We start from the raw sequence: 61,737 nt of genomic DNA, 5'->3' as shown, positions 1-61,737 counted from the left end.
AGCTCGATCAGGCACAGGCTGGTTAAAGCTTGTTCTCTCTGGCTGGAGCCTAGTAGGCCATTTACATATATTATCGTTGCACCACACTAGTGGGCTGACCTCTATGTGGCAATCAACTTAAAAAAAAAACATATTGAAAGTTGTTGTGCTGGCTCATACTCCTCTTGTCCCAGTGCCCGAATGGTCAGCTTTGGCATGCAGGTCTATGATAGGAAAAGGAGAAATGAAAAGTGGTGCATAATTTCAGGGTATTATTGCGCAATGATTCCAGTGTGACAGAAAAAGTCAACTTGTTGTCAACTCTGTGGGCTGTTTAAACAATGCGTTTTACTTGCTTGTACCAGCTGCTGGTCGGTACAGGAAACTAATCTGTGCTACAGAGAATAAAAACACTCATTGTTTTTTGATTAGCCTCTGACTCTAGCCCATGTTAAAGTCAGGACCTTATAAACAATTAATAGCGCCATCTCCTGCTGTAGAAGTGTTTCACACTCCTGCGTCTTAGATGTGATTTTGGAGTGCCATCTGCTGGAGAAATGGCTTTTTTTTTTTTTTTTTTTTTTTTTTTTTTTTTTTTTTTGCTATCGCTGAGATCAAATCTCAATTTCCATTGTATTTGCAATATTGAGGTATTATAATTTTCTGAGCTTTGTCCACAGTCTTACAAATTTGGATCTTGGGTGTCATTTTAATGAGCTATAGAAAGTCTGATGGTCTCTTAAAGTGTGTGTTGGTTATCTGGGTTACCAAAAAATTCTGGGTTCCAAACCAAAGTTAACTTATCAAATTGAAGCTTAAATCAGTGCTCATGTGGAGACCTTTGCTGTAGGCAATACACATAGATATTTTGTTTCTAAGTCTATGCTTAAGTTTTTAGTTTTAAATGCAAAAAACAAAGATTTAACATCTCTAAAGCACATAACAGAGGATTAAGAACCTCTCATTTCTTTACAGGGAGTGCAGAATTATTAGGCAAGTTGTATTTTTGAGGAATATTATTGAACAACAACCATGTTCTCAATGAACCCAAAAAACTCATTAATATCAAAGCTGAATGTTTTTGGAAGTAGTTTTTAGTTTGTTTTTAGTTTTAGCTATTTTAGGGGGATATCTGTGTGTGCAGGTGACTATTACTGTGCATAATTATTAGGCAACTTAACAAAAAACAAATATATACCCATTTCAATTATTTATTTTTACCAGTGAAACTAATATAACATCTCCACATTCACAAATATACATTTCTGACATTCAAAAACAAAACAAAAACAAATCAGCGACCAATATAGCCACCTTTCTTTGCAAGGACACTCAAAAGCCTGCCATCCATGGATTCTGTCAGTGTTTTGATCTGTTCACCATCAACATTGCGTGCAGCAGCAACCACAGCCTCCCAGACACTGTTCAGAGAGGTGTACTGTTTTCCCTCCTTGTAAATCTCACATTTGATGATGGACCACAGGTTCTCAATGGGGTTCAGATCAGGTGAACAAGGTGACCATGTCATTAGTTTTTCTTCTTTTATACCCTTTCTTGCCAGCCACGCTGTGGAGTACTTGGACGCGTGTGATGGAGCATTGTCCTGCATGAAAATCCTGTTTTTCTTGAAGGATGCAGACTTCTTCCTGTACCACTGCTTGAAGAAGGTGTCTTCCAGAAACTGGCAGTAGGACTGGGAGTTGAGCTCGACTCCATCCTCAACCCGAAAAGGCCCCACAAGCTCATCTTTGATGATACCAGCCCAAACCAGTACTCCACCTCCACCTTGCTGGCGTCTGAGTCGGACTGGAGCTCTCTGCCCTTTACCAATCCAGCCACGGGCCCATCCATCTGGCCCATCAAGACTCACTCTCATTTCATCAGTCCATAAAACCTTAGAAAAACCAGTCTTGAGATATTTCTTGGCCCAGTCTTGACGTTTCAGCTTGTGTGTCTTGTTCAGTGGTGGTCGTCTTTCAGCCTTTCTTACCTTGGCCATGTCTCAGAGTATTGCACACCTTGTGCTTTTGGGCACTCCAGTGATGTTGCAGCTCTGAAATATGGCCAAACTGGTGGCAAGTGGCATCTTGGCAGCTGCACGTTTGACTTTTCTCAGTTCATGGGCAGTTATTTTGTGCCTTGGTTTTTCCACACGCTTCTTGCGACCCTGTTGACTATTTTGAATGAAACGCTTGATTGTTCGGTGATCACGCTTCAGAAGCTTTGCAATTTTGAGACTGCTGCATCCCTCTGCAAGATATCTCACTATTTTTGACTTTTCTGAGCCTGTCAAGTCCTTCTTTTGACCCATTTTGCCAAAGGAAAGGAAGTTGCCTAATAATTATGCACACCTGATATAGGGTGTTGATGTCATTAGACCACACCCCTTCTCATTACAGCGATGCACATCACCTAATATGCTTAATTGGTAGTAGGCTTTCGAGCCTATACAGCTTGGAGTAAGACAACATGCATGAAGAGGATGATGTGGACAAAATACTCATTTGCCTAATAATTCTGCACTCCCTGTAGATGTTAGAGCACGTTTCATATGTTTTAAACTTCACTGTTAAAAGACAATATTTCATCACCACTTATAAGTCGTGTTTAAACTCAGTCTGAGGACAGGTAATAGGGTATTCCAGACAGCTTGACCTTTATCTTATTTGGCTTTCCAGATGTGAATGAAAAGTTGAAGCATTTCGTGAAAACTTGAACACACCTGCTGACCTGAATGACACTTGCTGTATTATTGAAAATAAAGTGTTAAAAAAACTTAACATTTAATGACTAAAACACTGGGAAAATAACTGCCTTCATTGTTTGTGGTAAGAAAGGTAAGAAAGGCTGAAAGACGACCACCACTGAACAAGACACACAAGCTGAAACGTCAAGACTGGGCCAAGAAATATCTCAAGACTGGTTTTTCTAAGGTTTTATGGACTGATGAAATGAGAGTGAGTCTTGATGGGCCAGATGGATGGGCCCGTGGCTGGATTGGTAAAGGGCAGAGAGCTCCAGTCCGACTCAGACGCCAGCAAGGTGGAGGTGGAGTACTGGTTTGGGCTGGTATCATCAAAGATGAGCTTGTGGGGCCTTTTCGGGTTGAGGATGGAGTCAAGCTCAACTCCCAGTCCTACTGCCAGTTTCTGGAAGACACCTTCTTCAAGCAGTGGTACAGGAAGAAGTCTGCATCCTTCAAGAAAAACATGATTTTCATGCAGGACAATGCTCCATCACACGCGTCCAAGTACTCCACAGCGTGGCTGGCAAGAAAGGGTATAAAAGAAGAAAAACTAATGACATGGCCACCTTGTTCACCTGATCTGAACCCCATTGAGAACCTGTGGTCCATCATCAAATGTGAGATTTACAAGGAGGGAAAACAGTACACCTCTCTGAACAGTGTCTGGGAGGCTGTGGTTGCTGCTGCACGCAATGTTGATGGTGAACAGATCAAAACACTGACAGAATCCATGGATGGCAGGCTTTTGAGTGTCCTTGCACAGAAAGGTGGCTATATTGGTCGCTGATTTGTTTTTGTTTTGTTTTTGAATGTCAGAAATGTATATTTGTGAATGTGGAGATGTTATATTGGTTTCACTGGTAAAAATAAATAATTGAAATGGGTATATATTTGTTTTTTGTTAAGTTGCCTAATAATTATGCACAGTAATAGTCACCTGCACACACAGATATCCCCCTAAAATAGCTAAAACTAAAAACAAACTAAAAACTACTTCCAAAAACATTCAGCTTTGATATTAATGAGTTTAGAATAGAATTCTAAACTGGGTTCATTGAGAACATGGTTGTTGTTCAATAACAAAATTATTCCTCAAAAATACAACTTTCCTAATAATTCTGCACTCCCTGCATAGGCACATAACACATCAGTTACAGGCAAATGTTGTGCAAAAGCTCAGTGCTAAAATCCAAGTGTCATATAGTGTTACTAGCGACAGATGTTACCTGTTGAAAGCTTACACTGAAGATTGTTTGTTTGGGATTTTTAGCCCAAATTCAGTACCCTGAGGAGATGGAATTTATGAATGTTAGATGATCAGCAGCTCAGCCATGAAGTGTTAGGCCGCTTAAAATCACAGAGCGGGGTCAGTGGATGCCGAGGCACGTGCTGCACAGAGGTCACCAACTTTCTGCAGATTCAATTACTACAGACCTTCAAACATCATGTGACCTTCAGATTAGCTCAAGAACAGTGCACAGAGAGCTTCATGAAATGGGTTTTCATGGCATCTAAGCCTTACATCTCCAAGTGCAATGCTGGATGTAGTGGTGTAAAGCACACCGCCACTGGACTGTAGAGTGCACACGTGTTCTCTGGAGTGACAAATCACGCTTCTCAGTCTGACAATCCAATGAACATCTGGCTTTGGCAGTTGCAAAGAGGTTGAAAGCAATGGGCCTTATAATGATCTGAGTCGGACTTATACCTGCCATAGAGGTATAAGATGTAACAAATCAGATTCTAGCCACAACTGTCTGTTTAGTCAAGTTTAGCCAGTCAAAAAGAAAAAAAAATTAACTGTCTGCCCAGGCAGCCAGCCTACGTCATACGGCACACACACTGAATATTCAACTCCATTTGGATGGTAGCTGATAGAAAGTGTAGTTCTTACACTTTGATCTGCACACAGTAAATGCATTTGGATGTTGTACAGCAGGAGCAGAGCCAAAGTAGCCACTGTGATTTTCAAAGTAAAGCTGCCGAAACACAGCTGTGTGTTTAAGAATTGTTAAATAAGTTCAGTTTTTTAGTATTTTCCTTTAAGTGCTGGTACGTTTTACTAGCACAATACTAAGATTACATGTTTTTTTCTTAATGTCAGTCTTTTTACTTTCGAGTTCGGTTTGATTGGCACTTATTTTCTGCCTCAGCTCTGTCACTGCTTCCTTGTGCAAACAGGGCCTGGAGGGATTTAAAAACATGGACACAGACAATTCAACTATTGAAGAGAGTATGTTGAGATGATAGAAGCAGCACTTTGATGACCTGATGAATCCAGAGTTAGTGTTTTGGAGATAAAGATAGAGAGGCAAGACTGAGATTTGGACATGTTGAGAAGATGGATAGTGGATATATTTGACAAAGGATATTGAAGATGGAGCTTCCAGGCAGGAGGAAAAGAAGATCACAGAGAAGATTTGTGGATGTAGGGGAGGATGATCTGACCCCTGACCCCTAGGGAAAAGTTAAACTCATCTGGTAGTTCATGAATTCAACAGCAGGTGGCACTGTTGAATAAAATAATGACTTGAGTTTCAAACCTTCAGCAGTTCATGTGCTCAAGAACAGCTTCTAAATGCAAAACAACACATGAGACCATCTGTGGAAGTGATAAGAAGGTCACTATGCATCAACAATTTTACACAGGACCATATGTTAGTAGATTTTTTTTTTATTGTGAAATCTAATTAATGGGTGAAAAAGATCTAAGATCAGCGACAAAGGACAGCTGGACCAACTGAATATACATTGAAAAGAGGTGAGTAAAGGAAGTAAATGTAGTCGGGTGCAGTGGAACAGCAGAAGCAAAGAGGTGTTCCAAGACGAGGCTCATTAATCTCGTTTAAAAAATGGACACAGTAACATGGTATAAAGGCTGATCTTTTTATACACGAGTGTGACTCTCCTGAGTGTGTCTCTATCAGCCCTTCACAGAAGCTCCAACAATGCTTGCAAAGCCAACAATTTTTTTCAGTTTCACAATTGCAGGATGTCGCAGACGGCAGCCTTGATGCATAGCTGCAAATGAAAAAGTTTAAAAAAGAAGTAGAATTCACCTTTGTGAGGAGACACTCCCGGCAAATCACGCTGTTTTGATAGGTACAGTGGAACAAGAGGGTTTTAGGGGGGAGGAGAAACACATTATACTGTAAGTACTTTTAAAAAAACATTCCTACACTGTACAGCTGTAAGTTATTTTAAGTATTTAGTAATTTGGGGTGTTTAGAGAAAAGGGTTTATGTGACGTAAGCCAGCAAACTAAAGTGATGAAGGAGTTTTGAAGGAAGTTAGGCAGCTACAATGAAGCCATTGTAATGCTCTCTAAGAAAGGGTTCAGATGGGATCCTGAAGGCAACAATGAATCAATGCTCAGTGTTTTCTTTTAATCTGTGAAAATACAGAAATAATCACAATCTTTTAAAGAACTCCTGTTTCTACTGCAGAATGAATGTGGCACTAATCTGCTGATATTGACTTTGTCTGTCATCATTTCCCTCTGGTCATCACCACGAGGACATTTTAATTTGTGGAAACACAGTATTCAGCCACCTTTCTGCAAACAACAACAACAACAACAACAACAACAACAACAACAAACAAAAGGCATTCCCAGCTGTACTTTGTATGTCTACAGTCAAATATGTGAAAACCACTTTTCTTTTCATGTCATGACTTTAAGTAACAGTAAGGCATTTTTACATTCACGCGTCACTTGAGTCCAGAATTGCTGTTAAATAGTTGAACAAAACTCATCACTCGCCCTGGACGTGTGAGTCCATGTTTTCTATTTCACAACATGAAATATTATTTAAAATATGAATGGGGTCTGAATGCCAAAATTAAGTTAGTTCTGCTGTAAGGTGCAGATTTGCATCATGTTGCTAGGAAACAAACTGGTTTGAATCAAATTTATTTTCAAAGCTGTAACGGTGTCTTACTTTTAGGATTTCTGTCACAGGCCTACACTTGGTTACAACTCTGCTTATTTTACAAATTTGTTTTTGTTTTTCTTCAGTTGACATGTGACCAAATCTGCACTCAAAAGCTGTATTCTGACATTACAGTTAAGTTTTTGATGCATAATTGCAATGGACGCCATCAGACATGAAAACTGCTATGCACCCAGTGAGGTTTCCAAACAGACGGTTCCTTCAGACTGGAGAAATGTTGAGTGGACCAACGTACGTTTCCCTTCTGCTTTCTGAGCATCATAACAGGACATCAGCTCTGTGCTTTGCTGTCTGACTCTGTGCTTTACTCTGACAGAAAATGAAAGTCTATCCGAATTCTGACCAAGCTGTTACTGCCAAGGATCTGCTCAGCATGTTCTCACCTTTTGGATGTGTCATCTCTGTTCAGGTAACTGTCTTACAAACGTGCTTTAGAAATGCAAAATTCACTTTCATTTGCTTCACGATTTTCCTCTCGTACTTCAGACGATTGTGAAAAACAATCACAGATACGGGATGGTGCATTACCGCAGTGCCGATGAAGCTGCCGTGGCTTTGAGGGAAATGAAGAGCAGCACCAAAGTCTTCTTCGTAGCTCAAGTAGGCATCAGGGAGGTCAGAGAGGGCCCCAAGGATAAAAGATCCGAACGTCCCCATCGACCACCACCAGGCAGCTGTAGTTACCGCCCACTGCACAGACGTCCCATTCTGTGGGAACCACTGTTTCCAGCTTACAGACAGGTAATGAAACATTTGGACTCCCACAAAAAATAAAAAAAATCTAAAGGTTTGTTTTTTTTATGGCTGATGATGGATGTTTTGATAATTTTATGAAATCTTTTGTTTTTCTCTCGTCAGACTGTGTCTATTGAAATTGATAACCTCCCACGATCTTGGTATGAAAGAGACCTGCTGCTCAGCCTCCTCCCTCCGACCACCATTGATGTAAAGGTGCTTACTCTCCAGCATTTAAAGGCACTGATTCAGAGAAATACATATGTACACAGCACTGAAAGTTTTAAATACTGTTTCTATTGTTTTAACATGTATGCTCTGTATTATGACCGTGCAGATATTTAAGAGAAAAGCCTGTGTGGTCTTGCCGGACTTCTCTAGTGCCTTGGGGCTCAGGGATTTGTTAAACAGTGCCCTTCACCACCTCCGCTTTATCTTTTCACCTCGTGGAAGACGGAGGTGCCCCACAGTGAAGATATCAGCAGCCGGCACCGTGCTCTGCTCTCGGTGACCTGTGACCTCTGCATGCTGTTACATATACAGATCAACACAAAAGGAACAAAAACACAACTTTAGTATAATAATAAACATAAATGCTGCTGTAGAGCTGGACCCATTATTTCTGCATTACATGTGTTACATGATTAAAACCAGAGAAAACAGGAGCTTAAAAGATGGGAAACAATAACACAACCAACATGCACAGTGATCAGCCATAATATTATGACCACTGACAGGTGATGTGAAGAATACTGTCATCTTCATCATGGGACCTGAGTGGGATATATTAGAGAGCAAGTGACTATTTTGTCCTCAAAGATGCTGTGCTAGAAACAGTAAAAAGCATGAGGATATGAGTGAGTCTGACAAGGTCCAAACTGTGATGGCTGGATGACTGGGTCAGCTTTGGGCATCTCCAAATCTCCAGTTCTTGTGGGGTGTTCCTGGTCTGCAGTGGTCAGTATCTATCAAAAGTGATCCAAGGAGGTAACAGTGGTGAACCAATGATCATGGGCCAAGACACTGATACACATGGTGAGTGAAGGCTGGTGGTCCAATCCAGCAGACAAGCTACTGTGGCTCAAACTGCACAAAAAGTTAATGCTGGTTCTGATAGGAAGATGTCACAATACAGTGTATCGGTTTGCTGTGAATGGGGCTGCATAGCCACAGACAAGTAAGGCAAAACTGGTAGTAAGCAAAAATGCTTCAGGAACGGTTTGAGGAGCACAACAACGAGTTTGAGGTGTTGACTTGGCCTCCAAATCCTCCAGGTCTCAATCCAATCGAGCATCTGTGTACCGGGCAAACAAGTCAGATGCATGGAGGCCCCGCCTCACAAGTTACAAGACTTAAAGAATCTGTTGCTAACATCTTGGTGCCAGCACAAGGTCTTTGTTAGCAACACAACACAGTTTTAGGCAGGTGATCATAATGTTATGACTGATCAATGTATAATCAGGATGCATTGTGTAATACAGGAATTAGAAACACACCTTGCCACTGAACAGTTGACAGAATAATTATAATAATTTTGTTTTCTTTTGGCCCCTGTTACATTTTATTTAAAGCCAAGGGACAAGTTGCTGTTTTTAATCAACTGAGCAGCTTTTTGGAATTAAACAACTGCTTTGATGTCTTACAATTAGCAGTTTAACCACGTTTAACCTAAACATAGTGAATGGCAGATTTTAGTATCACAGGATCTTAGTTCTGCAACTGAGACCATCGACCACAAAGCAATAACAGATCAGATGGCAAACTGTGTGGGACTTCCTGGGACAATGCTAAAGGAGTTTGAGTCCTACTTAAAGGACTGAGATGGCTTTGTGTCTGGATAATTATTAGAGTCTTGAGTTTAATGTGAATGGGTTTTCTGTGAACTCAATTCTACTTTCAGGAGCTGCACTGAGCCCGTGCTGCACTTCTGCACAACAACCACTAGATGGACCATTGGATTCTCCGAAGCAGCCGCACAGGCTGAACATGGAATACGTATACTTTACATTATTGTTTCTTTTAATGTTAACTGGATATTTTTCTCAGTTATAAATATTTCTGACATACAAAAACAAATAAATCACTTTTACCTCATTCTATTTCCATTTTAATTTTATATTATAGCACTTATATCACACATCAACTGAGCAGGAAATTGATTTTGCTAGACTCACTCAGCTTAAAAGGTACAATAAGTAATTTTTTCAGGTTATGTAAAGAAAAAAAGGAATGTTGTACTCATAAATATACACTGATTAGTGTTTAATTACATCATCCATCAAATTCATGCATTGTCATAAACTTAGAATGAAACCATTAAAAATACATGGGGGCAGGCACTGGTTTGCATGTTATGCTGACTTCATGTATACAGTGACTGAGGTGGATATTGCTGTTATGCCCAGTTGTGTTTTTTTGTCTGTGGCTTGAGACCAGTAACACATGTAGTATGTCTTAAAAGTTACTTTTAATTTAAAGACCACAAATACTTCTTTCAAACTATATGTGACCATTTAATATTTTTATGTGTATATTTTCATCGTCCTTCTCATTATTCCTCCTCAACTCAAGCGTCATCTCCTTAACTGAAGTTGAAATCGTGAATGAATATGTTTGGTTATTCTCAATACTGTCGCAATTACTTTGTCAGATGATAAACAGTTTGATTAAAGTATCAGATCGTGTAAGAGTTTATTCACTAAGTGGCCGAGTCCATTGATGTTAGATCAACAAGACAGTTTCAAGTTTCTTACATTGGCTAACAGCAGCTAACAGCAGCTAACAGCAGCGCTTACTGACAGAATATTCTAGAATATTCTCCATAACTCACCTTGGTATCGCTGAAACGGACACGTGAGCTTCACTGATTCATTGATGTCACAACAAACGAGTGAACTCAGGCGCAGGACTCTGTTGATGTTGAGAATAAACAGTTTATTTACACGATCACCGAGTGCTATATACAAAGTGCGTGGGGAATAGGGCTCCAGGGAATCCAGGGAAGGAGGGGGAAAGCCACACACTTCTTTGGCCACACACACCACTCACCAAAACAATCAAGATTGCAATTCCAGGGGTGGAAACGGGGATGGGTCCAAGAAGATCTATGTACAGGAGAAGACAATTAGAAGCCAGGGAAACACGAGAAACGACGATACACAGGAAAGAGTCGGGGCTACATTGGTGAGTGTCGTACAACGATCCAGTGATGAGAAACGCTGAGCTGTCGCCTAAATAGTGGCTGAAGTTCAGGACAATGAGCTGCAGGTGCGTGATTACTTGCAAGGGCATGGGCCAGAGGTGGGAACCCCAGCAGAGGCGAGCGAGAGAGAAAGGCCAGAGAGAGAAAGCAACAACAACAGCAACACCGAGATCGCTGGGGAGACACAGGGAACCATGACAATCGAGGCATATCGGAGTCTTTTCGGAAAGTTTTACAGCCTCCTTCGGAGAAATAGATGTGGCATAAACAGCTAACTGACAGCAAACACTCGCTACAATTGTACTGTTGGCCGAGTTGTTTGTCCTACAGTGGCCACCATAGACAGGATTATGCACTTAAATTGGGAGGAGTAAGAAAAAAGCATTCAGTTAACTGTAATCTGCCATGTACTGACATCTAGTGGTTAGATTTTACACGCTGTACCGTTAAGAAATCACAGAAGTCCCATAACCAGTTTTTTTATAGCTACTTAAATAACTTTTTTCTTTTTAATGTGATTCTTCGTGAGATGAAACATTTATTATTCACTCCTGAACAAAAGTATTTACTGGCCAAAAGCTGAAGTCATAAGGCGGATTGTAATTTTTCTTCTATAAAAGCAGGTCTGAGGGTAGAAACTCATTGAATCCGTTAATCCTCACTTTGCAGAGCTCTACATTTCTTCCTTTTTTTTCCTGGCCCATAACCTCAGGCTGCATTTACAGTGGTTTATCTGGACTGTTTACCTTTGGCCAGGTTCATTTGTACAGGTGAAAGCACTGGAAAGGTGAAAGCAACAACCAGCAAACACAGTGACACACCCATCCATCTGTCTGTCAATAACAGCTGTACTGAACCTTCTGTCTTTCTGTGTCATATTCCTTCCATGTTTACCTATCATGATTAGCTATCTGCTAACATCTCTCTTCCTGTCTTATCGCCTGCAATTGACACTTATCTTTACGATTATTGAGCTTATTGAAGCTATTTTTATACATGGGCAAGGGCCCAGAGGCAGTTACATTTTTAGTTCAGTTGGAAGTTGGCTTATGGAAGTTTTGAGGGATTCAAAATTCCCCTTTGGTTCGGGTTACGAGTTTTGCATAAACAAGGCGAGTTGCTGTTTATCAGTGGAAAACACTGCATCTAATTAATCAAACTATCTTTCAACTGTCATATCGCTGACTTTCCCCTCATCTGCCTGTCTGCCATCTGCTCTGCAGCTACTTCAATAATAGCTTGCAGCTGCATAGGAAGGTGGGGATGGGGTGGGGGAGAGAGTGGGTGGAAGGAAAACCCAGAGGGGTAAAAGGAGGGCACGCAGGCGAGCTGGGAAGGAGGGAGGAAGGAGGGGGCGGTGAAAGCAGAGCTATGATGCAGACAGCAAATCACATGAGCAGGGATCTGTTTACAAACTGAGACCTTTAGACAGAGAACGTGGGGAAGAGAGACGAGGAAGGCGAGTGAATGTGAGAAGAAAAGAGAAAAAAAAGAAACCACAGGCGGAGAGAGGAGACCCTAGGTTTGAGTTAACATTGGCTGCATTGTCTTCCTGCGTTGACATACCTCCCCGTGTTCTGTGTTCACAGCAGGAAGCCGGGGGAAGAGATGAGTTGCTGCTTTCCACGGGAACACTGAGAGGCTGCCTGCCTGCTTGGCTGGCTGTGCTGCCGGGAGAACCCGTCCACGTCCCTCCCTTTGTCTCTCCATAATTGGCAACGGCAGGTTTTCACAGCCAGAGAGGACGAAAGCGGTGTGGAGATCTAAAAGGAGCGGACAGAGGAGTGAGAAGAAAGGGAAAAGAGAACACAAGAAGAGGAAGGGAAGGACAGCCTTGTCACAGTGTTTTGTAGGGGGAAACAAAGCCAGAGGCTCATAACAAAAGTGCTGTATGGGATTTGGAATACATTTCCTTGTCTTGTCAGTGACATTGGTGTCTTCTCATCAGCACAACTCCACGTCGGATTCTTTGTCATTTGTGGGGAATGCACAAAGGAGCACTTTAGTTTCTACCTCTGATACATTCGCAGCCGTCTGGGAGTCAAAATCTCACATAAGTGGATGTTTTTTATGACATTCATGGGGTAAAATCATCACAGCAGACTGAAACATTGTGTTCAAGGTCCTAGGTGTCTCTGATCAGGTGTACTGACTCTAGACCACAAGGATTTAACACAGGTATAAGAGGAACCTGGAGGCGGACATCATTTTCAGTGCTGGAAACAATCCCAGAAAAGTTGTGCAAATCATAGTTTGTGATACTGGAACGGCTTACTGGGTTTGCTATATGAACATTTGATGCATCCTGTCCACTGGTGTAACGGTAAGTGACCTGGAGCCAGTTTGCCCTCCTAAAAGAGTTATATTAAGCTGTTCCACCACGATTTCCTTATACATAGTCAACTGATTTTGATTGGATAATGCTACTGGTGTTTTCTAGCAACTGACAGCATTATTAAGCTGTTTGTAGGTAAGACATGTTTATATATAATTGTTACTATGAGGTGAGGAAGGACTTTCCAGTCACTAGATTAGTGAAGAGCTGACCCAACCCTATCCTGATGTCATGAAGTTATGACAACAGTAACAACTAGGCCACAACATGTTTTACTATTTTTATAATTTTAAAAAAAATGACTGCAAAAAAGTTTTTCCTACTTAATCATCTTAAAGATTTTTATGCTACACATTTCTACAAATTTTCCATCCAAAACACATCAAAATAAAACTAGTCATGTTTAACAATGATATAATCCTATCCCCAACTAATGCATGTGCACAGTAGCCTAGCCTTTAGTGCTCCACTATCAATGATTTACTAGCATCGTGCTAAGATTACCTCCTTCGTCCAGACGTCCTCCTTAACCCTCCTCCTAAAACCCCCTGAGACTGTCACCTGCTGCAGTGACCCTTGTCCATTAGAGAGTGACTTCTGAACCAGACTTCCTCCACTGTAGCTTAACTTCTTGCACTTTAGTCTTGTGAAAACATTAATTACTGTGGTTTAAACCTGACGTTTGTTGCATGGAATGAAAAGTGCCTTGCTCAAACCCCTCAGGCTAAGAACTTGTTTCTCCCCAAGCTAAACTAAGGGGTGTTGGGCCAAAAAGCAAGTAGAACACATTCCTTTGTGATGCAAGGACAGATATAAAAGTTTATATTAAAGTCGGTCTATTTTAGGGTGTGGAAAGCTGCTTGTTTTCTCCGTCTTCATCATGAGGATAGCAAACATCACCAGAAACAAAAATCTGACCCCAAAATCCCACAATACTTTCCCACAACTTTCACCTGAATTCAAACACTCTGGGAAGCCCAAGAATGCTAACAGGGTAAGCAGTTTGCAATTTGAAACAAGAGGCTACACAGATGTCGTGTGCAGCTCGTGTGCCAGGCTTTACAGACTGCACAGACACAAGAGTGCACCCCCTAAAACCCAACCCTACATCCACTGTGGAGTAGTGATGGGTCGGTCGCGAACGAAATGGCTCTTAGAGCCGGGTCTTTGACATGAACGACGCGAGCCGGCTCCTTATCGCGAGCCGTGGGTTTTTTGTTGTTGTTGTTTTTTTCTCTCTCACCCTCTCTCTTGCACTTTTTTCCCGCTTCACTCAACATGCGAGCCTTGTGCTTTATGCTGGGCAGAGGGGGGAGGGGCGGTAGTTATGCTCAGTAGCACAGGAACAGAGCGGGAGGGAAAGACAGAGAAAGAGCCAGGGACAAAGGATTCAGAAAGTTTATTCATGCAGGTCCATATGACAGAGAATATACATGTTCTTTTTGTTTTCATATTATAATTTATAGTTAATTGTGTTGTGGTTTGCAGTGTTTTGTGTTGTTTCACTTTAAATTTGTAAAAGGAAAAAGCTGAAAATTTTAATAGTTAAAAGTTGAAATGTGAATAGTTGATTTTTGTATTATATGATTTATTTATTACATTTTATGTGGAGTGAATAAATAAACGTATATTTACAGTGGCCCCTACAGACAAAGCACATACAAACTTCAAATCACGTACGAACTCTGAAGCACGTACAAACTCCAAAAACACGTAAAAACATGTACAAACTCCAAAGCATGTACAAACCCCAAAACACGAAAAAACTCAGAAGCACATAAAAACTCAAAACACGTACAAAACACAACAGAAGTGCTCCAGGATGTTAGGGGCAGTGTTGAGCTTTTGTTACCTAGTGGCTACACAAGCCAGCAAGTACCAACGACCGGATTTGGTGTGTGGTAATAACAGATAAATTAACATTTTTTTAGAATTATTTGACTATATATGAATGCTTGTGTATAAATACATAAACAACACGCATATGCTTTCAATTGTGTAATTTAAGTGATCTAGGTAGCTCTGTTTTGGAAGTTCAGTTCATGCTAGAAATGTGTTTTGGAGTTTGTACGTGCTTTGTCTCTAGGGGCCACCGCATATATTTATATATAAACATATATAAATAAAACCACTTTTTTTTGTACATTAGTAATTCCTTTTGTGCATAATTTTATATTATTGTTAATAATAAATTAATTAAAGCAACAAAACAACCTGAAGAGCCGGTTCGGAGCCGAAAGAGCCGGCTCTTTTTAGTGAGCCGAACCGAAACCTCTGGTGGAGCTGGGTGGTCTAATACTCGCATAAAAATGTGTTTATACACACAGGTGTTAAACTTATGTTGTTGACCTTCATTCCCTTGATCTAAAATAGCAACGTGACACACATGGGAAGTCCAGACTAGTATATTTTTTGAAACAAGTTTAACAGCCTGGTTTTAAAGGCTAAAATGTTTGCTAATGCAGGCAACATTAACAACTGATAACAACTCTAGGCTACTTGTTGTCCAACAACTGCCGAGGAAAGTTCTGGTTGTAGCTGCTAAATGTTACACGTTGATCAGTCCTTAGCTCTTAGCTACTACTCTGGTCAAGCTAATGGTTACATAGCCTTTAGCTAGGTAGCTAATGGCAACGTTTAGATATGAAGATAATAGCTAGTGTTGTGTCTTCACTGCTTATGAAGAAATCGCCTCGGAGTCGTCATACTGATTCTTTTATTCCGTATATATAGAACAAGCATCCACGCAACAGTAAACTGCTAAGCTAGCACATGAACACACAGCCGGCGTACCTATCTACATCTGGTGATTTCAAAATAAAAGTTCGAACATTACAGCTAGGTAAATGGGCATTAGCTTCCTAGCAAAGGGATAAATTTATCTGCCACTTGATGCCGGGCAAGTAAAGTACATCTGGTTCATCAGAGTTTTCTAGTGACAAGTCTGAAGAGAACAAAAAGAACCTGTTAAACAGTATAGTTATGAAGCATTGCAAAAAATTGTTTAAAAAAATTAAAAAACAATTGTGTATATTAGCTTTTCCTTTCCTTTTGTGCACATATATATATGTCTCTATAACATATTGGGCTATTAGGGTCATTTCAGAACTACAGACAAAGGACATAAATTGTTCAGAATAAAATTAAATAGAAGCTTGCCCACATCTTTATGAATTTTGCAAACTATTTAGGTCATAAATATTCTGTGCAGAAAAAGCAAGCATGCTTTCTTTCTTTCCTAATGATTTCTGTTGGCATTTTAATTCCACAGCTGAATTAGCTGACTAATAGCTTTGTTTATTGTGTTGCCATACAATCAGGCATGAGAAACCATGAATCCGTATTTGCGTTATCACCAACAGTATATTCATGAGTGGCTTGTTCTTTGTGTCAAGATATATGAACAGTGAGCCTTACATACAGGCCACTACCAACGTATTATGGAAATATTATACACTGATATTATAAAATGATCCAATTTAATAATTAACTGTATTTTAATTTGAAACTATTCATAAATGATTGCTGCTATAGGTATTTATTATATAGCTCAAAATACCTTTTCATAAATCTGAATAACTAAAATGTTTATTATGTCATTAAAGAAAATTTCCTTAGTATAAAAAATCAGCTGTGATAAGCTATTGTGGTGGGACTGGTTTACACTAACGTGCAAGTAGTTACGGAAGTAATTTTCTTGTGAGCCAAACTGTGTTGCTCTAGCTGTTTTAATACAGGTTGAGGTAGTTTATACACTGGGTGCAGTCTTTTTCCTCTGTGTGTATCCTATTCTCTTAGGGTGTCTATGTAACCTCGGACTGCAGAACTCTGATCCTTACTGCAAGATGACATCAGAAACATTGCACGAACTGCCGCTCAACGTCTACATAATCATCCTGGGCATCGGCCTCTTCATCCTCATGCTCAGCCTCATCTTCTGCTGCTACCTGTTCAGGTACAGGACAAAAGGCAGTGCAGCTTTAGAGCTCCTGCATCAGATAGCTCTACAAAACTCTTATATTTGTGTGTTTCTATGAACTAGTCACCATTTAGTCATGTGCATTAATTCATTCTAAGTCTGTCAGACTCTCAGCGGAATTGGTCTCTAATTCCAAATAGTAAATGGGTCTTTCTCTTTTAATAAACATCATAAAATCTGTTGTTAAGTAGACAGAATTGTACACCTAACTTACAAATACAAATAACAAAAGAATCAAAAATAGTTCCAAGACATATTTAATCCTCCATTCACTTGTACAGGATTTTTTTTTTTTTACCTATATTGGAGTGTGTTACAAAACAAAACATCTTATTTCTCAGTTTCTTGCAACTGTGTTTCATCCACAGCTCAGACTCATTTCTTCGTATCAGCTTTTATCATTTGGCATTCATATGGGAGTTGAAATGAGTCACATGAAACTATCAGTCCAGCTGAAACAAGCTAAATTATATTATGGGGTGGGTTCACATGAGCAGATCTTAATGGCTGACTCTGAACATTAGGAGATAGTATTTTCCGCTGTCATTGCATTATGTGGAAATACATGGAACATTGTTGTTTGACAAAATGAAGTGCTGACAGAACAGGGTTAGGACAGGGTGCTGCTTTCAAGCGCTAGCATTCCTGGAAAAAGTCAGTGTAAATGGATTGATGAAGTCATGTTTCATCAGTCATATTGTGGTTTCGCTAGCAAAAGTGTAGCGAAGATACCCTGGAGACAAAGGTGCTTTTACTTATCCTTCAAATTTAGTAAGGGATTGGTGAACTAGCTATTTGCTTGTTCCCCAAACCCAAAATAATGCTAATCTATTTATGCTTTACACAGCTTGTGATCAGTGCAGTAAAACTGAATTTCAGCCAGATTTTTTTCCTACAAGCGCACATTCCTGACAGAGTTACAGTTCTGCTCAGTACAAGAGTGGATGGACAGGCTGATACATGAATTTCACGTTGTGTGAATTCCAGGCCTGCTCAAAGTACTATCCCAGCTGATTCCTACAGCATGACAAGACTTGTAATGGTGAAGACAGATATGGAAGCATCAGACATAGTTTAGAGCTTTCATGCATCTAAATAATAATATGTTTCTTATTTGTGCTTCACAGACTGAGGCGACGAGGTGCTAGAGGGCAGTACGGCTACAACGAGGTAATATATTGATATTGTGACCAATATGACAAGTGCCAAATTGTAATCCAGTTACACTGATGTGCGCTTTTTCTAGAGAACTGCCATTTATATGTATATATTTTACACAAATCCCTTCTTCTCAACAGGTTGTTTTAAAAGGAGCGGAGAAGAAACTGAGCCTACTTGGTGTAAGTTAAAGGGGCAAACTGGGCTGAGATGAACAGGAACCAGAGCCAGTGTTAACTATTTAAAAGATATTTGTTATACATCCTTTTTGTTAAGTGATTTAAAATGTGAAAAGCAAAACTAAATAAAGGGATTAAATGGAAGCCTAATTTACTGCTGAGCTGTAGTAAATCTATAATTCAACCAAAGAAATAGGGAACCATTGTTTGGTGTGACTGCAGCGTAAATATAGGATAGGATCAGATAAGTGTAAACTTCATCCTACTCCTTTGACTCTTATGACAAAATGCCATTGTATTTTTAAAGGTCAAATAAGAAGAGACCATGTAAAAACATTATACATTATGTAAAACCTGCCAGTTACTTTTAGAACTACTTTTTTAACCATTAGCTGCTGGTTTTGAGGTTTAGCTAGCTACAGCAATTACAGTCATGTGAAAGTTTTCACTCAGAGTAATCTAGGCAGTCCTGTGAAAAACTAAGTACACCTGTACTGCTTAATTGAAATTATGACAGTAAATAACAGCCACATTTTAAATAGACGCTAAAGTCTAGCATTTACCCAGTATATATGAAGGGAAGGTTTTTTATGATAGTGAGATAGTCACCTGTCCGATGCCATACTCATCAGCGAATGTTACAAGTCATCAGATGTAACTAGCAGATTTTGTTGAATATGATGCAAACTTCTACAACAAAAATGAAGTGGCAGTATGTTCTTAGAAAGAATTTTTGTCTTCTTTGCTAGAGTTATTTTTCGTTTTCCCACAGGAGGGAACTATGGTGTGAACTAACACAATGATTTTTGGGGTCATAATTGGATAAAAATGGCAAAAATTGTCAGATATGGCTGAAAAAAGTATGCCAATCTATGGATTTGGCATCTAGATTTAGATTAATCAAAAGTGAAACATACAAACTGCTGAAATAGCAGTGAAATAAAACAGGTGCATAGTTGGCCCATACATAGTAATTTACAATCTGGTAACATGCACAATTGATTGGAGTTTTATTTTCAAGTTCGATGTGACAAATTTCAGTCTACTTTTCAGCGTTGTCATCCCGCTTTCTCCTACACAAAAACAGTTTTTGCCTCACATTTGGCTTTTAGTGGTCAGTCTACAGGGCCTGGGCACCTTGCAGTCACTGAGTCAGCCATTAACTCCTTTGTATACCAAAGTATTCTGAGTCAAATATGCCATCTGTCTGACAGATAAAGCTTGACCCAAACTGGGTCATAAAACAGGTCAGTGATCCCAGGTACAGATGCAAATCTACAACCCGCATGGGTAAAAAAAGAAAAGAATCAAAGTTACCCAGTCAAAGTCCAGACCTCAACCCGGCTGACACGCTGTGACAGGACCTTTGTGCATAAACAAATGCCCACAAAACTCAGTGAACTGAAGCCACATTGTGTAGGAGCCACTGATAAAGTCCTGCAGACTTTACTTTAAGTTATGGCTGTTACAGGTGCTCCACGGGCATGGCTTCATGACTGTAGCTACCACTTTGTGCTAGATGTTATGTATTTATAATTTGTTATTTTAGTTTGATACATCATAATAAGCGTAACTAGATTTTGGAAAAGTAAAGCAATCGAATAACTGATTAAATGCCACAATTGGTATTGTGGTTATTCACCCAAGAGAAACAGGCGAGGTACTCACTGCTAGCAATAAATGTGTGCTTCAGGAGCTTCAGGAAGATCTCTGAAAAATTATAGTAACTGCTATATCTTAATGTAACTTTTAAGCTACCAATGAGTGAATGAAAAGATGGTCTCTATTGTGAAATCACACCCAGATGTTACACAATAAGCGTAAAAAAAAAGGTAGTCGTTTTGAATTTTGAATTAAACCGTCATTTGGCCTTTTCAGCAAACATGTGCGGTGTGCTTGGAAGAGTTTCGCAGCAGGGACGAGCTTGGAGTGTGCCCGTGTTCCCATGCTTTTCACAAAAAGTAAGTTGTTTAGTACATCATTCCATGGTAATTATCAAACCTTCATGAGAGCAAACAACTGACTCCATGTTACGAAAACTCCAAACTCAAAACATGTTTCATTTGTTTTAGTGGTTTCACAAACTTGTAATCATGCACCTAAGCTGACTGCCTGACCGTGGCTCCATTCGTCTTTTTTAAAGCTTAAAAGTTTTAGTGAAATGTGCAAGGATCTCGACCAGCTGGAGAAACGACATGTGCAAATTTCTTGCTGGTCTCTGCCTTCAATTAGCAGCTGACGCAATCACCGAGGCCGTAAAATTTGGAAAAAGATGCCCAGCAACGCTCGCAGGAAATGACTACCAGATTTCTAAGAACTCTTGACCGTGCATGTTTGAACAGGAGGACCTTTGTAACTGAGCCTTGAATTTACCCTGCAGCTTAGGTGTGACAATAACAGCAGCAGTTTTAGACCAGCTTCTGGAATGTACATGGTGTTTACAAAGTGTGTGAGCTGTCACTGTTCCTGTATTTCTCTTTTGTTGTGTTTTTAACCACTAAACCATCACTGGGTCGCCAGGGATCTTTTTTGGGGCAGGGTAGGTTCAGTTCATATTGACCCTTTTATATAGACTTTTCACCTACTTGGTGTATTCAGATTTAAATCTTAAAATAGGAAAGCTGAAAGGCCAAAATCCATGTAAAGGAGCTGAGTTAAAAGGTAACATGATGTTGCTTCTGAGACTGTGCTTGTTTAACATGTTGCTAAAATGGAACCTTAAGTATTTCTCTGGTGATCTGATGGATGCTACGTGGTTAAAACTGAACCTTTTCACGTAACTTTGCAACTTTGTGTCTTTGCCTCATGTCTATCCACATTTATGCAGGTGTCTGCTAAAATGGTTAGAGATTCGCAGCGTGTGCCCCATGTGCAACAAGCCCATTTGTCGCCTCCAGCCTGACCACCAGCAACCAGTGCCTCAGAGTCTCCTGGAGGTCTGAGAGTGGAGCGTACGTCCAGCAGCACTCCACGGCTCTTCAGTCAATTGACCTGTCACTGTACAGAATCCTGTTCCACAATCTGACACACAGTACTTTTAGTAATGTGAGTATTTATGAGGCAGAGCTCTTCTGAAAGTGGAAATAAATATAGATATGAGAGTAAATAAGGAAAGCCAAAGAACATTCCCGGCAAACTGAATAAGGTGAGAGATTGGAATGGTAATCACATTTAATCTGTATGTACACGGCATTCATGATAGAGTTGCAGTAGGTTGAAATCAACCAAAGGCAGAAAAAAGGAGAAAGTTCAAAAATAACCAGCCATCTCATATGGCTTTCCCATCATTGAATTCACAGAATTCAAACCTCTCTCTCCCACCTGAAGGTCCTGCATGTTCCTGCTTGGAATTCATTTCTTTAGATAAAAGGTGTACACTTGCAATTTAGAGTCTATTAATTTGGTTTGGTGTTATTCTCCCTTTGTGCAGCCATGCACAGCTCCAAGTGCTCTGGGTATGTTTGGATCACCCACTCATGACTAGCTTTGCAGACACAAAACAGACTTTTTTTTAAGTCAAACTAACGCAACCATGATAGCGATGATCATCACTATCGACCATAGCTGGGAATGGCCCAGAGACCAGAAAGCAGTTTCTAGTGGAGGACTTGTTTAAGGCCAAAAAGGCATATCAGGTCAGAAGGTAGCACTAAGTTTTTCAGTTTTGGCTCTCTTCAAGTTTGTCCTCTTTTCCCAGCTGGCATCAAGTGAGGTTTGACTGTTTTGAACAGAGGTGGAAGAGATTCAGTGAGCATGGGCACACCAAGAGTTAGCAATCCAAGTGGAGCAGACGTGGAGGGAGAGGTGCAGCACTTCACAGTGGGATAATCTGGAGTCAGATTTAAATAAAGCTACTTTTTAATGGTGTGGTCACAGAATTATTATTTCACCTCTTGGCGATCAGCTATTCCAGTCTGTGCGGATTGCCTCGCCGATCATGAGCTAGCTTTTTAAAGCCTAAAAACAAAACCCAGAGAAAGTGCAGCAGTCCACTTTCCTCTGCAACTGCTGGATTACAGCGTGCTGGGAGGTTATCGATTTTCTTTTTTTTCATTGTTGCCAAAACGATTTTGTCCACTGTAGCTTTAACACAGTCAAGCCAGATGTGTAAACTAATGGACAAGTGCCTTCAAGATGCATACAATGCAAAGCCCACTAAAAACAGATGAAGTATTTAAGAGACTTTGTAATATAAAAGAGAAAAAGAAACTGGATTTGAAGTGAAAAATGTAGCATCCATGTAGTTTTGTCAAAAAAACAAACAAACAACAAAAACAACAATAACTCAGACCACAAATCATGCTTCCCTTCATCAACCTGTGATGACAAAGTTGTTACGATTCGTGTTTGAAATTCAGTTTGCTGGTTATGGTGGAAGAGTCGGTGCTACGTGTGAACAGTGAAAGTGAAACTTGTCAGACATAAGTCTAAACTTCAGACTTCAAAAGGCTCCAGTTTAATATAGACACAAGTTTTGCTTCAGGTTAATGTTCTCTGGCTCCAGCCACCAAACTTTTGTGCAATTTAAAGACAGCGTCATCATCAGTGTATGAGCAGGATCATTAGCAGATTGTAGAGATACCAGCTAGTTGTCACTAGTTAACACAAACTTGTTGATCAAGTGGGGTCAGATAATATAGCTTTACTATAACTGAACTAATGAGATTATTTCTGCCTTCAGAGCAGCTCTGCCTCTGAGAAATGTTTGTATGACAAACTCCAGTCTGCTTGTTTTTTTTGTTCTTTTACTTTACCCAAAAATGACATGCAGCTCCTTGTGAACATGATTTGCTTTGATTGTTTGCTACATTTTCATAGAGTCTGAGAAAAAAAAAGTACAGTCTCTTGACAATGTTATGAAGAGATCTGAACCTCCTTTGTCTCTGTGTGATGAGACGACAACGATGATGATGATGATGATGATGATGAATGCAGAGACTGTAAAGAAAGTGCAAAATGACCCACGGGGCTGATTTAACTTAAGGAAATGGGATTATTTTGAACTAACAAGAGGAAGAGGTGTATTTATTCAGGTGTCTCTACTATTTCTCAGTCAGCTCTGTACTATATTGGGTTGCCAAGCTGAGTGAAGGTAGCCATGTCCCAAATGTCTCGAGTGACTCACCCACTAAAATATACCTGATTTTGATATTTGTTTCTTCTTCTTCTTCTTTAAAAAAAAAAAAATCATAACAAGGTTTCAGTAAAAATATACTGTGAGTCTGTGATGACACAGCACTTTTGCAGGAGTGCTAACATGAACTAATTCATCTTTAAGGCAATCTTAGCTCCCCATGTGTGAAGAGCTACACTTGCTAAAGTAAGAAGGGACTGCAGTGACATGAAAGAGCCTGTCCGAGAACAAGTGAGGTACATCATAAATATAATTCTCTGTGTTCACCATGTTATACAGGTTAAGTACTGTGTAAACTGTAACTATAACAGTTTCTGACTTCTAAAATATATTCAGTACAATCAGCTTTTTGATAAGGTTGTCTGGACCCACGTCTTTTTTTTTTTTGTCTAGATTTGTTACATGTACACAATTAAAACTGTTTATTTCTATGTTGTCATTTTAATATATGAAAGAAAAGCCTGTTGGTACTCTCGCTATATTTTAGCAACTCTGATCTTTTACAATGTGTCCTCATACAGAATAATCACAGTGTTATAACCAATGAGGTGCCACCTTATCGGTGCTATATAAATGTACCCACCAATAATTCTGTGTAAGTTTAAATGCAGTTTGTTGTTATCTTTTTAGCAGTGTCTTTGGTGTTGACAACCTCAGCCTGTTGGTTCGTCTCTCCATCAAACACTTTGAGCTTTGAAGAAACCAGACAATTATTGTACCGCTATGGGATGCTGTAAAAACCATAACTGGTCCCCAGTGGGGATCCAGATTACTTTAAAATTAAAGTATTCACATATCTGTTGACGTTTATCCAGCACCTTCATTCAGTCAAAAATGAAATCTGTGTTACATTTTATGGTTTGTGCCTAAATGTCTGTGTAGGTTCTCAGTCATAAAGTTCATGGTAGACTTAAATGCTTGAAATGAAAGCAGCTGGACCTCTTTTTGGTTTCACCTTTCATCCAAGAGGCTTCTTTGGTTTAATCCAGCAAACTGAAGAAGCCTTAATGGTTTGCAGCCACATATCAAAGGAATTACAGGCTATTTTCATCAGCGTACCTGCTAATCCACTGACATGCTAAACTAAAATAGCAAACATTACTTTTGAAACATCAGTAATGTTAGCATTATTACTGTTAGTTTGCTAGCATACTGACCTCAGCATTCAGCTTCAAAGTTCTGGTGTGCCTGTAATAACGATCTGATTATTTCATATCACCATTTCTGCCTGTATTTATTACAGGAAGTCACGATATACTGAACTCTCAGACAGTCGATTCTGTTCATCTGTAACGTTTTCAGAGGGAGAAACATTTCCTCTCTCATCCAAGTGACTTCTTCTGACTGCAAGCTTCATCAACCTGTCTCAACCCCAACCTAACAGAAACTAGCACCACTGACTAGCATTGGGCCATGAGGTCAGTTTAATGATCAATAATATGAAAACTGTCAAGACCATTGATCAAAAGTCATGAGTGCCTTACAGAGAGAGTTGGAAAATGGCTGCATATGTTCACTTGGGCGCCCTCCTCAGTTCAGAAGTGTGTGTTTCCTTTTTTCATGTAAATGGTCTCACTGACGTCCCGCTCAAACCAGCGTTCCTCCCTGTCTAGGATGTGTACAAGTGAACAAGTGCCCACTGGCCTGTAGGTGTAACAGACTGTGGAGTCCTGACCCAACGAGGTAGTTCTTCTGTGTTGTGCCATCCACTTAGCCGGAGGTTGTTTGGTTTCCAGGAGTTAGAAATCACAGGTCCTCCTGGCTCTTCACCGCATACATTATAATCTGTTTGTGCCGGGGGATCGATCCTTGGGGTGGACCAGTTTATAATGTTTTAATTAGGGGTTTGAAAGCCTGTCTACTGGGGATTAATAACACTAGAAATAATTCCTTGCTGCAGAAAATTTGCATCAAACTACATCTAAGTCTTCTTAACTCATAAACAGAATTTCTGGTCTACTACAGGGTCTTTACAGGGACAAATAAGCGACCGTACAGGTACAAAGATGCACGTCTTACTGCATAAATATGCACAACACAAAAGCAGAGACAAAAGAAAGCTGTTGCACAGAGTCAGCAAATGTCTGGAAATTCCCTGCTCAGGTATGACATCAGGGTATTTGTGCAAGAACGCATCAACTGTGTCACGAAAAGGTTTTCAAAGATGCTAACTATTGATTGCTGACACTGATTAACCGGATTACCTGCAGACACTTGAAAAGGCAGAAATTTCATTTGAGTCCCCAAAACACCACACTACAAATGTTCTAACATCTATATTCCCACATGCCCTGAAAGTAGTCCACAGTTCCTCATAAAGTAAATATTTAACTTCAAGAAGTCTCAGATATCAGCATGCATTCAGTGTTCTGCAGACAAATTACCTCATTACAGCAAGTGGAGAGAATGATTAGAAGATAGAGAGGATAATCACAAAGGGAGGAGATAAGCTGGTTCACAGGTTCTCTCAGTGCATGACTTGTTGCCTTAATTATAAATAGATATCAAAGAGCATATGGTTCTATTTATGTTTTCGTCTTTGTCTGGAATGGTTGTTTTTGTTTCCTTGGCATCCATGCGTGTATAAGCAATCAAATCTCTGGGCTTAGTGACTCACCTAATGTCTCTTTCCTCTTTCTGGGTGCACAACTCTAAGTGGCTGTAGTCTCTCAGTCAGCAAATGGGCTGATTGTTATCCTCCTGCAAGATGATCTGCCACATCTGGCATAACCTGACTCGAAGAAAACAAAACAAATAAACCAGGAGAATGAAGAAAAACTTTATCGTATTTGAGAGTGTAATAAAGGATAATACATCCATCTACTCATGATACATATTGTACTTTATGGTTCACATAAAATGAACATGTGTCACATGATCTCAGATATACAATACACCAGCTAGTCACTGTTATTCCTGCCTCTTCATTCCCAGGAACTGACTGTTGTATTCCATCATCAGCACAGGGATGCACCAGAAGTCACTTCCCTAAACAAAAAAACACAGAGGCAACCCGATGTCACACAACTCAACAACAACTCACTGTTGTTGCTATTTTGACTTTGTGGATTATAAAGAAGATGTGATTGAAGTTCAGCTTTAGTTTAATGGTTTTAACAAAAATAAAATGTCAAAATTATTTTTTTTACTCGGATGAAAATCCCTTGCAGCTGAAGACTGCAATACCTTAAGCTGCAGCTTGTTTGTGAGTCTTTTCGTTGACTGAAAAGTATACTAAAAAAAAAAAACAAGTTGGGTTTTTTCCATTTTTAATAAAACAAAGAGTGGAAATACCTCCAACACACAAACATTTGACAACCCAGCATGCAATTAATTTGCACAAATGTAATGTCTTTGATATGCTGCTCAGAGATGGTTGTGACTCTCAAATCGGAGCCAATGATAACTCTTCCTCTATGCTGTTGCATGCTGGGGCGGCAGGTTGGGTGTTGCAGATGCCAATGGTCACAGGAGCACGCTCAGTGAGAGACTGAGATTACACAAATGCACCACAGAACGACACAGGAAGTCATCCATGCGTGTACAACTCCTCCATCTAATGCACAGTACACAGAGCAATAGTTACTTTTGCACATGCTCTACAGTGAAATTAAGAAATAATAAAGTTTGACAGGTTAGAGTAAAATGTCAGTCATATATATCTCATCTCTGTAATATTCTGGATATTATATAGATATATTTATATATATCACAGCTATTTCTTATATATTGTAAACTTTACAATATATTTTATTATTTAATTTAGTTCAGTCGGTTACTGTTCTAATTGTCTTGGATTAATAAAGATTCAGATTCTCTCCCCTGTGGAACAGAAACTAAATTAGAGTTCCTAGGCTCATTTAAACCTAGGTGGCATTGTTGCAAGGTAGCCAGAATTCTGTCACTAGTGGGGCATTGTTTTGTAAGCTTTCTGTTTACTCAGATCAGTGACTGCCAACTTCCCCCTCACGCCACATCAATCATTAACCCCAGTTTTACAGCAGGAACCAAGTTTTCCCAGCACAGCACTGCCTCCGCTGGTTTGTGTTGTTCCCGCGGTGCATCTTGGTACCAGGCAGTCGCCACCTACACACAGGCTCATGCACCGAGGCATGTATGTGATGTAAAAGAGGACGTGATTCATCCAACCAGGATACCTTCTTCTATTGCTCTGTGGTCCAGTTCTGATGGTCAAGTGCCCATTGTTGGTGCTCATAGTGGTGGATAGGGGTCAGCATGGGCAGCCTGACTGGTCTGCAGCTATGCAGCCCAGTACACAGCAAACTGTGATGTTCTGTGTATTCTGAAACCTTTCTACCAGAACCAGCATTAATGTTTTCTGTAATTTGAGCTACAGTAGTTCATCTGTTGGATTGGACCTCACAGCCAAGCCTTCACTCCCCATACTGACAACTGCAGACCAGGAACACCCCACAAGAACTGGAGATCTGGAGATGCCCAAAGCTGACCCAGCCATCACAGTTTGGACCTTGTGCTTTTTACTGACTCTAGCACAGCAACTTTGAGGAAAAATTGGCCACTTGCTCTCTAATATATCCCACTCAGGTTCCATGATCACTGTGCATGTTGGTTGTGTTATTGTTTCCCATCTTTTAAGCTCCTGTTTTCTCTGGTTTTAATCATGTAACACATGTAATGCAGAAATAATGGGTCCAGCTCTACAGCAGCATTTACATTTATTATTATACTGAAGTTGTGTTTTTGTTCCTTTTGTGTTGATCTGTATATGTAACAGCATGCAGAGGTCACAGGTCACTGAGAGCAGAGCACGGTGCCGGCTGCTGATATCTTCACTGTGGGGCACCTCCGTCTTCCACGAGGTGAAAAGATAAAGCGGAGGTGGTGAAGGGCACTGTTTAACAAATCTCTGAGCCTCAAGGCACTAGAGAAGTCCAGCAAGACCACACAGGCTTTTCTCTTAAATATCTGCACGGTCATAATACAGAGCATACATGTTAAAACAATAGAAACAGTATTTAAAACTTTCAGTGCTGTGTACATATGTATTTCTCTGAATCAGTGCTTTTAAATGATGGAGAGTAAGCACCTTTACATCAATGGTGGTCGGAGGGAGGAGGCTGAGCAGCAGGTCTCTTTCATACCAAGATCGTGGGAGGTTATCAATTTCAATAGACACAGTCTGACGAGAGAAAAACAAAAGATTTCATAAAATTATCAAAACATCCATCATCAGCCATAAAAAAAACAAACCTTTAGATTTTTTTTATTTTTTGTGGGAGTCCAAATGTTTCATTACCTGTCTGTAAGCTGGAAACAGTGGTTCCCACAGAATGGGACGTCTGTGCAGTGGGCGGTAACTACAGCTGCCTGGTGGTGCTCGATGGGGACGTTCGGATCTTTTATCCTTGGGGCCCTCTCTGACCTCCCTGATGCCTACTTGAGCTACGAAGAAGACTTTGGTGCTGCTCTTCATTTCCCTCAAAGCCACGGCAGCTTCATCGGCACTGCGGTAATGCACCATCCCGTATCTGTGATTGTTTTTCACAATTGTCTGAAGTACGAGAGGAAAATCGTGAAGCAAATGAAAGTGAATTTTGCATTTCTAAAGCACGTTTGTAAGACAGTTACCTGAACAGAGATGACACATCCAAAAGGTGAGAACATGCTGAGCAGATCCTTGGCAGTAACAGCTTGGTCAGAATTCAGATAGACTTTCATTTTCTGTCAGAGTAAAGCACAGAGTCAGACAGCAAAGCACAGAGCTGACGTCCTGTTATGATGCTCAGAAAGAAGAAGGGAAACGTACGTTGGTCCACTCAACATTTCTCCAGTCTGAAGGAACCGTCTGTTTGGAAACCTCACTGGGTGCATAGCAGTTTTCATATCTGATGGCGTCCATTGCAATTATGCATCAAAACTTAACTGTAATGTCAGAATACAGCTTTTGAGTGCAGATTTGGTCAGATGTCAACTGAAGAAAAACAAAAACAAATTTGTAAAATAAGCAGAGTTGTAACCAAGTGTAGGCCTGTGACAGAAATCCTAAAAGTAAGACACCGTTACAGCTTTGAAAATAAATTTGATTCAAACCAGTTTGTTTCCTAGCAACATGATGCAAATCTGCACCTTACAGCAGAACTAACTTAATTTTGGCATTCAGACCCCATTCATATTTTAAATAATATTTCATGTTGTGAAATAGAAAACATGGACTCACACGTCCAGGGCGAGTGATGAGTTTTGTTCAACTATTTAACAGCAATTCTGGACTCAAGTGACGCGTGAATGTAAAAATGCCTTACTGTTACTTAAAGTCATGACATGAAAAGAAAAGTGGTTTTCACATATTTGACTGTAGACATACAAAGTACAGCTGGGAATGCCTTTTGTTTGTTGTTGTTGTTTGCAGAAAGGTGGCTGTCAGAACAGTATGATTTGTGTCCTTGGAAAACTGAATTCTGCAACTTCTTTTTCCAACGTTTTAATTTGCAGGCTGCTGTCACTTTAAATTCTCTTTTTGCTGGTTTTTATTATTGTTTTCATATCTAAATACCAGGAGAAAGATCGTATCTGTGTTCTCATTAGGATTGGGATTTGTGTAGGTTTAGCCTATGGCCTATAAGTTTACTTTGTTAAATGCTGGTTATGACACAGTGTGTTTCACTTCTCTTATGGAGAAATGTGAAAGTAATGTCATGAGTACTGTAATGAATTACTTTCTCCTTGGAGTTGGTACTTAACATACTGCGTTACTTTTTAGTAACAACAACAACACTGATAAGAGCAGAAACAGCTCCAATGTGCACAGACAACATCCACAGCAAGCAATTAATTTGCATGAATGCCTGATATACTGCTTAGTGACGACGGTGACTCTGAGAGTGGAGCCAATGAGAACCCGGTGAACTGATAAGGAATCAGGATGGTTGAATTCTTATCAGTTCCCATCTCTGCTGAAATACACTTCCTATAGGTAAACGACGACATAACTGAAAACAATTCCTGTTTTGAGAGATCATTGAGCTCAGCCGTTAAAAAATAGAAAAATATGTTTTTACTGTTGGTATTTCACAAAATGACAGAAAAAACCTTTCTTGTGAATTAGCTGACGAGCTCTGTTTGTTGTTTTGTTTTTTAAAAAATTACAGGATAAAGTCCAAGTAAGCTGAGAGTACTTTCTGTAAGTCTACAGATTTATTTCTGATCGTGTGATGTTTACTTTCCTGTTCAGTGGTTCCTTCCGGTTCATGTTCCTCAGAGAGGTGCTACATTAACACAAGGCCCCCTAACACTGATGTAAGGTCTGTTCTAAATGCTGCTTTGGTTTATCTATAACAGCATGTCTTAACTGTGATGGTCATATCAGTGCAACGTGTAACTCCATTGGGACTGCTTATCTCTATGTTACCATGGAAACAAAGGTGACTTAACGCAGGAGGCTGTGTGTAGCAGATGAGAGAGCGGAAAACTGTGGTGATATGAAGCAGATCACAGAGATGAGGGGCAAGGTTATGAATACACTTAAACGTGAGAACTAATATTTTAAAGTTTATCCTGGCTTCTATGGGCAACCAGTGAAGCTGTTGAAGAAGTGGGGTGATATAGTCTCTAAATCAGGGGTGTCGAACTCCAGGCCTCGAGGGCCGGTGTCCTGCAAGTTTTAGATCTCACCCTGGGTCAACACACCTGAATCACATGATTAGTTCATTACCAGGCCTCTGGAGAACATCAAGACATGTTGAGGAGTTAATTTAGCCATTTAAATCAGCGGTGTTGGATCAAGGACACATCTAAACCCTCCAGGACACCGGCCCTTGAGGCCTGGAGTTCGACACCTGTGCTCTAAAGGGAGTACAAGTTATGACCAGAGCTGCAGAATTCTGAAGAAGTTGAAGTTTATGGAGGGACTTACTGGGGAGACCAAATAGGAGGGAGTTGCAATAATCGATTTGGGAAGTAATAAGACTATGGACAAGGATGGCGACAGCACGGGGAGTAAGGAAGGGATGAAGTCGGTTAATGTTACGTAAGTGAAAGTATGCAGACTGGGTTATGTAATTAATGTGAGGCTGAAATGAGAGAGTACTGTCAAGTATGACACCCAAACTCTTTACCTGCGGGGATGGAAGGATGGGGAAATTTTCAATATTAATGGGGAAACTGTGAGATTTGGTTAAGGTAGAGGCTGTGCCAACGACACACACCAACTGTTAAGTTTGAGAAAATTGGAGGAGAACCAAGATCTGATCTCCATAAGACACTTCAAGAGGGAGGTAGGTGGAAGGGATGAATTAAGTTTGGAGGAAATATAGAGCTGGGTGTCGTCAGCATAACAATGAAAATTTATATTATATTTTTGGAATATTTGGCCAAGAGGGAGCATGTAGATAATGAATAAAAGAGGCCCTAATACTGAACCCTGGGGCACACCAGCAGAAACAGGATAGAGACTTGAAGAGTAGGAATTAAATTGGATAAACTGAGTGTGGTCTGAGAGATATGAGGTGAACCAGGCAAGGGAGGTGTGACTAATGCCAATGGATGATAATCTGTTCAGGAGGATATTATTAGAAACTGTGTCAAATGCCGCACTAAGATTAAGAAGGATGAGAATGGTTAAAAGACCAGAATCAGCTGCCATCAGAAGGTCATTCGTAATCTTTAACAAAGCAGTTTCTGTACTATGAATGGGGCGGAAACCAGACTGAAATTGTTTGTAGAGATTATGGTCATTGAGGTATGAGTGAAGCTGGGAGGCAACAACTTTCTCAAGGATTTTCAAAATAAAGGGGAGGTTTGATATAGGGTGGAGGTTATCAGAATTACTGGGATCTGCAGCAGGCTTTTTGAGAATTGGAGTGACAGGAGCAGTTTTCAGGGAGGGAGGAATAATTCCAGTGTTAAGGGAAGAGTGGATAATACTAGTTATGAGAGGAGCCAGTGAGGGAAGACAAGCTTTAACTAACACAGTGGGAAGAGGGTCAAGCTGACAAGTGGATGATTTAGATTTTTGAATAAGATTTGATACATCAGCTATGGAGGGAAGAGTAAAAATGAAAATGACTGGGAGGAAGACAGTGAGGAAAACAGAAAGTCTACTTCACAGTTTATGAGTGAAAAACTATATAAGAGAGTTGCGAAAGTCAGCAGAGTCCATATGAGAGGGGAATGAGTCCGGAGGTTTTGTAATTTTACTAAACAATGAAAAGGGAGACCTGGAGTTACCTTTACTAGAGCTGATTAAACCAGAATAGTATGCAGATTTGGCTGAAGCAATGCAGATATGATCGTTATACATTTCTTTGTGTATGGTAAGTCCAGTTTTCTTGAACAGATGTTCCATTTGGCGTCCTTTAGCTTTGCGATGGCGCAGGTTAAGAGTAAACCATGGTGCTGAACGGGAAAATGAGACAGTTTGGTGTTTAAGTGGAGCAAATATGTTAAGAAGGTTGTGGAGGTTGACATTATAGTGATAGTATACAAGTTCATCTGGGGATGAGGTGCTGTGAACAAATGGAAAATCATAAATGGCAGATGAAAGATCAGCAGGGTTAATATTATTAATTTTCCTAAATGTGATGTCACGGGGAGTACAGGTTTTTGAGGCTGTTGTATTTACAGTAAAAGAAATAAACTTATGATCAGATTGGGGAAACAAATGGGCTTTACAGCGAGTGGAGGTAACGCCAGAGTAGCAGACCAAATCCAAGATATGACCTTTAGAATTAGTAGGAAATTTCATGTATTGTAGAAGCCCAAAACTTTCCAGACAAGAAGTAAAATCTCTGGAAAGAGGTATTTTATCATATTCCATATGGATATTGAAGTCACCAACAATTATCAAATTTGGGGAAACTACCGAGAAATGAGTGAGAAGAGCAGCAAAGTCATTTAAAAAAAATCCTTATTTGGCTTAGGTGGCCGGTACACAGTACATATAATAGTGGGAGTAGATCCAAGTAGCGACGTTATCAAATGACTGGAAGGGTGACAGGGAGAACTTTCCAGTGCTTGTGGTGAATTATCGCGAGGCGGCCCGGAGTTGCGAGGTTGACAGATGTAAACAAACTCAGATGGAGTAGAGCCATTAAGTGAAACAAAATCAATAGGCTGTTGCCACGTTTCAGGTAAGCCTATAGTTAACTTTCTATCTATGATCTCTGGTCACTACATTGCCTGGACTTTATTTCGTGTGGATGGAGCTCTAGTAATTAGTTTAGCCGTTCAGCTCCTTTACTAGCTATTCATTGAAGACTGTCTCAGAAGCACCCTCTGCTGTTCGCCTATTGAATTACAGCCAATTTCTGTGCAGGAGGATTAACAGGAATTTCACTGATTCATTACAAAGTGTCTATTTCCATGAGCCATAAGTATCTCATACAGCGCAGTCAACCCTTCGGTACAACACTTTCAGAGTCATTCACGGCACATGTCAACCTGCCTGCCGAGTCAGAGTCTGTGAAGGTTCAGTTGCTTTCTAACAACAGCAGCTACTTAAACACATAAAGACAGGCATACAATTGTTTGTTGAAAGTTTCTTTAAAGAACACTTGGGAGCCACTATATATTCAATACAGTATATTAATTATATATTAGTGATAAAGAAAAGAGTAGGTTTTATGTATAATTTATGCTCAAGTCTAGGGTCAGATGACATTTATTTTGAAGTACCCAGACCGGAAGTTGTAATATAGTCGCCATTCGCCGAACACGAGCGAGGGAAATTGAGTTGTTTATATGAGCATGAAGAAAGCAACAAAGTGCATTAAGTTAGGACGTGATATCGTTTTATGTTAAATGTAACTTTTAGGCATTAGTACGTCTGAAGGATGTTTTTACTTAGTCATTTTCAGTAACGTTAGCTGCTAGACGGTTGCCGCTTTCACGTGCGTTTTTTTTTCTGGTGTTGCATGTAATAAGCCAGCTAACGTTAGCCGCCTAGCCGAGCGTGGCTAACTTAAAAACAAGTTTAGCCAGACTTAAAGAAAACGTCGCTCGTTAGTGCAAAGTTGAAATTTAGCCAGAGGAAGCTGTTTAAGTTTCCATTTTGGCCGTAACTAAAAGAGACGAGTGAAGGGTTTTGAAGCGGGAATGTCATCGCCTCCGTTAGGTCGCAGGAGTCATGAAGGGTCAGCGAACGCATCAGACAGCGACTCCGAGGACGAGGTGCGTTTACAGGTGTTTTCCCTCACCTGTGTTTTTTCCCCCCTGCTGTTTATTCATAATGGAGGCGGCTTTTCATGCTGTTCTGACAGTTATATCTACTGTTCAAGAGCTGTCCTGCCCACTGAACTTAGCAGAACAATGCACTACACGGAATGTACACGTTAATATAAATAGTAGCTGACGCAAAGTAATTATAAGGTTATAGTGATTTTTATTTTTTAAATCATGTAATCATTTACGTTGGTTTGTTTATATTTCCACAGCCCACGCTCCCCCTTAATCAGTTCTATCCATACATCCGCTGTGCCCTTTGCTGTGGGTTCCTCATAGATGCCACCACCATCACAGAGTGTCTGCACACATGTGAGTTACATCTTTATCTGCTGCGTTTAATGATTTAATGTGGTGGGAATAATGGTGGTATCAGCATTTATGCAGTGCTGTGCAAAACTCTTGTAACTGCCACAAATACATGAAATATGTATATGAAGCAGTGTCTGTTTGCATAGTTTGCATTGTAAATGATTTATTTAAATGATACTTAAAAATGTTTGTGGGCATGTGAGAAATGGGTATTTGATGTCTGAAAAGTATTTTTTGTGCTTTTTCTTTCCTCCCCAAGTTTGCAAAAGCTGCATTGTGAAGCACTTCTTCTACAGCAACAAGTGTCCCACATGCAGCATTGCTGTCCATCAGACACAACCTCTTTACAACATCAGGTGAGTCTGACTATTTTGGTCATATAGGAATCATCTAAGCAACTTTCAGGTGCTTTTTTCAAAAGGGGTCAGCACAGCGAGTAGCTCTTCGTGTTGTGATTTGGCAGATTTTTATGCCAGATCAGTACTATCAGTAGACAGTTTTGGTTCAGATGGTTGTACAGAGTACAGAGCAGGTGAGGAGAGAGGTACAGCAGTGAGTTCTTACAGCCTGTCATGGTTTGGTGCTGCGTTTCAGCCAATCATGTTGATTTGTCTTGTATCGTATGAGGCTGATCTGCCATGCAGTTCCATCTGTAAAGTGCTTTATATGCTGAATAACCATTATGTGCACATTTTTTTAAAAAAAATGGAACGATTTCATATTTTCATAGCAGAATATGATGAAATAAGGGTGGCTCAAGACTTTGGGACAGGACTGAAATCAGGGGAGTGGAGAAGAAATGAGTGCTTTAGTCTATCACAGTGACCCCAGCAGCCTGAGCCTAGAGACGTGTAACTAATGACTCTTTTCCATTAGTGTCAACTTGACTCAGTTTTGGTTGTTTTCCATTAAAATTGAGTACCTCCTAAATGTGCATGGGGTTGTTATAGCAACGCGGCTAAAAGTCCCATTACGTCATTTGTACATAACACAAACACAACACAACAATGGAGGACATCGAGGTGATGGAATACCTGCTGCTCTGTCTATGACTTTTATCAGACTCTGGGAGCACAGTGTTGGCTTTTGTGTAGCCGGGTTTCAAAAATGTCTCCAAAAATGGAGTCGCTCTCATGACTTGAATGATGCCACTGGCTACCCAGTCAGTCTTTTGATGTCACATTTCAGAACATTCAAATCACGTGGAACCCTGGCTGAGTAGGTACTAAAAAGGTACCTGATACTAGGGCTGGGCCATATCATACCGTTGGCGGTAATACCGGTATAATGTTGGGCAACGATAAAAAAAATGAAATATCGCGATAGAATATGGGTAAAACGTGCATGCGCAGTGCCTTTGTTTTCATACGCACATGGTGGAAAAAGCATGGCGGCGGCGACGGAGAATGAGGGCGAAAGCGGATCGTTGAATGAAACGGATGAACCAGAACTGGTTTGTAAAAATGCTGCAACTTCAGTGGGGAACTGGTTTAGCTTTCGTCCGTCAGATACACAACAAAGCACTATTTTTGGTAGAGCATGCTAGCGGGCCGTCGTTATTACTGTGTTTTTTTTTTTTTTTGGAAAATACGGCACACTTAAAATCAATCCTTTGATTTTTCTGAAAATCGACAGTGCCCCTTATAATCCCGTGTGCCTTATGTTTGAACTCTGGTTGTGTTTACTGACCTCGAAACGATTTTATGTACACGGCGCTCGAAAATCTGTCAAATGTTTTAATACGACTTTGCTAAGCTATGAAGCCGCACCGCTTGATGGATTGTCGGAGCATTACGGCTATCGTAGGCGGAGCCTCGCAGAGTGATACGTACTGTGCTTCAACATAGTGTTACCGTATTGTGTGTGTGTATAACCTCTTTTAAGTTTTGTGGATATTATACATGGTTATGCTGAGGATATGTCGGCCAGTTTCCACTGGAAATGCCTTTTGGTTAAACTGTCTGCAAGAAATTTGCACTGTTAAAATTTTATATAACTTTAATGCACATAAAAAAACAGCTGTTTTTTTGTTTTGTTTTTAGTTTTGTTTTTTTGCACTAATAAAGTTGTGGAGTTGTAAAGTATTTTGTCTAGTGTCAATTATATCATCAGTTATATCGTTATCGCAAATTTTCAAATGTATATCGCGATAAATATTTTTGGTCATCTCGCCCTGCTCTACCTGATACCAGGTGCTACCACCTAATGAAAAACCCTAAAACCGATTCAAGCTGAGTAGGTACTAGTGAAAAAATGCTGTAAGGGATGCTCGCCTTTTTCCAGGGACTACTTGAACACGCATTGACCTCCCCAATGGAAACTTTAGCCATGTTTAATACGAGTATGCATTGAGATATGAGATTCACAGGTTTGTCTCGTTTCCCTGCAGGCCTGACAGACAACTTCAGGATATAGTTTATAAAATGGTTCCCTTCTTGGAAGAGCGTGAGTATGTAGGCATATGAAGCATAACTGATGTGCTGCATTTTCCAGTCCACATTTTAATGTGATCTCTCTCTTTCTCCCCCCAAAAATGCAGTTGAAAGAGAACAAATGTGCAGCTTTTACAAAGAGAGAGGACTGGATGTACCAAAACCAGGTAACATGTTTCAGCTGTTGAAGTGTAGTAAGGCCAATACATTGTAATATACAGTATGTAAGTACCAGCTAAAGTAATAACTGACCACATGACCTTTGACAGTTTAGTGTTTAACGAGGAGCTGCTGTGCTCTTCTTCTTTTCTCTCTTATAATTTGACAGCACTGGGTTGTCATGTTAAACACAGACACATTTCCAAGAGAAGCCCGAAGCCTCAGCGCTCCCCCCTCCCGCTCATTTTCAAGCATTTTTCTCTGCTGCTGCTGATGCCTTATGATTGAAATGCAAAATCCAAATTTGATGTATCGCTGTAATTTCTGTTGCTGTGGATGTTTGCTCTGTCAGCTCTCATATCCTGATTTGAATTCGTTAAAGGGCTACTTTAAGATAGACGGAGTGCTAAGGGTTGACATTTTTAGAGCTGTGCTGTAATTGTGCAGCCTGTGTTACTCCTTAAACGTAGTAATGTCAGACTAGAAACGAGTAAAAATGCTTTTTAGATTTACAGATCAAGAACTGTAAGTGTAAAGATGGAGCACAGCAGTGCTGAGGGTTCTCCTTCCTCTCTTGCAGTGATCGTCTCCCCTCCATGTCCTGCTGTTATAAAGAGGCAGAAGAAGGACAACGTTCCTCAGTCTGTGTTCACCGTTCCTCCAGAGCTGGATGTGTCTCTGCTCCTGGAATTTGTTGGGTAAACATTTGTACTGTATGGTTGTTTGTTTTTATTTTATTATTTGTTAATCATTAGTGAGAATAACACTGTTCCCAATCAATTTACTTGTGGTCAGTCTTTCTAGCTCTTGTTTTGAGAGTTCAGTCACTGCTTTGTGGTTCCTGATTAGAGCAGTTACTGCTGTCAGCAGGATGGTGGACAATCTTTTTATGCTTTTATGAGAGACTCGTAAAAGGATGGGTGCCTTTAGTTTTTGGCTCCACATCTCAAGGCTTTCTTTAGACACTCTGTCCAAATCCTTTTTGGGGGGCAGATTTATAGATTGCTCCCTGATTGAATTGAAAAAGGCTGTACTGGTGGGAAAAAACAAAAAATAAATGAAATACTATTTTTAGAAAAATCCAAACCAATTGGAGGTGGTTTGAACTGTGCTTCAGTCATATTTGGGCAGTGCTTGAGCGCTGCTGCTTAAATCTGGTGTCGGCGTCAGTTGCAGCCAGGTCAAGCAGAACGCGATTTTAATGTTTTTGTTTTATAGATACTTGACATCCAGATACTCAAATCTGACCTACATTAAAGATCTGATTTGAAAAACGATTGAGATGAATGAAGTTAAACATGGGTTTTTCAGGTTTATTGTGCAGTTACATAGAAATACCAGCAGGTGGTTCCACTGTCTCAAACTGACAGCTTCTTTACAGCCAAAAACTTGAACATCTCTTGAATCTCTTCTTTGTTTTCAGGGCTGAAGAGGGCATCTGCAACTACAAGGTAAAGTCTTTAATATGAACCCTTTTAGATGATTATGACACTTATGTGCCGTTGATTTCAGGACCTGTTAAAGGCTAGTTGTGTCTCATGTTTTCCTTTGTGGTTCTCATATATCTATAGGCTGCAAAGTTTTAATGGTTCAATCTTTTCCCGTGTTTTAGGACTCAATGCTGGCAGCTGCAGCGCGTTCCTCACTAACTTCAAGCCTGCTTACTGTAACATTAGTTTGGGGTTTTATGTGGGTGGGAGGGGGCAATGACATGGCTACAAGAAACAGTGAGCAAAAAGTACCTCACTTACAGTTTCAGTGTAACGTTTAACAACAAGAAATCGGTGTCAGAGTTTGAGAGGGTGAAAATGTTGTCTTGGTTTTATAAATGTGTCTTATACAGTTTCTGTTTTTTCCGTTTAGCCGTTGGAGAGGCGGTACGTCCGCGTGTCAGGTGAGGCCACCGTTCGCCACGTGGAGCTCTTCATCAGGAGGAAGATGGAGCTGAGCCCATCTTGCCAGGTGAATCTGCCAGGCTTACAGCTCGGTGCAAGACTGCACACTTACAGACTTGGAAGCAGGACAGTAATAGCATTTAGCGCTACACTAAAGAGAACAACAAGTGTGTGGATATTATTCTAAAGTAGGAACAATCTATGAGCCCACAGGGCTGTCAAAGGGCGTGCAGACAGGAAATGCATGATCCAATAAAGAAATGTATTCTCAATCATTTTGCACACTTCAGGACAGCATACACCTGTGGAGGATGATGCACATTGAATCGGTTTGTTTTGCATGGAAACCTGCAGTCCAGGAATGTTACAGCATTAAGGCTTTTTAACGCTCTGATTTGTTCCTGCAGTTTATTTTAGTGATATTTGGTTGACATAAACTCACCGGACCCTTTATTAGCTGCAGTGGGGCAAGAGATGCATTTCTGCATATCTTGATAGTAAGTAGGGATGTCGAGGGTGACTCATTTGTTATACATTTGTTTGTTATACATGAGTATAACATGTATAATGTTATACTCATACTTTGTGGATTAAACAAGAGAGAAGACCAGTCGAGTAGTTTAAAATACAGAAACTCATTGGAGAACATTGAAAACTGAGCACAGGTAAACAATGCCCAAGCAAGAGAGAGAGGAGGAGTGTCTGGTGGCGCTGTAGGGTCCTTGTTGTAACCCGGTAACTACCATCACACATTGTCTGTCTGAGCTCTGCTAAAAGCCGTATGATGAGAATTATTGAGTGTTTATCAGGATTGTCTGGAGGATGTTTCCCATTTCTTCTATGAGGCTTCTTCAGTTTCACTGGCTGATGAGAACTTCCCAACAGTTCATCTTGATGGGAGACAAGTGGAAAAGTTATCCAGACATCAAAATATAAGAGGAATGAGGAGTGCACGTGTACACGTCAGGGAATACAAGCTGAACATTGACGACTCAGCAGCTCAGGTCAAAACTCAGCAGGCTGCCGGCTTCTAAAGGACAGCAGAGAGTCCTTAAATACAACTGTAATCTGATTAGAGTCTAGTTATTAGAACAGTGATACCATATTTCTGTCTCAGAGTAGTGAACCTGCAGTAGGAGATGGCTTGTGCTGCAAATATATAAACTTAATATCAGAATTGTCCTCATTTCCAGAAGAGAAACATTAAGTGTGATCAGAGTTTTAAGGTATTTGTGCGTTTTGTATTTCGTAACACAGGGGAGAGGATTAGCAGCTTACACTGATTTCCTGGTCTCAGTGTGACACTAAGGTTTCCTGTCTGGGCAAACCTACAGGTCGCTTTTTAATGAAGGAGATGTTCCAACAATCTGAGGTTCAACCTTAGCTTTTACATCTTGTTGCGCTTTAATTTATAACTGCCAGGTGTCTACGTCCTGCTTCCAAAGTTTACACACTGAGTAATGTCAAGGCGATGTCGCTATTAGAATCATTTCTTTGAAGTATGTTTATGTCTTTGAGGGGGGAAAACTCATGAATTTGATGCAAAGTTTTCTTTATTTTGCGTTTACTGAGAAGTGTCCAAATTATACTTGTGGTAAGATAACTGGTAGGATGTTTGACCTGTCTTCTGCGCAGGATTTGTGGATTTGTATTAAAATTCTTGCTTTGCTAGCACAGCTGGGACTTATATACAGGCTTTGTATTGTGAGTAGGTTTGAGGTCCCAACTTCAGCCTTCTCAAGGCTTCCTGAACTTTTTTTTTTTTTAAGATCTAAACCACTGAAGCTGTTTTCGCCATCGTGTTTAACAGTTGGTACAGATTCCTTGAAATTAAAGACTCCGCCTTTCCTCCTGATAAATATGGCCACACTCCTCCTGAAGGTCTTTTTCTTTGTCAGGATCTGTTACAAACTGCGAATCCAGAATTTTGTACCTCAGCTTGGGGTATGTTCTCGCTTGGAATCACTGTGATGGTCTGTAATGCTGTCTGTGTGTGTCCGGCAGGTAGATGTGGTTTGTGGAGATCACCTCCTAGATCACTACCAGTCACTCAAAGAAGTACAGAACTTTGTGGGCGAAGATGCACTACAGGTTAGAACCAGAAAAGCACGTAGTAGGACTAACCTGTAATAACATTGGAAGTTTTACAGAAGGCTGGGGGTTATCATCCTGTGAGTAATCACTTTGCTTTTGTTTGTCTTTCCTCCAGGACGGTTTGTTGGTGCTACACTTTGGCTTGGTGCTGCCCTCCCAGTCTTAAATATGAGGCGTGGATTTAGCCATGATCTGAACTGCTGAACTGACATTTTGGTCTTTGTTTCTCTTTATAAGACTCGTGTCTTCATAAAGGTCTTGGATTTTAGACTCTAATGAATTGTTGCTAGCTGATTACAAAACATATAAAATTCAAACCTGACCATAGCCACATTTGGCTCCTGGCAAACTTTAATGTATTACTTCTTCATTTGAGCAGACTGGAAAATGAACTGTTTTGATTGAATTTTTAACAAACAAGATGATTATCTTTAGTTCATAGTTACCACAAATCTGCTGGACACAGATGACATCCATCTGAACTACTTGGTACCCACGTGTATAACATGAATTTGACCTGATAAATGAAGATGACACATTTCTGTTCCTGCTAGGCTGTTGTTTGAAGACTTGTTTAAAACTGTTTGCTACTGTTTCTGTAGCGGAAACTGGACTGAACCACTGTGACTGGATCTGAAACTCTTAAAGCTGCTATAGCAATATAGGCAGCATCTGTCTAGTTTACCCAACTTTTTGCAACCCAGGGATTGTCTTTAATGATTTATGTTGACTACAAAGCTGTGATTTAAAGGGCTGCAAGAAAAGGACTGCCACTACCAAAGATTTATGTATGTTAACGCTTGCTTCTTAGAGCTTGATAGTTTTTTAAGAGCTGTTGACTTCCTTCTGCTGTTAATAGAAAAAACTGATCAGCTCAAAAATACTTTGAGTACAAAAACAGTTATTTAAAGGGAGTTTGTATAAAGTCTTTGATATGGTTTGGTAAAAAAAATGTTTGTACTTGCTTTTGTCAGGTTGAATTAATAAAAGCACAACTGAGAAATATTTCCTGATTCATCCTTGGTCTCTGTTTTTAGAGATTTAGAAAGAAATGAATGGATGGACTAAAGCATTTTAAATTGTTCAGATTTTATAATTTAGCGTATTAAGTAGTTTCCTATGAAAAATCCAAAAGCATTTGTCTCCTTCTGGGCTCAAATCTGTGAAATTGCTTGTCGTTAGGCAAACGTGTAAAGCGTTACACTATGGATCCACTTGTCCATAAACAGTACACCTAACCTACATGGTTCCTATGGGGGAAATGACACTAGTGTCAATGTTCCACCAGTGACGCACATGCTGCCACTACATACTGTGCAATAAAAGCCTGTAGATCAGGGACGTCAAACTCATTTTGCATTTAAAGTGGACCGTTCCAGTTCAAGTCAGTCATATATAAAGTGGCAAATCACAACTGTCGTCTCAAAGTCAAACTCTCCTCTTTGTCAGTGTAAAGAGGTTTAACTGCTCATTTAGTCTCTGAAATGTTTTAACCTCCTAAGACCCGAACTCTTCCACAGCATGCATTTTTAATTTCTCTTTGATATTTGGGCTGATTGGGTCCTGATCATTGTAAAAACAAAGAATTAGCAGATTTTTTTTTTTTTTTGCCTAATTTTTGTTTCTAGCAAAAATAAGAGCCACATATGAGGATATTAGTTTAAAATTTTGCTAGAACAGTAGCAGTATAATGTCCTTGTAAGTGGATATCAGGCCCTTGTAGAGCAAAATTGAGTATTTTGGTCTAAATAACCCAAAATGTGATGTCAACATATGTGGACGCCAGGTCCTAGGAGGTTAATATAAGAAAAGGGACAATTTTAACCATGCATCTGTGTTTCTACATGTTTAAAAAAACAAACAAAGCAGCAATAGTAAATGAAAGAAATATGCCAGCACGACTTTTTGGGCTTTCATTGTAAGAAATAAATGTGTACAATTGTAGAAAAGGTTCTGGTTGCCCAGATTACCTTGTAAAATCATTCACAAATATTTTTTCTATGGTAGGTAGTGAAAAAAACATGAACTTTCCATCATTTGATTTTCTATTAACTATTTTTCCAAAGCCATGCAGTGAGCCAGATTGGAGTCTTTTCCAAGCAAAGCCAAGCCTTATGATCACCACCCCTGCATTAGTTTATAGAAAGCATGTGGCGACAGTTATTTGCTTAACACATGATTAGGAGCTTGTTGATAATTGTTAGAAACTCACGAAAGAAGTTGGAGAAGCTAGATTTATTGTTCCATTCATTAAAGTATAACATCTGTCTGCCACCTCGAGTCATCATAAGAAACCACAGTTCCAGTCATGTAATTTTATTTGCTTATCATTTTAGTGATATCCAAGTGGAACTGACAACCTTAATTTGTGGGTAAATAAACGCCATGCCTTCAAGTCTAAGCAATGTCTGTTTCCTCTCATTTCATACAGGTTTGAGTGCATGAAACTGCAGCAGCAAAATGAAAGATTCCCCATTAACATTTAGTACTAAGGTTAATGTTTGGAGTGTCATGTTAGCTCTCTTCGGTTGTTAATGGAGATATTTAAAACTACAACAAAAATGTCAAATACAAGATGCTGACTATGACTCAAAACACTGACTTTAGAGACTACTTCCAAAACATCTGTTTCAGACTTAACAACTATGATGTCAGATTTCCCCGTATATCTTCAGTTGTTGGAGTTGATGTCCGCCTCGTCTTTATCCTCGCTGACGTCTTTGAAGCTTTCCTTCGCGCCTCCTTCTTTCTCCCTCCTGGAGGAGCTGGTTGAGGCTCGAGGTTGGTAGGTGTAGTTGAAGGACATCCCTGAGTTAAAGTGGGTCTCCTCCCCTTCCAGCAGTTTCCTTATAGGATCATAGGAAACAAATGTCAAGCTGCACACAAATAGAGTACATCAAGAGATAGCCAGTTTGATTTTCAGAGGAACTTCAATAAAAGGTTAACACACTGACATTTACTTTTCTGCAACTGGTATGAGGGTAAATTAAAGCCTCCCTACTGTATGGACGTGCCAATTAATTGTTAGGAACGATATTTATGTATTTGTAGTTATAGTTTCAATGAGACTGAGGGAGTACATGTAACTTGAAGAGGGTTTATTTGAACTTTATTTTGGGAAAACCTCATCAGACAGTGCTATTCTGCGTGGTCTTTGAACTAAAGCAATACCTTTAATCAATACATATGTTATTTGCTCTTTAAGCTAAAAGATAGGGTTGCATTTTCTTGAATCCACTTAGCACCTATAAGCAGCGATCTCGATGTCCAGGGCCATCTTGACGTTGAGCAGGTCTTGATACTCTCTCAGATGATGAGCCATCTCGCTCTTCAGGTTCCTCAACTCAGTATCCAATTGGCTAATAGTGTCCTGTTACAATGGAAATGAGACAATAGATGTAGAATATCATCACTGTCAAATGAATGACACCAAAATAGAGTTGTTGTTTTTTTAATCAGTAGCCGTACTTTTTCTGTTTTCTGAGTCATTTTCAGTGATATTTCTTTTTCCTGTAGTTTCCTGTAATAAAGACGCCTCTAAAGTTTATTAAGGGATTTCCTTTTTGTCTCAACAACCTTTGGACTAAGCTTTACTGCCCGTAAAAAGCCAGTGAAAGCCAGATGGCCTTCCGGTATCCGACTGAGCAGGTCAGATGTTAAGCTAATAGACATTCAGACTTAATTCACTAGAACTGCTACAGCCACAGAGGCTGATTAGACTGCCGACCACACACCAAAGGTCAACTCTGTGCCACAGCTTACACATGTTTTAAATATCCATTTCCCCAAAAAACAGAGCCAGAACTTTTTACAGATAGTCAAGTGTCCCCCTATTTTAGCCTCAATACATTTTTTTGTGAATTTGTTTTTAAATTTTTTGTTGTTAGAGGAAAAAATTTTGCTAATTCTGAAGCTAAAGCTAGCAACTAGCTTGCATAGCCTAACACATGAAAAAAAAAACAAAAAAAAAAACAACTAGCATGGACCTTTCCAAATGTAATAAATGCTTTTATTAGCATCTCTAAAGCTCACTGAATAATATGCCTTTTTTTCTGATTCATAAGGAGGCTCTCAGAGTCCCCCTGTTTCTTTATGATCTAATTTATGCTAAACTAAGCTAACAATCTCACCGCCATAGCATCGTTTTTAATGGTACAAACATGAAAGTGGTAGTTTTCGTCTTCATTGAACTATATTGTAGTGAATATTGCATCTTCTCAAATAAAGATGAGTGGTCAATTTCCAGTGGTCAGTGGTGGGTTTGGTAGTGGCAGACACAAAAATAAAACCCAAGCCCCCAAATTTCAGTTGGAGAAAGAGATAATCAGATGTGCATGTCATGTTCAGGTATGCCTGAAAATATTTAATAAAGCGAACACCACTAAGATGCTGAGGGCTGTTAATTTGCAATAGTTACATGAAGTGTAAGGAAGTTATGGGTTTAAACAACCAAGGCTAAGCCTATCTTTAGCTAAAACTTTGAGTGTAGCTGTAAATTTTTTCCATTATGTTTACAGTTGAGTTGTTCAGATTGGGTTTTAGTTGAGATACATAAAAAATAAGAAATGGGTTCTAATTAACAGGCACACCATCAATCTGATCTAATTATTGAATGAATGTCACGGTAAACCCTGAGAGTATTTAAAAAATAGCTTTCAGAGAGTCTTTGATCACAATTATTCTGTAGGATTATCTGTATGCTGGATTCCTTCTACTAAATCCTTAACACCATGGGGACACCGGGGTGTGTGCTGTTAGCCAAAAGCTTTACTCAAGCTGTGACATAATTGATGATTAACTTGACCTTGATATCTGCAGACTTTCAATCCTATTATTCTACAGGTTTACAGATAATTATGACCTCCTTCCAGGATTTCTCCCAAACGATTTTAAAAGAAGTTGTCTCAACTTTGGCTTTTTACAGTTTCAGTTCTTACTCAGATTTGATCGAATAATCCTTCATCCAACGAGCACAGTATTTCTGCCTCTTATTGTTGCTGTTTATGTCTCACAAAAACTGCATGGAATTTGTGGTTCTAGTTCTGCTTTAACTGTAGGTTTATGCATGAATCATAACATAATGTACAAAAGACTGCTTTAAAGGTACTGTTTGCTTGCCTGCATTGCTGTGACTTCAGCATTGTGTGTATCCTCCATCTCTGAGATCTGCCTCTCCAGAGACTCGTTGGCACCCCTTAGGGTCTCTATCTCAATGGTCTTGGACTGGAGCTGCCTCCTGAACTCACTGATCTCCTCCCTGCTGGCCCTCATGGCCTCGTTGCTCCTCGTGGCCTGCTCGCTGAGGCTCGCAAACTTGCTCTTGTACCACTCCTCAGCCGACTGCAAGTTCTTGGAGGCAATGGACTCGTACTGGTTGCGGATCTCCTTCAGCGCTGAGGTGAGGTCTGGTTTGGCGAGCTCAACCTCCACAGAGACCTGCTGCGCCTCCATCATGCTGCTCAGCTCCTCAATTTCTTCCTCGTGGACTTTCTTGAGGAAGGCGATTTCGTCCATCAGGGACTCCACCCTGCGCTCCAGGTCCAGGCGGACAGCGGCGGCATCGTCCACGTCTTTTCTGAAGGACCTCAGGGTCTGTTCAGCTTCTTCCCTCGCTCTCACCTCCTCATCATACTTTGCACTTAGCTTCTAAAATGAGACAAAACAGCAGGGTTAAGAAGTGAGAAAGTGCTAGAAGTTTGATTCTAATGTGGATTCTAGCTCTGAAACAAGCTGCCCCCTTCATGCCTGAAAGAATCAAGCTAAAAACTGCAGTTCCTCTTATTTCCCCCCTTTGTAACAACTGTACTGGAGATGATCTCTTTAATACCATCCATTTAAATGTTTGTGTCCATTTTTAAGTACAGTCTATGTTTTTGTTTGTTTTAACTCAAATTCGAACAGAGGAGAAACTTCTTCCTTTTGCCTCTTCAAACCTGCCCTTTTCTCTCACCTGCAGCTCGTCCTCCATGTTGTTCCTCTCGATCAGCACTCGGTTCTTTTCCCTGTTCAGCTCCTCCAGCTGCGAGCGCAGGTCCCTCATCTCCTGCTGGTAGAGATGAGCGACGCGGGGCCGCTCGCTCTGCTTCTGCCGCAGGGTCACCAGCTCCGTCTCCAGCACTTTATTCTGCTGCTCCAGGTGTCTGACTTTATCGATGAACATGGCAAAGCGGTCATTGAGACCCTGTGCAACAGAATAAACACTTTTTTTACTACCAAAAAATATTTGGCATATTCAATACATGACAGGCAGCAAACCGGAAGCTGCCTGTGGCTGTAGCTTAATTTTAAGAAGTAGAGCAGGTCATCTGCTGATCGGTGGTTCGATTCCTGGCTCCCCCCGTCTGCATGCCAAATATCCTTGGGCAAGATACTAACCCAAGTTACTCTCCAATGCATAGTTCGGAGTGTGAATGTTAGTTAGAAATCACTTAAAAGAATAGAAGAAAGTGCTTGTGTGAATGTGGCATGTTGTATAAAGCGCTTAGTGCTCTGGGAGAGTAGAAGCGCTATATAAGAATCAGTCCACTTTGTTACTTTGTTTCTGTCCTCTAACTTCAGTATGTAGCCCACTCAATAATGTTAAATATTTTTTTTGATAATAAATGAATAATTATACCTTAAACATGCACTGTAAAAAATGTCAGAAGCTTTTTTTGTTGACTGTCACATCTATTTTGTTAATAACACATTTAAACAACAGAAGCTGACCCAGAGTCCTTTAGAAACAGGCGCATTTATCTATTTATTTATTTATTTATTTACTGGCCAACAAAGTTGGCTCTCGTGTTAGCAGTTGTTGTATCCATGTCCAGAATGTGTCTGCTGCCTTTCAGAATTAATCTGTCACTTTCCTTTGGGCTCTATTTTGGTCTTCATCTAACTCGGAGGGAAGTATCTGCTTCTTTGTCATTAAGTCTTGCAACCTTGTCTGAACTACGCAGGTAAGTAAACAGTAAGGTGTAACGGTCCACGGTGAGCTCGTCGTCAGGGGTGGCCCCTTTACACTGCTGCGCATTCTTTCCTGCAACTCCTCTTCGTTTCTCGGGCTGTGATCACACCTACCTGCAGCTGCTCCTTCTCGTTGGTTCTGATCACTTTGAACTCATTGCTGACCACGGAGGTCTGGGACAAGTCCAGGGAGGCGGTAGGCACCGTAGAGAAAGAGGTGGAGGTCCGTCCTCCCTGTCTGTACAGGGTCACAGAGGACGCGCTGTTGCGCGACGCTGCCATGGATCGAAGGCTCGGGGAGCCCCGCGGAGACCCACCGCTCATGCGAGAGGAAGAGACGGGGAATCTCGGAGAATCCCCGAAAATCTTCCGATAGGAGGACGACGTGTAGCGGTCTCCGTAGCTCATCTTTGCTGTGACTCAGAGATAACACCGTGACGCGTAAAGAGATTTTCAGGAGCTTATAAAACTGCGGGTGGAGCGAACCATTTACGCACAGCGGGACTCGTAATATTTGTCCAGCGGAACGAACACGCTGAACAAAGTTTAGCCATTCAAGAAAAGAAAAATCAAGCTGATAACTTTTTCCCATATTTCAACTTCGTCTGTGTTTTGTTTTGTGTGCACTGAGAAAACAAAACATGAAGGAACAGATGGAATTAGCCACGAAGACTTCACCTCTCCTTATCTGTGCGTGTGTGCGCGCGCGCGCGCGCGTGTTTGTGCGTGTGTGTGTCTTGTTTGATGGATACTTGTTATTAGCGCAGATCAAGCTCTGTGGTTGAGGGGAGAAAGAAGAAAAGTTTGTAGTATGAGCCAAGCAAAAGTCGCTTAAATTCAGAGACGTGAAAAAAAAAAATTGTCTGACAGAAAGAGACGAACATGAGTCTTCCTGTCTTCCTCGGGCCCAAATCAAATGATGGTGTTGTGCCAAAAACGGATTGCTTGTATTTAAACTGCTATAAATAACTTGTTGGTGTATAATATGTGAAACATATGTCAAATGTATCATGAATGATATCACGTCATCTTGAGCAACAAACAACATTCCTGTAACAAGGTAGAAGCCGCAATCAGTTTTTGGCGGTGAGTTTTATGTATCCTTTAAGTAGGCTATGCAGTTAAAAAAAAATATTGTTGACTTTAAAAATGTCTCTTTTAAGAGTAACCTGGCCAAGAGGACAGCTGAAATTGCAACAAATGCAAAAATAGTTCTGTAAATATATAAAGTGGACAAAAGGGAGCTGATTGATTATAACGTAAGTACAATAACACAGTCACAAAGATATACTTGAAAAACAGGTAATTTTTAAATTTTATATATACCCCTTTGTAATACCTGTTCACCAAAGTCTATTTAGCAACATACGTAACGATATAACACATAAAAAACACACGGAAACATTGGAAATCAGTTTTTGGCACAACAACGGCTCACGGTCAAAATCACTGGAGTTCTTCCAGACCCAAAAAGTGCTCCATGTTTCCTGGTTCGCCATTTTTGACTTGTATGTATGTTTTTAGATATTTCTTTTCACTGTGCAGGGCTGTAACACCCACCTAATTGTGCATGTTGGACCCCAGCCAAACCTAAAACCGTGTTTAAACTTCCTCACTCTCGTTGTGACTCTCAGTCCCAAACTTTACAGATTTCAAGTCACAAATATTGTGCATGGTCGCATTTTTAAAGGCTCAACAACAAAAAAGAAGAAGAATAAAAATATGCCAAACTGGTATCCTCACCCTAACAGCTCCTCCTCTCTGCCACTTTGAACACTGCTTCCGCGGTTCGTGTCTCCATGTCCGTTGTTAAAGCTTTCCAAGAACCCGACAGAGCTGGTCAGATGTTAAAGCTATTAACAACTGAACTAAATGAAACATTAAATAATATGTTTAAAGTTATAACTTTCACATTTAATGAAAGTTTGATATTATATGGAAGAAGACGCCAGAAGTCCAAAGTAACGCGATATTTAAAATCCCCATGTATCAGTCCTATATTCACATATGTTGGTAATACAACAATGCCAGTACGAAAAATAGCTTTTAATAGCTCTGTATAACATTATAATCACTTTAGATCAATCTATTCACCTTGAAGGAGGGGTCAGAGGTCAAATGTAACATATTTTTTTTATATCTTTGTACTTATATGCCATTCTAGGTTCAAACTTTTAGGGGGACTGCATGCAGTGCCTTGTAATTAATATTAATGGAATATGCTGTTTGCAAATGTAATCAACTATTTTCACATTTGTAAGCCTCAATTCAGTTGGATAAACATCACAATGTTAATCTAATTAGTTGGATGACCAATTATAGTGTTTAAGAATAATCAGAGTAAATAATCAGAGATTTCAATCTAATCCACCTCTTGTAGGGTGGAGCTTTTCCTTATCAAACCAGAGGCAAAGGCTCAGTCATTAAAGAAGTTAAAGAACTATTTGTGGCAAAGAAGACAAAATGAGAAACATTATTTCAGACTGCTAATCACATAGAGGCAGTCGACCAAATCATCAAGCACTTAAAGTAGCATCATTCTGTACAGACAATGGAAATGCTGCTCACAGACCTGTAAGCCAAGCTAACTGGTAATATTAAATATTAACTGGTAATATTATGTTTCATATTAAAGTTTTTGAATTCATACAAACCCTCCCTTTATTATGCAGACTCAGCTTAAAGCATCATGTACCCCAATTTCACGAGTGGAGACTCCGTCACATGAACGTAGTGGCACCATCGTGTTCAGCCACGTTTAGAGTGACAGAGTACGAATCCTGTAAAATGCCACCATTCAATATACTCTGTATAGAATTTGCACTGGCATTTTGTAAGTGTGCTTCTGAAGAAGATGCAAAGTATCCATGAAAATAATAATAATGAGTATCTGTGAAAAATAACTTTTGTTTTTCCAGCAAACTTCATTATCTGTTCTCTCCCCCCCTCCTCATTACTCAACTAGAAACTACAAAAAGACAAAAATATCATCTCATAAAAATTACTATAGTATCAAGTTGGGGGTCCATGACTGATTACAGTACAGCACACAGCTTAATTATGTAAAATCATCATAAATGAATGTGGGAATTTTCATAATTTTTGGTGATTTTGACTAGATCTCCACTCTTTCATCTCTCTCTGTTCTCCTCCCTCAGACTTTATGCCATCATCCAAAAGTTAAATAACAGTGAATAAAAGTCATAAACTGATCCTTATCAATCTATAACAACATTCAAACTAAATACGGTTTGAATATTTGGACATAGACAGGTAACATCATTTTGACTTCCTGGATGTGGAACTGCTAAACAAACACTGACGCCCAATTCGATCAGAATAGGAACAAAAAATTTTTAACAAACTAAAATAATAAAGTTCATCAGCTCCTTGGCTGGCAACTCAAGATATATCAGCAAACTAGTGGATCAGAAGGTCAACGCTAATAATCTCTAGTGATATAGGCAACATTAGCAAATGATTTTCACGCGATTTAGAGAACAAATAAAAATAAGCAGACACTTTATTAGCCACAAAAACAGTTGCCTCAATGCGCTTTATGTTGTAAGGTAAAGATCCTACAGTAATACAGAGAACAACCCAACAATACGACCCCCCCTGTAAACAAGCGCTTGGGTGACAGTGGGAAGGAAAAACTCCCTTTTAGCAGAAAGAAACCGCCAGCAGGTTTGGCTGAGCCATCTGCCTTGGCCGGTTGGGATGAGGGGAGGAAGACAGGACAAAGACATGCTGTGGAAAAGAGCCATAAATTAAAAATAACCAATAAATGAATGGAGAGTGGTGAATAAACACAGTGAGTGTAAACGGTGATGATGATTCAATGACGCCTTTTCCTATCAAGTGAGGAAGAAAGTTTCCACACAGCTTCTGCCCTGACTCTGTTCTCAGTCTGTGGACAGTTAGTGAAGTGGATGGCTGTATCTGCGCGTGTCTTTGCAGCAGCGTTCCCTGGTCTTGTTTATTTTCAGCCAAATGAAAATCAAAGCATGACGTTTCCACATTCTCGGGGCGCATTTTACGCACGTGGCGCAGCAGCCGCAACTTAAATGAGAAGGATATATTTAGATCTCCTAACACGAGATTAATCCCACAGTATTCACGTGCAGTGATTTGTTACTCACGGACAGCTTTTACGCGCAGATCTCAAGTCTAAAACAACATCTGGAACACAGCCGCGTCTCCATGACGAGTCCAGCTCTGTCACCGATGTGGGCACGTTTATTTTCAGCTGAATCCGAAGAGCATTTCCTTCGGACGATCAAACATCCTTCTGTCTGAGTTTAAAGGTCTGCCGCTTCAGATCAGAGCGTCTCAGAGGCAAAAAGGCGCACAATGAGGGCTTGATGTGATGAACGCGTGTTACATCATTAAGGATAACAACGCGATATGACAACAGCGATGAAAACAAATATTACTGGACCATAAATGGATCGATACACTAACTCTATAGCCGTTGCTGCTCCATTGTGGTGGTTCAGCTCTTACATCTTTTCATTCGTCGCCTGTAGCTCACCGAACCGACGTGTGTCTGCAAACACATGAACATCAGTGCCGTAAAAGAGACTTCCTCTAAATGAATTCACACGCAAACTGAAGTTATGTCACATTAATACAATCACTGTGACTGAACGCCAACATTTCCCAGGAGTATTTGCGGTTGTGCACGCCCCCACCGCCTGAGGGCGCAGCAGGACACGAATCAGAAAGCGGTAACCCAAAAAAGTCCAAACAAATATTTATCGTGGATCTCCACGTAAACGCCAAATTTTAATCGTCTGGATAAATCCTGCTACATATCAGCTTACCTAAACTAACTCTTTCATCCGTCTCACTCCCAGCACATCACACCAACACAGTTTCTTGTCGTGAGTCTCTCACAAGTTTTCTTATTTTCGTGCACGGAGACTGCAACCAGTGCGCAAATGCTCAGCTGATGTCCTTTAATGTTTCATAGCTTACTGACAACACAGGGAGGGCTGATGTGGTTAATGTCAGGGCCTTTTTTGAGTTATGTTGCTGCCAACAAAATCAAGGTGGGCTATTCCTCATTAAATTGTAAAATGTCTCATTATGCATATCACGGGGAACTTGGTGTCTGTTTGTAAATGTTTTTATTTTTGTAATCCTTACGATGATCCTAGTCTCTAAGGATGTTTTTACTTAGTCCACTCAATGGAAATTCCAGCATAGGTGGATTTTTGTCAACCATAACGATTCTTATTAGTTTCAGAAGCTCTCCCTAAAGCGTTTGGGGCTTTTTCACGTGTTTGTCTCCTGGGTACTGCTGCATTAAACACTCCAAAGGCACATTTGAGGACTTTCAGAGGGCTTTTTTTTTTAATGTCACACACATACACACACTGACAACGTGAAAACAATAACAGCTACACTGTTGTGGTTGGTGATTACTCATACTGGTCTGGGGCAATAAAAACAAAAAGAAATTTATAATGCAGTTCCTTCACATTTCCAGTAGATGTCACAGAAATCCAGAGTTATTTTCCACACATCTCACACTTTAGAAGTTCAATGCTAATACTGTCCAATTGTGTGTGTGTGTGTGTGTGTGTGTGTGTGTGTGTGTGTGTGTGTGTGTGTGTGTGTGTGTGTGTGTGTGTGTGTGTGTTTTCATTCAGACAAATCTAAAAATGAAGCGCTGACTTGAATTTGAGAGTTCAAAATGATCGTGTATTACTTGAACTGCATCACACTGCTATTTCTGTTTCTTGTCAGTTTTATAGGAAGTGAAATAGGTGAAGTCAGAAACTCGTTGGAGCACCAGTTACTGAGTGGCAAAGCTTTTTTTTTTTTTTTTTAACCATTTTTCAGCTCACTAACAGTCAGATAACTATGGTTGCTGGTCAGACCACAGTTTAGATCCGTCCATTTTCTTCCACTTATCCTTACTAGGGTCGTGGGGGTGCTGGAGCCTGTCCCAGCTACCATAGGACTAGGCAGGGTACACCCTGGTCAGGTCACCAGTCTATCGAAGGGCTAAAACAGAGAGACAGATAACCATTTGCACTCATGGGTAATTTAGAATCTCTAGTTAACCTAAGCAGCCTAACCTAACACAAGGAACCAGCCAGATGGTGGAATCAAACTGAGGACCTTCTTGCTGTGAGGTAACAGTGCTAATCGCTGTGCCACCGTGTGGCCCAGTTAGCTTACAGTTCAGTTTTTATTCCACAGACATATTTGTAAAACTGCCTCCAGCTTCATTGCTGTCTACAAATCATCACTCTACAGTGGGAAAGTGAAACTAAACGCTGCTCCAGAAACTACCTGCTATGGTCGGCAACTCATACTTGTCCTCAGAGCCTTACTAAGCAGTGCTGAGAGCGCTAACACAGGGGCGTTAATGATGAAGAAGTCCTTGTAGAAAAATATATTAGTGGAGCTTCAGAAGATCCTTGACAGCTCCCAAACTGCTGCAGACCAGCAAAAACATTCGGCACACAACCAAAGTGCACCATGCAGAACAACTCCCAGGACTAAATGCTTCTCCCTAAGACCTCTGCAGGGTTACGACAAAGACTGTCAGGTAAAAGTCCCCGATTGTTATGCGGAAGAAGCCCAGAAACAGGCAAGCATCAGAAGAACTGAGCCACTACAAACTCTATGACATCAGACAGAAATATCAGGTAGATACAAAAGAGATGGACATGGGAAGAAAAAGAGAATTACAACAATCTTATGGGGTAAAACTCCAGTTTTGGAAGATTAACCTCTCAGTGATGCTGCCAGCACACAGTAGGATATTATCTCCCAGCCAAAGCCAGCTGCATGAGGCCCCGTAAGGGATCCAGCAGGGTGGAGTGCAACCAGGCATGTCCACGGATATCTTTCAACACTCTAGGAGAAGCAGCTCAGTAACGACAGCAAAAATGAAGTCCATTCTCCAAAGTAGCTCCTGCGTGAAAGAGCTATTTCATATAAGAAATAGAGGTGACAGTAGTTTTATACCTCGACCATCAGATGGCCGTGATATGTCTTCCTACCTATGACACACAAAGTATCATCTCTAGTCTGCGGGACGCCTGCACCTTCCCCAACCTGTAGCCAGGCAGAATGAAGACTGACCACGACCCGTAAACTGTGAAAGCCCCATTTAAATGCTCAAATCCAACTATATTCTGAGGGTTTGGTTCTTAGCTTACAGTCTTCTCTACACACTGACACTTTTCTTTTAGAGGGTTTCCACCAAGAGCTGCATAAATGGACAGGAGCTACCTGCTCAGGTCAGAATTTAGGAATAAAAAAATGAAAAAGTTGCTCCACGGGGCACGTTAAGCATTAAGTTTCATCTGGACCAACAAGATCTGTTTCCCCCCCCAAAACTGGGAGGATACATGTCATCCATAGATTTCACAGACTATGGCCAATGCAAGTCAGTCTTTGGTCTGAATTCACTGACTCAGAAATCATCCTTCATGTTTCTTTATATTTATGTGAATGTGTCCCCTGCGCTCCCACCCACCTGCCTTTAATGGTCAATGGGAACGATTTCCGTGGACGGAGCGGGAGCTTGGAGTGAGGGTGGGTGTGTGTACGGGGCTGGCGTCCCTTTAAACTGCACACTGAGTTACTGTTGAGGGCTGCGTGACTCCTCGCCGCCGTACCCGCTTCCGCACAGGCGCGATTGGCCGCCACCGCTGTGTGGGCGGGACACGAAACAGTGACTCAGCTCTGAGTCACTGCACGACATGTCTGTCACAGAGCGAAGTGTGACGCGTTCACGGACTTCAGGAACAAATGACTGATAAAGAGACTCAAAGTCAGACTGAAACATGGCGAATTTTACAAAGCACATCTCCGTGTTATGAACCACATGTATAATATGTTTAATAGGCTTTCGTAGGCAACTGAACCTCCACACTGAGTGATTTCTTTTCGTTCAGGAGCAGAATTCAAAGAATATTATTTGTCCCATGACACTTGAATGCAGCACGAGGCTGGCTGATATTACAAGACTTCGCATTGGCGGCGGTCTGTGTGACATTGGAGACGTTGGACTGAGCCCGTACGTAGTCCACCAGATTTTAGGTAGAACAGAAATTAGACATCCCGGCATTGGCCGTGTGACCTTTCTCCCATCACAGAAGCTTCAGAGTCCATTTTTTCAAATCCATTTTTCTACTTCAGCACCGTGCTGGACGGATCTGCCATACAGGGTGAGTGTCTGAAACTGCATCATGAACTCTTGTACAGACACTCGCTGTCTGGGGCTCCTCTTGGTTGTGATCGTAAGTGATGTATTTTTGTGTTTATGTTTCCATCTCTATGAGTCTTCTTATCTTTAACACCTTAAACATCTCCACAAGTAGCTTTCAGCATTGTAAGAAAAAAAACAATAACCCATCATAAACTGGTTCAAAGAAGGAGCAAGTACGTTGCCTGTGTACATCAGCAGAGGCTGTCAGAAGTGGAAAAGCGCAGCGTGGAATTCCCGTTACGCACGATCATAACGCGCGTAGACAGTTCAGCGCCAAACTTCACTGGAAAAATAGCGATTTATTGGAGCGAACATGCTGCTGAACGATAATGCATAACAGGTCAAGCGCGCAGATGTGTTTTACGTGTGAAATGACGATGCTCTTGAAATCGGCCTATGTTTGACAAATGAAACATCGCTCATTGTAATTTTTGCGTGTTTAAAAAGTTTAATCAAAAGGCGTCACTTCGTCACTTCAAGTTCTTAATCATGAAGGGAGCACAGGAACTTTTTTTTGGGGGGGGGGGGGGGTATAGTTTTAAAGGGCTTTCAGGGAGATCTGATTCTTCTGGAGTTGGAGGAACTCACCGCGGTGTTCTCAGTTGACGCTCACACAGAATCAGCGCTCATTTGCTGTTCTGCTACTGCCTTCATTATATAACCGAGTTGTCTTTAAGCTCTCACACACCAGCACTGACTGACTGACAGGCAGATCGCGCTGCGCGGCTGCGCTGCTCCAGTGCGGCAGAGTATTCCCTCGTGCCTGGACTTCATACACATGTATTTATAATTTATGTGCCGTCGATGTCAAACCGAAGGAAGAAACACGTGTTTAGGATCATGTTTATTGGGTATTTTAAATCATCATTGCTCACTAGGAGCATAGACCTTCATATCTGAGTGCAGCCCGGGCTGACCGGCCTGAATGAACACTCCTGCCGTCAAATGGCCAATGCGGGGCTGGCTGGTGGAACTTTGGCAGAGGGATTACACAAGCATCCAGGCCTCTAACTCAGCAGCTAATCCAGATTAAGGTGCTGTGGTTCTTCAGTGTTCCCAGCCTGGGTCTCAGACACTGTGGCCCGTCTGGCAGGCAAAATCAGCAAATCGTCCAGCATGAGCTGTCGCTTTCCCTACTTTCAAAACTCTGCTGTACTTACAATCCTGCAGTACACTAAAAAGCAGAAATTCCTGATCTAGTATAATCATGAACCTGACCGTCACAGTAAGAGAACACCATGTTGCTAAAAGCTACCTTGATGATCAAATCTGGAGTCGCTTTGGGCCAAAAACGTTTCAGTAGCCACACTGAACAGATGCAAAGCCCTTCCAGAAGCAAGTCTCACCACTGAGCGGCTAACTTGAAAGTCCTCTGGACACTTATCTGTTCAGGTGTTTTAAGTCATTATGGAAATGAACTTTGCCTCTTTATATCCAGCAAGCCACTCAGGGATGGGGTCAGGGTTTCCTTTAAGCCACATGCTACATAAAAAATGACATGCATTTCTACTGGGATAAAATTCCATTTAAAGAGGAAGGTGTGGACCTACCTCCAACCCTAAACAGGTCAGCGGTGACTCTGTGGATGTTAAGAAACTAAAAGATGTTCCTGCTGTCCAAGCAGGCAAAAAATTCTTTCTTGGGGTTGTATGATATCCAAACACAAATTCTACCCCTTACTTGCAACACAACATGGGTAACTAATGACCTGGTATATGTTAACAGGTTAGATCAGAAAAGCATATAATCACTAGTCAGATCTGGTCAACTGTAATTCTTCCATACACTTCAAACTTAGGATTCTTTGACTGTCCTCATGTCAAGAGTAGAAGAGTAGACAGGAAGAGGCAGAGACCTGGGAAAACGAGCAGCAAAGGGCCACAGGTCGGAGTCAGACTCAGGCTGCTACGTTTAGCCTTGCAGCATCACCTGCTCACCCTGTGAGCTAAACTGGCTCCCAGCTGCAGAAATCTTGACCTACAAATGTGTCATAATCTCCAGTGGTGAAAGTTGCATTCTTGGCCTCATAGAAGTGAACATAAGAAGTCTGCAAACCTCAGGGTACAAATCTGTGTAAGACAGAGGACAGGTGTTGTACTTGTTTCTGAGGCTCAAACCGCTAAGTACTGGTTAGTGGTTCTGTTTTTCCTGACCTTCTGCTTTTAATGCATTTGGCATTCAGTATGGAGAATGTGACAGAGACTGAGAGAGAGAGAGAGAGAGGGAGGGAGAGCTCTGTGAACTATAAATAGACAGTGGGAGAGTGGTTGTGATGATAGCATCACCACACAATAATCCCTCAGCAAGACTGGCGTTGCTCCACTGCACTGTGCTGGCTCTAACAGGGAGCAGGTATCCCCTCTACTTTCCCCCTATACAGTAAGCAGGGTTATCCTGTGAACCCTTGACCTTATGCCAAAAGTCTGTGTGCATAAATGCTGTATTAAGCTTGGTAATATGGAACGTGTTTCACTCAGCCTGAACAGGTTGGAGGGTGGATGGAGCTCACTGGTCAGTCAGACAGCAGGCAGTGGGGCAGATCATGTTCCTGCAAGGTTGTGGGCATAAACTGCCATTTGTTGAATGCCATTCTGGACTCCCGCTCATATCAGCTACGTCTCAGCAAGCAAATATTGGCTATGATCAGTTTCAGCACCCACAGATCATTTCCTTGTCTTGGAAAGCTAACTATAAGCTCTAACTGCAAAAATTACAAATGAAATGGATCAATGAAGGCACTCACAGAGTGCTTTTCATTGCAGTGTTACCATAGAACTTAAAGTTTGCTTATCTTGATCTGCCTCACTGTTGCTATAGAGTTGCAAAGTGGTGGCTGCTATTTTGGGCAATCCTGATCCAGCAGTAAAGTCCCATTCATTTCTCCCACAGAAAATGTAAGGTGACTCATAGCTGGAGCGCCTCTACAGCTTGGATTACCATCAAAATCATCTGATTCAATCATCAAACCATTAACAATGGTGTTACAAAGTATTTATAATTTTTTTTTAATTAAAAAAAGTCAACGGTGTAAGGTTGTGCAAATAAAACTTCCTGGTAAGAAAGTTAACTTAAATCCTTATTTGCATTTCCACAAGAACAACTGGGTTCTTCAGATTCTGTCAGGAAATTAAGTCTGTGTATCAAAATCAGTTTTGAATTTTTTTTTAATCTCATGCGATAAAATTAAGCAGCTGTGATTGGCTGCCTCTCCACAGCACTGGCTCCTAGAGGTCATGGGTATTGTAGTATTTAGACCACAGGTGTCAAACTCCAGGCCTCGCGTGACGGTGTCCTGCAGGTTTTAGATGTGTCCTTGATCCAACACAGCTGATTTAAATGGCTAAATGACCTCCTCAACATGTCTTGTTCTCAGAGGCCTGGTGATGAACTAATCATTTGATTCAGGTGTGTTGACCCAGGGTGAGATCTAAAACCTGCAGGACACTGGCCCTCGAGGCCTGGAGTTCGACACCCCTGATTTAGACTGATGTACTTTTGCACAAAAGGCATAAAAACCATCAATCTGACAAACTCTGCAGATAGCAAATATCTCTGCTAACATAGTTCTCTGTAAATGCTTTGTCACAGTCATTATAGTATTAACCGAGCATGTTTTTCAATAGTGGGGGAAGCTGCAGCTCAGTCCTTCAGTGTCCCTGTAATGTCTCTGTTTGAGGTCTAGCTATGCAGCAACATAAACATTTGGACACTATTAGAAGCCTAATCTTTATACAAACAGATATTAGCTATATTTAAAAGGCAAATCAGTGGCTGCTGTTTTTTTTTTAAGGAAGTCATAATGTGGTCATGACACTGATGAAAATGCCCATCCGTGCTTTGTCTGTGATTTACTAATTTGAAAGTCTCAATCTTAAGAACAAATCTCAAGCTGTTCCATAATATTTCTGGTGTTAAGCTTAATGACCTTCAGCAGATGTAGTGAAGATCATCTTAAAGGGCCAGTGCACGCTTTAGGACCTTCAACATCCTTTATATACACACAGACATAAACATACTCGACACAGATTGTCAAGCTGTAATGAAAACGTCTCTCTTTTGTTGCTGCGTTTCATGGTGGCAGCGCTTGTGTGTGATGTAAGTGTTTGACTGCTGTCCATAAAATGCACTTACAGGTTTGCAGGTGCAAACAGGAGACACGCACACTCACACACAGACACACACTTGCATTTTGCTGCCTTACCATTCGTTCCATCGCCACAGTCAGCAGTCGTGTGTGTGTTTGTGTAGCAGCTCTGCATTTTTGTTTTTAGTGCTTTTACTTTGAACAGAGCGCTCACCATCGCCCCGCCCCTTCAGGCACTGACCTCCTTTTCATTATTCAAACAAACAGCAACTTTTTCTTGTTTCATTCCTTCTTTCTTTCTCACATGTTGACGCGGATACAACTTTATTTTTAATGTTTTTAAACCAACAGATCAACTGTGCAACATTACAGGGAGAAAGAGTGGCAATCGTAGGAGATTTTATTTTAGATATTTGATACTTTGATGTGTTTAAGAGGCTTTTATTGGCATGGATGTGCTTTTCAAGTTTGTAGTGTGGGAATGTGTAAAGCTGCGATAAAGGCTTCATTGTGTGAATGCTGCATGCCTTTTTTTCTTATCTTTTGAGATCTTGTAAAGTCAGGAAATGTTCAGGAAAGAAAACCGGACAAGAATTTCAGTGGTGGAATAATTTCATATTTGCCAAACAGAGCAGGGGCAACATGGTGGCGCAATAAGGCCCTGGGTTTGAATCCACCATCCACCAACAGGACAGCCGCAGATGTTCCCTGAACCTCAAAACACCCCACATTCCTGTGTTTTTAACTCCTGCCAATGTCACAGGCACCAGGGAACGTCTGTGTGCTAGACGCCACAGAACGTGCCCACTGGTCTCTTGTCCATGTGCTGATGGGTCAGAGCTGTTTTAGCAGCATGGGAGGAGAATTTAAAAAATCAGGGGGTGGTTTAACGTTGGGGCTTGTCTGTGTGCAAGAGTTAGCGTTGAAATGTCGTGAGACAAAATACTGTAACTCGAGGCTGTATTTTAACTCCCAGAA

The 61,737-nt window shown here is 40.7% G+C and overlaps 6 protein-coding genes and 1 long non-coding RNA gene across 7 annotated transcripts in view; 4 read left to right on the top strand and 3 right to left on the bottom strand.

The window, feature by feature from the left end:
• The first annotated feature begins 6,638 nt into the window (after nucleotides 1-6,638).
• Nucleotides 6,639-8,008, top strand: LOC120741695. The gene is made up of 5 exons (XM_040044715.1): nucleotides 6,639-6,909; nucleotides 6,995-7,087; nucleotides 7,165-7,419; nucleotides 7,537-7,629; nucleotides 7,751-8,008. Exons 1-5 carry the CDS (start codon nucleotides 6,817-6,819, stop codon nucleotides 7,922-7,924), a joined length of 708 nt encoding a protein of 235 aa, XP_039900649.1. The 5' UTR covers nucleotides 6,639-6,816; the 3' UTR covers nucleotides 7,925-8,008.
• Nucleotides 7,829-10,671, bottom strand: LOC120741706. The gene is made up of 3 exons (XR_005697666.1): nucleotides 10,462-10,671; nucleotides 10,244-10,323; nucleotides 7,829-7,941 (listed from the first exon to the last, which is right to left on the bottom strand). It is a non-coding gene; the product is annotated as an uncharacterized LOC120741706 (long non-coding RNA).
• Nucleotides 10,672-11,972: 1,301 nt separating this feature from the next.
• Nucleotides 11,973-24,208, top strand: LOC120741698 (RING finger protein 122-like). The gene is made up of 6 exons (XM_040044719.1): nucleotides 11,973-12,938; nucleotides 16,749-16,905; nucleotides 18,057-18,099; nucleotides 18,228-18,269; nucleotides 20,145-20,227; nucleotides 21,094-24,208. The coding sequence occupies exons 1-6, from the start codon at nucleotides 12,914-12,916 to the stop codon at nucleotides 21,206-21,208; spliced, it is 465 nt and encodes a 154-aa protein (XP_039900653.1). The 5' UTR covers nucleotides 11,973-12,913; the 3' UTR covers nucleotides 21,209-24,208.
• Nucleotides 24,209-27,846: 3,638 nt separating this feature from the next.
• LOC120741694 lies at nucleotides 27,847-29,464 on the bottom strand. The gene is made up of 5 exons (XM_040044714.1): nucleotides 29,189-29,464; nucleotides 29,011-29,103; nucleotides 28,679-28,933; nucleotides 28,469-28,561; nucleotides 27,847-28,347 (listed from the first exon to the last, which is right to left on the bottom strand). The coding sequence occupies exons 1-5, from the start codon at nucleotides 29,279-29,281 to the stop codon at nucleotides 28,174-28,176; spliced, it is 708 nt and encodes a 235-aa protein (XP_039900648.1). The 5' UTR covers nucleotides 29,282-29,464; the 3' UTR covers nucleotides 27,847-28,173.
• Nucleotides 29,465-34,065: 4,601 nt separating this feature from the next.
• Nucleotides 34,066-42,496, top strand: pcgf6 (polycomb group ring finger 6). Its single transcript, XM_040044713.1, has 10 exons — nucleotides 34,066-34,548; nucleotides 34,812-34,911; nucleotides 35,171-35,267; nucleotides 37,301-37,356; nucleotides 37,451-37,510; nucleotides 38,083-38,200; nucleotides 38,926-38,953; nucleotides 39,366-39,464; nucleotides 41,402-41,488; nucleotides 41,607-42,496. Exons 1-10 carry the CDS (start codon nucleotides 34,474-34,476, stop codon nucleotides 41,655-41,657), a joined length of 771 nt encoding a protein of 256 aa, XP_039900647.1. The 5' UTR covers nucleotides 34,066-34,473; the 3' UTR covers nucleotides 41,658-42,496.
• A 737-nt stretch (nucleotides 42,497-43,233) lies between these two features.
• On the bottom strand, nucleotides 43,234-52,934 carry LOC120741684 (alpha-internexin-like). Its single transcript, XM_040044692.1, has 5 exons — nucleotides 48,554-52,934; nucleotides 47,442-47,672; nucleotides 46,610-47,137; nucleotides 44,737-44,861; nucleotides 43,234-44,337 (listed from the first exon to the last, which is right to left on the bottom strand). The coding sequence occupies exons 1-5, from the start codon at nucleotides 48,845-48,847 to the stop codon at nucleotides 44,163-44,165; spliced, it is 1,353 nt and encodes a 450-aa protein (XP_039900626.1). The 5' UTR covers nucleotides 48,848-52,934; the 3' UTR covers nucleotides 43,234-44,162.
• A 3,492-nt stretch (nucleotides 52,935-56,426) lies between these two features.
• sertad2b (SERTA domain containing 2b) overlaps nucleotides 56,427-61,737 on the top strand; it is a 40,872-nt gene continuing 35,561 nt past the window's right edge. The window contains exon 1 of the mRNA XM_040044702.1: nucleotides 56,427-56,634. The gene's annotated coding sequence lies outside the window, so the exon portion shown is untranslated. The remainder of the gene's footprint in view (nucleotides 56,635-61,737) is intronic.

This window comes from Simochromis diagramma, unplaced genomic scaffold, assembly GCF_900408965.1.
Source record: "Simochromis diagramma unplaced genomic scaffold, fSimDia1.1 OVJJ01000486.1, whole genome shotgun sequence".
NCBI classification, from domain to species: domain Eukaryota; kingdom Metazoa; phylum Chordata; class Actinopteri; order Cichliformes; family Cichlidae; genus Simochromis; species Simochromis diagramma.
This window is presented reverse-complemented; position numbering and strand designations above follow the sequence as displayed.

Excerpts from the sequence above, each read along its gene's own strand:
- LOC120741695 (XM_040044715.1), top strand. The coding sequence starts at position 6,817 with ATGGACGCCATCAGACATGAAAACTGCTATGCACCCAGTGAGGTTTCC. Across the intron at positions 7,420-7,536 it reads TGTTTCCAGCTTACAGACAG|ACTGTGTCTATTGAAATTGA; the intron begins GTAATGAAACAT and ends TTCTCTCGTCAG. Across the intron at positions 7,630-7,750 it reads CGACCACCATTGATGTAAAG|ATATTTAAGAGAAAAGCCTG; the intron begins GTGCTTACTCTC and ends ATGACCGTGCAG.
- LOC120741698 (XM_040044719.1), top strand. The coding sequence starts at position 12,914 with ATGCATCCTGTCCACTGGTGTAACG. Across the intron at positions 18,100-18,227 it reads GGCAGTACGGCTACAACGAG|GTTGTTTTAAAAGGAGCGGA; the intron begins GTAATATATTGA and ends TCTTCTCAACAG. Across the intron at positions 18,270-20,144 it reads AGAAACTGAGCCTACTTGGT|CAAACATGTGCGGTGTGCTT; the intron begins GTAAGTTAAAGG and ends TGGCCTTTTCAG.
- LOC120741694 (XM_040044714.1), bottom strand. The coding sequence starts at position 29,281 with ATGGACGCCATCAGATATGAAAACTGCTATGCACCCAGTGAGGTTTCC. Across the intron at positions 28,562-28,678 it reads TGTTTCCAGCTTACAGACAG|ACTGTGTCTATTGAAATTGA; the intron begins GTAATGAAACAT and ends TTCTCTCGTCAG. Across the intron at positions 28,348-28,468 it reads CGACCACCATTGATGTAAAG|ATATTTAAGAGAAAAGCCTG; the intron begins GTGCTTACTCTC and ends ATGACCGTGCAG.
- pcgf6 (XM_040044713.1), top strand. The coding sequence starts at position 34,474 with ATGTCATCGCCTCCGTTAGGTCGCAGGAGTCATGAAGGGTCAGCGAAC. Across the intron at positions 34,549-34,811 it reads ACAGCGACTCCGAGGACGAG|CCCACGCTCCCCCTTAATCA; the intron begins GTGCGTTTACAG and ends ATATTTCCACAG. Across the intron at positions 41,489-41,606 it reads TGGGCGAAGATGCACTACAG|GACGGTTTGTTGGTGCTACA; the intron begins GTTAGAACCAGA and ends TCTTTCCTCCAG.
- LOC120741684 (XM_040044692.1), bottom strand. The coding sequence starts at position 48,847 with ATGAGCTACGGAGACCGCTACACGTCGTCCTCCTATCGGAAGATTTTC. Across the intron at positions 44,862-46,609 it reads CTGAAGTCACAGCAATGCAG|GACACTATTAGCCAATTGGA; the intron begins GCAAGCAAACAG and ends CCATTGTAACAG. Across the intron at positions 44,338-44,736 it reads ATCGAGATCGCTGCTTATAG|GAAACTGCTGGAAGGGGAGG; the intron begins GTGCTAAGTGGA and ends TGATCCTATAAG.